General features: G+C 32.6%; 2 protein-coding genes and 1 non-coding gene across 4 annotated transcripts; 2 read left to right on the top strand and 1 right to left on the bottom strand.

Moving 5' to 3' along the window:
• Positions 1 to 39,584: 39,584 nt before the first annotated feature.
• Positions 39,585 to 39,691, top strand: LOC128040283 (small nucleolar RNA R71). Its single transcript, XR_008194939.1, has one exon. It is a non-coding gene; the product is annotated as a small nucleolar RNA R71 (small nucleolar RNA).
• Positions 39,692 to 46,339: 6,648 nt separating this feature from the next.
• Positions 46,340 to 49,300, top strand: LOC105793842 (probable CoA ligase CCL5). 2 transcript variants are annotated; one of them, XM_012622702.2, is made up of 5 exons: positions 46,342 to 47,626; positions 48,470 to 48,615; positions 48,697 to 48,764; positions 48,839 to 48,941; positions 49,023 to 49,300. In XM_012622702.2, the coding sequence occupies exons 1-5, from the start codon at positions 46,408 to 46,410 to the stop codon at positions 49,134 to 49,136; spliced, it is 1,650 nt and encodes a 549-aa protein (XP_012478156.1). In that variant the 5' UTR covers positions 46,342 to 46,407; the 3' UTR covers positions 49,137 to 49,300. The 2 variants fall into 2 exon arrangements, with proteins under 2 accessions (XP_012478155.1, XP_012478156.1); XM_012622701.2 differs by having other exon boundaries at positions 46,340 to 47,626; positions 48,470 to 48,764.
• Positions 49,301 to 54,247: 4,947 nt separating this feature from the next.
• Positions 54,248 to 56,404, bottom strand: LOC105793841 (uncharacterized). The gene is made up of 2 exons (XM_012622700.2): positions 56,038 to 56,404; positions 54,248 to 54,963 (listed from the first exon to the last, which is right to left on the bottom strand). The coding sequence occupies exons 1-2, from the start codon at positions 56,148 to 56,150 to the stop codon at positions 54,756 to 54,758; spliced, it is 321 nt and encodes a 106-aa protein (XP_012478154.1). The 5' UTR covers positions 56,151 to 56,404; the 3' UTR covers positions 54,248 to 54,755.
• Between the last annotated feature and the right edge of the window lie 15,685 nt (positions 56,405 to 72,089).

Raw genomic sequence — 72,089 nt, 5'->3', positions numbered from 1 at the left:
TTATCCTTTAAATTGAGTTTTTAGCCATTAAATTGCATGTTTTAAGTAAAAATCAAAAATTGGGTTATTAATGGTGGATTTCAAGATTTTGGATAAAAATGTGGTTTCAAAGTGTTTTTCAATTAGTTTTGACATGATTAGAAGGTTTCTAAACTTACTTTAAAGTTTCATTGAAGATTTCCAATGTTTTAATGGATTTTCGTGAAAATTACCATAAACATGTCGAAAATTTTGATACCATGAATTAGGTAGTTTTGAGTAGTTTAAAGGTTGAGAATCAGTCGTAGATGAATAATTAGATGAACAGAATCAGTTTTAGGCAAAAATATTAAGTATCAACCGAGATAATTAAAATTCAAGTTTGCTATGTCGAAGGTTTTTATTACATGAGAATTTAGCTTAATCTTGTTTTTTGATTGTTTGAAGTGAATATTTAGCTTATTTTTTATTGATTTGTTGTGTGATTTACCTTGTTGATGCTTCGAAATGGTTAGGACTTTTAACGAGTAAAGATAAATGCAAGGAAAAGCTAGTTTAAGCTTTTGACAATTAAGCAAAAGCGTGATCGGTGAGTGTTTGGAATTGCTACTTGTAGACACGATTCATAGTGTTACTTGAGAGCTTACGAATAGCCTAAAACCCTATCCTAAGTTTCAAGTGTAAGCTTTCTATTTCCCTTACCCTATTTTGTTAAATTATGTGATTATGTGAATAATTGTGGATTGATTATTATGATATGATATTGTGATATGAGACATGTGTGTGACTATTGTGAATTGTGTTGTGTTGTGGGCATGATATACATGCCAAATGACAGTGATAATGATATGATAATAATGCAAATATGTAGCAAAAGCGAGCGGAATTTGGGTAAGTATATATGTGTTGAATTGTGGAATGTGATATTATTATGACAGGCAATATGTGATAATACTTGTATGTGATATATGATGTACTGATTTTAATGCACACATATGTGGTCAGATATGTGATGGTTTAATGAACATTATTGTGGAACTTAAAGTGCAATTAAATGCAAATTCAATAAGCATGCATTATGCAAAATTGTGGATATTTTGGTCTTATTATCTCTTGAAGTTGTTGGATATAGTTGACATGCCATAGGATTGTGAGTACTCACCTATATGTATTGTGTTTTTGGGCATTGAGGTCCTAGGATAGGTTGGAGAGATAAGGGAATGTGAGCTAAGCTCCATTCAATGGGACATATTTGGTGTGTTGGAGAGTGTTAGCTTTATGCTTCACTTTTTGGGATATGTTCAACTCTATGAGTCAATTGGTGTGTTGCAGATCCGTGTATCCGATGTGTGGTGATAGAGCCCACTTTTATGTTTCATAGCCTCAAGTGCTAAATTATCGTTTAAATGTGATCTAATTTATTATGATAATACGATGTGAGATGGATGCTTAAACATCTAAATAATATGCTAAATGAGTCGATTAAGTTTCATGAAAATTTTAGTATGTTCTCATAGTAAATTTGTGTATGTAATTGTAGTTTGGGTCGTTTCCATTTAACTTGTGAATGCATGTGAATATATAAGCTAGACTTGTGAGTTATTAAAGCATGTATGTAACACCCTATACCCAGCCCGATTGCTGAGCCCAAAAACAAGATGCAACACCACCGTATCACATCGCATACAACATAAGTCGACACATTATTAAACATACATCATTTTGTTTCCTTTATTATTATGGCATTTATACAAAACGTAGGTCATTCACACTTTAAGGAAGTTGAATCATGCTAAACATTCATTGAATAATCATAAAACAAGCACTAAACATGCATTAGGACCATTTAGCAAAATTTCTCAAAACTATTAAGTAGGTATTGATACTGGTAGAGTCGTATCGATAATCCTCTTAAGTGGTATCGATACCGCTTGGAAAATCGATACCAAATTAGCTTATTGTTTCTTGTCTTAAAAACCCAACTTTCAAAAAATATAAGTACCACTGAAAAAGTATCGATAATTTTACCCTAAGTATCAATACTAGTGGAAGAATATTGATACCAACTAGCGAAACCGACTTCCTGCACTTTGAAAATTGCAGAGGTATCATTTCTAAAACCTAAATATCGATATCTCTGTTCCAGTCCTTAAAACACAACATATATCAACACATAGATCATCCCAAATATGTTCTAAACATCATGCATCAATTGTCTCATAAAATAAACACCGAAATGTCTCAAATAACGGTCCCAAACATCATATTTAAAGTCTACAAAGTTCCTAAGCACAATAAGCATGCAAACAACTAAAGAAAATCATAGCAAAACCAACAAAACATCTACCACATTGTCTTTTATTCCCAAAACATAAATAAATAAAAGAACACCTACTAATAGCAACTAAAGTTTCTGGCTTGGATCACCCATTGAGACCAAACCGGCACTACTTACCTGCAATGGTTAAAAAAGAGTGGGTGAGCTTAACAAGCTTAGTAAATGTTCAAAACAACCACTACGCAAACAAGTCATTATGCATCGACTAAGCGAACAAGTCAAATATTCATAATATATTTAACTCTAATATCATATTTCACACGTTTAATCATCTTCTATTTATACTTTTACACATTTATCACATTATCCACATGATTATTTAAGCATATATCTAATCACATATAAACCATATTTAATCACATTCAGTCACATTATATGATAGTTTGGCTCTTGAGGTTATGAAACATAATATGGAATTTATCACCACACATTGGATACACGGATCTCCAATAGACCAAAATGACTAATAGAGTCGATCATGTCCCATAAGTGAAGCATATAGCTAACACTCTCCAACACACCAAACACACATATCCTGGTGAACGGAGCTTAGCTCACATTCCCTTATCTCTCCAAAAACTATCCTTGAGCCTCAACACCCCAAAATCACATCACAAAAGTGAGAACTCACAATCCTATGGCATGCTAGCTATATCCAACGGTCTCATAAAATCACAAGGTCAAAATATCAACATTATTACCACATATTTACTTACCGATTATTCGAAGAATTTTACTTGATATTCACATCGTTAGCACATTATAATCACTATCACATGGTATGAATAACATACCCACATAATCTCTTTCACAACAGTCATCACAAGCTTATAGCAGATGTCACAGCATCTCATATATGTTCATATTTTCACAATTGCACAAGCACACATACAACACATTTAGTCATAGACGTGAGAACACTTACACTTGGAATTTAGAGTAGGGTTTAGGCTACCTCTAAATTCCCAATTACACAATGAATCATCTACGAGCAGCGATTCCAAAACACTCACTAGAATCATGTTTTCGCTGAAAAGCCGAAAGCTCAGACAAGTATTTCTTTGCCTTTGTCTCTATTTGTTGAAGGTCCTATTGACTCTGACACCTCAATAAGAAAAACCACACAAACACTCAATAAACAATCAGTCATTAACTCACCTTAAATAGTAAAAAATAATAGCCTAAGCTACATTCTCTTTTAATCGGAACCCTCGGCATAGAAACTTTAAATTCGAATATCTCGACCTATATTTAATCTTTTCACATGAAACAAATTCCATTCATCTAATATTCATCTACGACTAATTCCCAACCCTTAAACTACACAAAACTACATGTTTCAAGGTATCGACATTTCTCGACAAGTTTTGGCCATTATATAAAAAATTCATTAAAACTCAAAAAATTTGTAACACCCCAAACCCAACCTGGACGTTATGACCGAATCTGGTGATGTCGCATGGTAGTGTGTTAGGAAACCGTAGCTTTGCTTAATTTTCCGTTTAGAATTCCTCAATATCTTTTATTAATTCTAAAATTTTAATTCTTATTCAGCTGTTAGCTTTCAAAACATTATGCGTTGCGGAAGCTTTTTTTTAAAAACAGTTTGTCCTTATGGGTATTTTGCTATAACACATGCATTTCTTTCAAAAACCGTATCTGTTCTACCTTTAGCAGATATAAAACGTAAAACAATATAAGTCCAAATTTTAAGAAAAAATCCATAGAGGCCTTTATTACATTAAAATACCCCAAATAAAACTTTAAAAACTTAATTAAGTACGAAACAATGTAAAAATGGGTCGTATGGCCACCACAGAGTCCTCTGCCACTCCGATCCGCCTAAGTCTAGAGGTCTCCTGTACAGATAAAACAGAAGGGTGAGTTTACGAAAACTCAATGTGTAAACCCCCTATACACAAGCAGACAGAAAGCAATCATAGTCTAGGCCTAAGCCCATTTTAGTAACAGTTTCAGTTTCAGTTAGGGCCTTAGCCCATTACAATACAGAAGCAGTCATGCGTTTGGGCCTTAGCCCATTACAGTATCCATATTCAATACAGTAACAGATATGCAATATCAAATCCTACCCAGCCATCCTCTACACTCCAACTCCATCCAACCCTACACTCCATGTGGGGATATAATCAACCCACCCAACCCTACACTTCAAAAAGTACCAAATGCGGCACTAGATAGTATTTTGCAACTGAACTACTAGTAAATTAGGCTCGTGGCCTTTCAGTGCGCTTCCTCCGAACAATATAAACACATCCCCATGTAACGCATCATACAATCATGTCATGTCAAATCACGGTATCATACATGCATTCAGTATAGTTTTAACAGCATGCTCAATATACTGTCATAAATATATATCGTACAAGGATATAAAAGTCATTCAGTCAATTATGTGTTTACATAAGCTTATCGACCCTACAGTAGGTTCACAGTCGTCTTGGGAGACCCGTGCAACCTTAACATCAAAATAGTGAAAAATAGGCCCACATGCCCATGTTGTCGGCCCGTATGGGCCTACACGCTCGTGTGGCCCACACAGCCCAAAAATGGCCTTGGTCGTATGAATCACACAGCCTGGCCCAATAATCCAACACGCCCGTATGGGCCCACACGGCTCGATTCGGTTTGGCTCGTGTATCACACACGACCAGCCTCGTCGATCACACGCCTGATTTCAGTCACACAGCCTACCACATGGGCGACCACACGCCCGTGTGGCATCGACAATCCCACTTTTCAGCTTTTCGCCGATTACCGATTTTTAGTGTTGTGTTTACACACCTGTTATGGTTTCGCAACAAAACACTTCCGAGCTCAGTAGTTCCTAAAATTGATCGTTTCAACTGTATCGTTAATCTCAACTCATGATTAGCAACAACACAAAGCCGAATATACTACCAATTCAATCTCACGATACCTACCTTGAAACCCTGAACGAGTATCCTAAAATTCCACAGAAGAAGGACCTCGTTCCAAACGATACCTTGCTATCAAGACAATAGTAACCTCCAATCAACGTTTTAATTAGGCACAAATCTAGGCCTAATGAAGTTAAAGTTAACAAAAGAATCAGTGATATTAACAAAAATTGAACAAAGATACAACAAGTCGTTCGGCTTTCAGTCATTTCAGCCTTACCACTAACGGAAAATGATGATTTCTTAAAGCTAAAGTTTTGACTAGCCGCCCTCAAAACTTGATTGCCTCCTAAATTGAAACCTTAGTAACCGATCAGTTAGATAGCCATAACGAAACACATCATAAACTTACTGAAAACTCGAAAGAAAAAGGTCGTTGATATAGGAAAAACAACACCAGGTCGCAAGGAAAAGAAGAAGAAACAAAAACAGCAGCAAGTAAGGTGACAATTCGATTACAAAAGAAGAGGTTTGAGAAAAAAATGGCAGCAAAGTGAAGAGGGAAAGAAGAGTTATGATTCGGCTTGGGGAGAAAAAAATAAGGAGAATGGAATTCACAAGATTTCGACAGTAGGTGGAGGTTTGGGAAGAACAGCATGGCAGCAAATGAAAAAGAAAAAAAGAAATTGGGTAGAGAGAAAAAACCTAAGGCAGCAAAGGAAAACTATCAGAAAATTGGGGAAATGATGAAAGGTAGCAAAATTTTCCACTACCAGTTTGGGTTCTATCCCACCTCTTCCACCCATATTTTTCTCCCCAAATCACTCCAACACAATCGTCTCAACCATCGAATTCAAACCCCACTCAAACTCTTCAGAATTTCGGTCAAACTACAACACCCACACGGCACAAGCAGTAAAAATAAATCCCTTTGATCGCGCAGAGATTCAAACACAAGACCTCCAACATATTTACACTCCACTTAACCACTAGACCAATAGGCCCATTCTGACATATTTTACCGACATTTATTTATATGCCTACTGATTAGAGATAGGGGTTTATTCATTAAAAAACAAATATTTGCCCAAGCCTCCCAAACACTCTAAGAACACATAACTACTAAAGCAGACAAATATTTGTGTCATAAATATACAAAAATAAATATATAAGGTATTTTTGGGGCGGTACAAAATTTTTAACGAAACTTCAAAGTAACTTTAGACACCTTCTAATCGTGTTAAAACAAGTTGAAAACAATTTGAAATCACATTTTAATCCACAATCTCGAAATCCACCATTAACGACCCAATTTTCAGCTTTTATTTAAAACATGCATTTTAATTGCTATAAATTGGATTTAAAAGTCTAGATATCACTTAAAACTAATAGAAAGACGAATGGCTACCCTTGTTGGAAGAAAAACAAACTTCGACACAAATCCGGGAAAACCCACTCTTGAAGAATATGATAAAATTAATGAGGTTTTAGGATATTTTCTTAAAGATTTATGAAGATTAATGCTATGAGAATGAAAGGAAGCAATGAAATTGAGGTTTAAAGAACAAAAAGGAAATATTGATACCTTTGTTTCAGTATTGATACTTGCATCACTTGTTTGGAATTTTGCTAGGCGGCTCTAATGCATGTTTAGTTGATATTATAAGTTTGTTTAAAGTATGTTTGGCATGTTTCAATGGTGATTAATATATGCTTGAGTTAAAAATTTGTAAGAATGCTAATAAAGAGGACGATTGCCTATTAATGTGACATTTTATAATGTGTGTGATGCTTGACAATGGTGTGATATCCTGATATTCAGGCTCGAAAACATGACCGGGTATAGGTTGTTACAAAATTGCTTTGAAATTGTGATAAGTGAGAGAAAACTAGAAGAATCCTTGTAGAAGATGATGATTTAGGTTGATTTGGCCAAGATTTTAAAGACAATATGAAGAAATTGAAGATTTCAAGGAATGGGTTTAGAGGGTTTTGAAAAAAAAACTTTAGGGTTTTTCTGATCAATTCAAAAACATGCTACAAGTGTTTTAGAAATCCCACGAGTACTGATACTTTTTAAACAAGTATCGATAATTTTTAAAAGTATCGCTAAAATTGTATCACTATTGATACCAAATGCTGAAACTAGTTTTCAATGTGTAGAAAATTTTCTCAACATGAATTTTGAGTTTTAACTAGTTCTATACTAATTTAAGATGACTTAACAAAAATTTCTAATGAGTTCATATGATTGAATATGCCAAATTTGAGTATGATGCATATGAAACATAGAGTATTGTGAGGTATGCAAAATTGAACATTTTTATCAAACAAAGTTTAATTGAACATATTTAAAGGTATTCAAAATTTTATGCTAGACAATATTGATCAAAATAGATTAATCATGCAATAATTAACTCCCCTAACTAATTGCATATAGAAGTCATAAAAATCATGCATAGACACTTCGTAATTAATTTTAAGTCATAAAACATTTTGAAAAACAACAAAGTGCAAAAAAAAATCATTTGAACACAAAATTAAGGTAAGGTAGTAATACCTAATTCTCTCCTAAGTGTTCAAAACCTTTCTTTTTCTTAAGGTTTTGTAAAAATATCAACTAATTGATTTTAGGTGTCAACATACTCTAGAACAATCTCTCCTTTTTGGACATGATCTTTAATGACATGATCTTTAATGAAATGATGTTTAATCTCAATATGTTTAGTTCTAGAATGTTGGATGGGAATTTTAGTGAGACAAATAGCACTAGTATTATCAAACATGATAGGAATGGTATCTATATCAATTCCATAGTCCTTAAGTTGTTGTTTCATCCATAAAACATGAGCACAACAACTAGTGGCAGAAATATATTTCACTTTGGTGGTGGATAATGCAACACTATTTTGTTTCTTCGAAAACCATGATACAAGCATGTTACCTAGGAATTGACTAGTACCGGAGGTGCTCTTCCTATCTAGTTTGCATCCTCCAAAATCCACATCCAAGAATGCATGCAAGCTAAAGGATGAGTCTCTAGGATACCAAAGGCCTAAATTAAGAAGTGTCTCTAAGGTATTTAAAGATTCTCTTAAGGGCTTGTAAATGTGGTTCTTTAAAACATGATTGAAATCTAGTACACAAGCAAACACTAAATATGATATTGGGACTACTTGCGGTAATAGAAAGGAAAGAGCCAATCATAAACCTATATAACTTTAAATCAACACATTTACCTTCCTCATCTTTTTCAAGCTTTGTAGAAGAGCTCATAGGAGTAGCTTGTAGTTTGAGAGTGTCCATCCCAAACTTCTTGAGCATTTCCTTTGTGTATTTAGCTTGATTGATAAAGATGTCATCATTTCTTTACTTGATTTAGAGTCCCAAAAAGAAATTTAATTCTCCCATCATGATCATCTCAAATTTACCTTGCATTAGCTTAGAAAATTCTTGACAAAAAATATCATTAGTAGAACAAAAAATGATATCATTAACATAAATTTTTACAACTGATAAATATTTGTTTTTCTTCTATAAAAAATGTTGTATCAACTGTAACACCCATAACCCGTACCCGTCGTTGGATTAAGGTTACGATGTATTACCCTACAATTCAGAACAATTAATAACAAATAACATCAAGTTTAACAAATTTAATTAACAAATTCATAAATAATCAGATTGAACTAAAAAAATACAATTATGGACCTTAAAGCAAGCCTACATGGCTTAAGAAAATAGTTTAGAAATAATTAAGGACCAATTCGAAACAAAACAGAACGTTAAGGGAAAAACTAAAAATTTTCAAAACAGGGATCACACGGCCGAGTGTCCAAGAAGTGTTACAGAGCCCAGATCGTATGGCTCCAAACAAGGCCATGTGGCTATTCCACATGCCCGTGTGGCTACTCCACACACCCGTGTGCTCACCCATGTGTCCACCCGTTTTACTCACTAACTTGGCTCACACGCCTGTGTCTCCGCATATGTAACTCACTGACAAGGGTCACATAGCCGTCTCATAGGCCATGTGCTAGCCCATGTGAACCCTATACCTAACACGCCCGGTGCACACACCCGTGTGGGTTGCCCGTGTGTGACACTCGGCCGTGTGACAGCCCGTGTCTCAAGTCGTGTGTGCCCAAAAATGACCCAAAACATGCCCATTTCATATCGAAATGCTTAAGTACGTAAACCAATTATTAACACATGATTATAAGACTTTAAAATGAATTTCAATGACACCCAAAACATGCAAAACCAATCATCCTAAAGCCTAACCAATGTGTCATCAATGACACCACATTTCAAACACTTAACATTTCACCTACCTAGAATTACATTGCACAAGACTCAACTCACTCAAACAACTAGTATTCAATTCTAACATACCTTGTTTAATTCATATTAAACTTACCATTTCATGCTTAAGCCCTCATGCTTAAACTTGGAACTTAATATGCTTACCACATTACTTACGCATTCCAAAACATCAAAAACATAACACATACATCTTACAAAATGCTTATGAACCATTATAGTCACGACCAAATGGTCCTATTACATGCCATATAAGCCAAGTTAAATTCAAAATCTACCAAAGCGGTCCTCGGATAATGTGATTCTTCGAGTTGATCCGATCTCCCGATTTCTACAAAAAAAATGTAATCTACAAAGAAAAAGACAAGGACATAATAAGCTTAGATAAAGCTTAGTAAGTTCATCGATTAATGATAAAGCTTACCAAATCAAACATAATAATTCAAATAACAATATTAATTAATAGAGTTACTGTCAACAAGGTTATTACAGAATTCCTATCAATCACAGCTTACAACAGGTGAGTAATGTCATCAATAGTACAATTCATTTATTTACATTTCAATAACATTCAGAGATCAATAAAATGATGTCGATGAATGATATACAGATACGAGTACACAATTAACCATACAAACACACCAAGTGCTCATACGAGCCAGACCAATCAATAACACACCTTGGCACCAAGTGTCTATCCCGTAGGCCAACATTCGCCCCCGTACACATTAGTAACACTGTAATATAACCCAATAGTCCACAACAAATGCAGAACCACAATATATTCAGTGAACAAAGGATATACAGAAATAATCATCACTTCTCATATCCATCCCGTACCTCGCGCAAACTAACCCCTTGACATGTCAATCGTACTCAACCCTACGTTTATCCAACTCAAGATTTACCGACAAAAAACGGTGCTATCGTTTCATTACATCAGTTCTCATTTACAAGACATTAATTGTATTAATCAACATTCAAAAATTAAATTTCGTATAATATGAATTTAAAAATGTATTAGAATTAAACCAATCGAACTTACCTGACTAAATTGCAGCACGACAAGGTACAAGGACTATTCTGTAATTTTTTCTTTTCCAAGATTATTAGCTCATGCTTGATCTAGAATAATAATTTCATTCAATTACTAATTCTAATAGAAAAAACTCGTTCTATGCAATTAATTCCTTTTAAGCATTTTTAAAAATTTACCCCTAATATTTTACTTTTATGCAATTTAGTCTCTAGGCCGCAAACGTACAATTTAACCAATATTATTTAAAACTCAACCTAGTCGAATCTTATAGGACTTCATTACAACCTATATTTACTGTTAATTCACATCTAGTCCTTATAATCTATCACTTTTAACAATTTAGTCGTTAAACATTAAAATCATCAAAAACACTTTACAAAATAATCTTATTTCTCAACCAAGCTTAATAATCTAACCTAAAAATTCAAGAAAAACTTAAAATCTTAAATGGAAAAATCCATAATGTTTGAAAGTTTTACAAATTAGTCCCCGATTTAGCTAAATTAAACTAATACGAGCTCAAAAACATAAAAATCCCTAAGAACAGGTGAGATTACACTTACCTAGTGAGAGACTCAAGCTTGACTGAATATTCCTCAAGCTTCCTTAGTGTTTCAGTTGAAAAGATGAATGAAGGAGATGATAATGAATTTTACATGTTTTACTTTAATATACTTATTTCCTCTTTTACCGTTTTAATTATATTCAAACTTTAACAATTTATAAGCCCATTAGTGTCCACTAATTTCTATAAGGGTTCAATTACCAAAATGGTCTAATACTTCCTTATACTATAATTATTTAACTCCTTAACTAATAGAAGTTAACTTTTGCAGCTTTATGATTTAGTCCTTTTTCTTAATTAATTATCTAAATGATAAAATTTCTTAACCAAAATTTAATATGACACTAACAACCTCGTAAATATTAGATAATTAATATTTATGAACTAAAACGTCGAATTGGTGGTCCCAAAACCACTATTTCTAATACCACTAAAAAATGAGTTGTTACAACTCTCCCCCCTAAGGAAATTTCGTCCTCAAAATTTCTTACCAGTAAATAGGTTCGAGTACTATGATTTCCTCGAGTCTTCAGTTTCCCATGTAGCTTCCTCGACCCCATGCCAATTCCATAAGACTTTTACTAACGGTACCATTTTATTCTGAAGTTTTTTTACTTCCCAAGCCAAGATTCTAATCAGTTCTTCAGAATACAACAAATCTGGTTGTATCTCAACCTCACAAGGAGTAATTACATGTGAAGGATTTTACATGTACCATTTTAGCATAAAAACATGAAAAAAATTATGAATCTTTTCAAGTTCTGGATGTAGGGCTAATCTGTAAGCTACAGAACTAATTCTTTCTATAATCTCATACGGCCCAATAAACCTCGAACTCAACTTCTCTTTTCTACGGAACCGTAGTACTTTCTTCCACGATGAGACTTTCAAGAACACTTTATCGTCAACTGCAAATTCTATATCATTCCTTTTCAAGTCAGCATATGATTTTTGACGATTTGACACTACTTTCAAGCAATCCAAAATTATACAAACCTTGTTTTCAGTCTCACAAATCAATTCTGTACCAACTAACTTGGATTCACTCAATTCTAACCAGTATAATGTTGTACTACATTTCCTTCTGTATAAAGCCTCAAACAGTGCCATTTTAATGTTGGATTGATAGATGTTATTGTACGTATATTCTGCCAACAGTAAATATTTTTCTCAACTACCTTCAAACTGTAGAATGCAACGTCGTAAAATATCCTCCAAAATCTATATTACCCTTTCTGATTGCTCGTCGTCTGTGGATGATACGTTGTGCTGAAATTAATTTTAGTACCCAAAGCCTCATTAAGTTTACCCCAAAATCTCGAGGTGAATCTCAAATTTTTGTCAGAAATAATAGATAACGGCATTCCGTGCAGTCTAAAAATCTCTAATACATATAAATTTGCTAACTTCTCGAGCGAATAGTCAATTCTAACTGGAATGAAATGAGTTGACTTTGTTAATCTGTCAACAATAGCCTAGATCGAGTCTTTCTTCCTCGGTCTCATAGGAAATCCCAATACAAAATCCATCGTAACTCACTCCTATTTCCACTCATGGATAGTGACAAGCTGTAGTAATCTTGATAGTACATGATGTTCAGCTTTTACCTGCTGGCAAACCAGACATTTAGTTATAAACTCGAAAATCTCACATTTCATACCTGGCCACCAATACATCCGCTTCAAGTATTAACCAGATGAATAGAGTATTTACTATTGTGAGCCTCTGATAAAATGTCTCGCTTTAACTCTCGATTATTCGAAACACACAACCTATTACGAAAATACATCATACAATCAACATCTGCAGTAAATCCTGTAGACGGATAATTTTGGATTTGCTCACGTTTAGCTAACAACTTCGGTTTGTCATCTTGCAACTCTCAAATCTGTTGAAGAAATAATGGTCTAGCCCTCAATTCCCCTAAAACAGAACATCATATTCCAGTGACAAATGAGCATTCAATGCTCTCAAGGCGAATAACGATTTTCAACTTAATGTATCTGTAACAACATTAGCTTTCCTGGGATGATAGTCAATCACAATCTCATAATCTTTTAGTAGTTCTAGCCACCGTCGCTACCTCAAATTTAGCTTCTTTTGACTCATCAAGTACTTCAGATTTTGATGGCCTGTAAATATGTGGCATTTTTCATCGTAGAGATAGTGACACTAAATCTTCAATACAAAAACAATAGCGGCTAACTCTAAGCCGTGAGTCAGATTATTCACCTCATATGGCTTTAACTAGCGAGAACATATGCTATTACTTTTCTGACTTGCATTAATACACAACCCAGTCCGCTAAGTGATGCATCACTATAAACAACAAATTCTTTCCCAGATTCAGGTTGTGTCAGTACTGGAACTTCTGTTCACATTCTTTTTAACTGATCAAAACTCTACTGGCACGCATTTGACCAGACAAATCAACTTAGTCATCTATGAGGCTATTATAGAGAAGTTTTTAACAAAGCTACAATAATAACCTACTAATCCCAGAAAAGTTTGTACCTTTAAAACATTTTTTAGAGCTTTCCGGTTAACAAGGGCAGAGATCTTACTTGGATCAACACGTATCCCATCAGCAGAAACCATGTGTCCAAGAAATCCAACCTCTCGAAGCCATAAATCACATTTACTAAATTTTGCATAGAACTTTTTTCGTGCAGAATCTATAATAAAGTTCTCAAATGATGAACATGCTCGAATTTTGTTTTTGAATAGATTAGTATATCATCAATAAATACAACCACAAATCTATCCAATAGAGGTTGAAAAACCCAGTTCATCATATCCATGAAAGCAGCAGGACTATTAGCTAATCCAAAAGGCATTACAAAAATTCATAGTGACCGTATCAGGTACGGAAAGCCATTTTCGGCACATCACAGTCTTTTACTCGCATCTGGTAACATCTTGATTTGAGATCTATCTTAGAAAACATAGTTGCACCTTTCAACTGATCAAACAACTCATCAATATGATGCAAAAGATATTTATTCTTTATCGTCACTTTATTCAGCTGTCTGTAATCAATTCATAACCTCAACGAACTGTGTTTCTTTTTCGCAAACAACACTGATGCACCCCAAAGAGATATACTCGGTCGGATGAAACCTCTGTTTAACAATTCTTGCAACTGTGTTTTAAGTTTTTTCATTCAGTCGGTGTCATCCTTTATAGTGGAATGGATATTGGTGCAATCCCAGATACTAGATCAATAACAAATTCAACCTCACGTTTTGCTGGCAATCCCGGTAATTCTTTAAGGAACACATTCGTAAATTCTTTAACAACGGGTACCTGATCTAGATTCGACCTAGAATCTTGAGTATCCAGTATGTAAGCCAATAATGCCTCATAGCCCTTACGAATCATTTCTTTGTAGAAATAGCTGAAACAACTCTGATAACACTGTTTAATCTGTCAAACTCAATTGTAATCAATTCACCTGTCAGACATCTCAAATCAATCTATTTCTATCTATAGTTTACCGTAGCATCATGTAGCGATAACCAGTCCATTCCTAGAATTATATCAAATTCGTAAAAGGGTAATAACATCAAACCGGCAAGAAACTTAAGCCCTGAACTCTCAATGGACACTTACGACATATTAAATTAACTATTACACTTTGACCTAGTGGATTTGTAACTTGAACATCAAACTCAGTTGACAAACAGGTAATTTTTTATCAGTTGCCAATGCAGTGCAAATATACGAATGAGTCAACCCAAGGTCAATCAATGCATATACAGTAACACCAAAGAGATAAAATATACTAGTAACGACATCAGGTGCGATAGCCTCTTCTCTGGCTCGGATAGCATAAGCCCGTGCGGGTGCTCTAACTTTAGATCTACCAGCTATATCTTCAGTATCATCGCGGTTCACACCCATATTACTACTCTGACCAGATCGTTTGCTCTTCTACGGTGTAGGCACAGGTTTTTCACTCCAGTCATCATTCCCTCTAACCATTTTTGAACAATTGCGTACAAAATGATCTGTTAACCCTTATCTAAAACATGCACCCTTTTTGGCCCTACACTCACAAGTATGTGGTTTACCACAGTGTTCATACGTCGATCTTGGGACGTTACGGGCACTGGCCACACTGTCAACAGGTTTATTCTGGAATTTGGAATCATGCTATCTCGGTTTACATCTGCTCAAAAACTCAGATGATGCAGTGATTCGATTATCATCTTCTTTTGCTTTCTTCGGTGGTGGTGCAGAAAATGACCTAGGAAAATTTCTCTTGCTGAATTCGAGGGCCTTCGTTCCTCTCTGCCTCTTATGATTATAAATTTCTTCCATCTTCTGTGCCTGAACCGATAAAACCAAGAACTGTCATTTTTCAGTCCGCCAATCATCATCTTGATTTTATCATTTAACCCATCTTCAAAACGGATACACATATTTTCCTCATTCGACACAATTTCACGAGCATACTTACTGAGATGCACAAACTCTCTCTCATACTCAGCTACTGATTTGTTTTCCTACTTTAATTCTAGAAATTTTTTGTCTGATCCAAGTATCTTTTGCTGACATATTTCTTTTGAAATAGTTTGAACTCATTAAAACATTTTAATATAGTTTGAACTCATTTGATATCCATTTGATATAGTTTGAACTCATTAAAACATGCAAAAGCTAAAAGCATTCCAATGGCTTCCTTCCTAGCTATGGGAGCATAAGTTTCATTTAGTACTTGTTCCTAAAAACTCATTTAGTACATATAGTATATTTATCAAAAGGTCTTTCAACTAGGGTCCATACTTTAATTCTCTCAAATTGATTTAGCTCTTCTTGCATAACCAATATCCAATATTCATCATTTAATGCTTCTTTGATATTTTTAGGCTCAACGCATGAGATAAATGCAACATAATTACAAGTATTTCTAAGAAAATATCTAGTAGTTATCCCTTTGGATGGATCTCACAATATCTTACCATCCTTCACATAGTTGAACTCTCTTGGATGAGTGACTTCCCTTTCCTCTATTGTAAGTTCCTCTAGAGCATCTTTTGTTTGTTCATGAATCTTCTCACTTGATGATTGATCCACTTTATCATTATTATTAAAAAAATTTGCATCATCATCATCAATACATGAATCCTTTCTAGGAGGAAGGTTAGAGTCATAAAAAATAACATTTATAGACTCTTCTACTACTAAAGTTCTTTTGTTAAACACTTGAAAAGCCTTAGAAACCAAGAAAAATTCCTTCTTCACTTTTTGCATCAAATTTAACAAGATTATATTTTCCATTATTTAAGACGAAACACTTGCATCCAAAAGGATGAAAGTAGCTAATGTTAGGCTTTTAATTTTTTAAAAGTTCATATAGAGTTTTCTTTCAAATAGGTTTAATCATCACTCTATTAACAATGTAACAAGAAATGTTTGTGGCTTCCGCCCAAAAATATTTTGTAAATTATTTTCACAAAGCATGGTTCTAGCCATTTCTTCTAAAGTTCAAATTTTCCTCTCAACAACTCCATTTTGTTGAGGGGTTCTAGGTGCAGAAAAATTATGGCTAATTCCATTTGAGTTTCAAAATTTTTAAAAACCAAGATTTTGAATTCGGTTCCATGGTCACTTCTAACACTAGTGAAGAGTAACCTTTTTCATTTTGATTCATTTTTGAAAATGTGATGAATTTTTCTAAAGCTTCATCTTTAGTACTTAAGAAAAGAACCTAAGTAAACCTAGAATAGTCATCAATAAGTACAAAAGCATATTGTTTTTCACCCAAGCTAATTGTCCTAATACAACAAAATAAATCTATGTGAATTAGTTAGAGAACTCTACTAGTTGATACATTATTAATAGGTTTAAAGGAAACTCTTTTATGTTTACCCTTAACACATGCATCACAAACTTTATCTAATTCAAAAGTAATATCAGGCAATCATCTTACTGAGTCATTTTTAGCTAGTTTATGCAATATGCTTATGCTAATATGTCCTAGATTTCTACGTCATAATAAAGAATTATTTTCATTTTTAGCAACAATGCATATGAGTGAATCATGCAAATCATCTAAATGCACCATATATATATTTCTTATCCTATGTCCTACAAGTATAATCTTATTAGACACAATGCCAACCATTTTACATCCATTAGACTCAAAAAATACATTGAGACCACTATCACAAAATTGGCTAATACTAAGTAGATTATACTTTAGACCCTTGGCATAGAGAACATTTTCAATAAGAATTGAAGAGCTTGTACCAATAGAGCCGATTCCTTTTACTTGTCCTTTAGAATTATCACCAAGTGTAACTACTCATCCATTTTTTGGCTTAAAATTGATGAAGTGGCTCTATCACTAGTCATGAGCTTTGAGCATCCACTATCAAGGTATCATGAGTTTTTGAATGAATCCTCCACCTTGAAGCAATTTTCCTCTTCCTACAAACATAGAATTAAGTTTTGATTTTTTGTACCCAAATTCTTTTGGGTCTATAAGTATTAGTTCTTATAATTTTAATACTTTTAGGTATCTTGAGTATTTATGAGTCCTTTAGAGACTCATACACTATAGACACCCATTTTTGTCCAAGCCCAATTGGAGGCCTTTGTTTTTCCATTCTTTTTCTTTCCTTTTTGGGCCGACCAAGGGCCCAAATTATTATTAAATGTTATTATTATTTTTAAACAAGATTGAAATGTAGTATATATACATGAAAGAAAATGAAAGAAAAAAAAAGGTCTTCTATATTTTGTTCTTAAAAAGAGTATTTGGCTAAGCCATCAATTTTGATTCCCTCGATGCCAGGAAAACCTTTGATTTTGTATTTGGTAGTGCTAGATAATTTTATAGGCTGTGTTCTGGGGCAATGAGATGGTTCAAATAAGAAAGAGCATGCAATCTATTATTTGAGCAAGAAGTTCAAGGAATATGAAGCCAAGTATTCCCATCTCGAAAAGATATGTTGGGCTTTAGCATGGACTGCACGCCAACTAAGGCAATACATGTTGTATCACACCACCTTCCTCATCGCAAAGTTTGACCCTTTGAAGTACATTTTCGAGAAGCCATCATTTTCAGGGAGAGTTGCTCATTGGCAAATGGTATTGTCCGAATATTACATCGTCTATGTGTCTCAAAAGGCTATAAAAGGAAGCATAGTCACAGAATTTCTGGTGGATCGCGTGAAAGAGGAATACGAACCCATGAGTTTTGATTTCCCAGATAAAGAGATCATGTCAAATTTGAAGCACGAAGAAGAAATTTAGAGGGCGTATTTCGATGGAGCATCCAACATGAATGTTCATGGGATTGGGGTAGTACTAATCTCCCCAAGTGGCTAGTATTTTCCCACTACAACTAAACTGATGTTCACATGTACAAACAATGTAGCTATACAAAAAAATGTTCACTTGTATGAACAATCTAGCCACTATGTTCAAAGTAAGATCTGAAACAAAAGTGTAACCTATAAATCTAAGGGTTAAGGACTCGCTGGCCCACTGCGCAGGAGTAGGACTGGGAACAGATGGGAAACCATGGTATGTTAACCTTAAGTGGTTTTTGCAATACCAGCAATACCCGGATTACGCCTCAAAAAATGATAAACGAATAATTAGGAGGCTGGCTATAGTTTTCTTCTTCGACGATGAGTTTTTGTACAAAAGAGGATGTGACCAAACCCTGTTGGGATGTGTCGACACAGAAGAGGAAAATTAAATAATGAAGGAAATCCATGATGGAATATGTGGAGCATATAGTAACAGACATATGATAGCAAGGCAAATCATGAGGGCTGGATATTTCTAGTTGACGTTGAACGAGAATGTTTAAATTATGCTAAGAAATGTCATAAATCCCAGATTTATCCAGACAGTATTAACGCTCCTCCTACCAATCTTCATGTCTTGGCACCTCCTTGGTCATTCTCAATGTGGGGCATGGATTTCATTGGCCCCATCACATCGAAAAAATCAAATGGGCATCATTTCATTTTTGTAGTGATTGATTATTTCACCAAGTGGGTCAAAGTTGCTTCATATGTCAATGTAACTCGATCAGTGATCTGCAAATTTTTTAAAAAAAAGGTCATTTGTCGGTACAGTTTACCAGAAAGAATCATCTCAGACAATGCCAAGAACTTGAACAATGACTTGATAGAAGAGGTTTCTACACAATTTAAGATAAAGCGTCAGAATTCTGTGCCATATCATCCAAAATGAATAGGACAGTCGAGGATGCAAATAAGAATATCAAGATCATTTCCAAGACAATAAACACGTATAGGTATTGGCATGAAAAACTCCCTTTAGCTCTCTACGCATACCGCACATCAGTGAAGATTTCGACTGGAGTTACTCCATTTTCATTAGTGTATGGCATGGAGGTTGTTTTACCTATCGAGGTACAAATCCCATCTCTACGAGTGTTAAAGAAGGTGCGACTGGAGGAGGCTGAATGGGTGCAAGAGAGATATGAGTAGTTGAATTTAATTAGGGAAAAAAGATTAGTAGCTTTATGTCATGGCCAATTGTATCTACAAAGAATGATGAAGGGCTATAACAAGAAGGTGTGACAAAGGCAATTTAAAGAAGGGGATATGGTTTCGAAGAAGATTCTGCCATATGTTCATAACCATCGGGGGAAATGGACGCCAAAATAGGAGGGATCGTATGTGGTGAAAAAAGCTTTGTCTGGTGGAACATTGATTCTCGCTGAAATGGACGGAGACAAGATGTCGAACCCTGTAAATTCTGATGCAATGAAGAAATACTTTACAGAAAAACTAAGCTTTATTGTTCTTAAAGAGTTATTCACATTAAGTAATATTGGCTTGAGGTTATGTTTTACTTTGGAATCTTGCATTTTCCTTAAGGTTAATTACTTAATAAGTTGGCCATGTTCAAAGTGACGAATGACATTTTTGAAATATCCTTCACTTGAAAAGAATTTTATCCTCTATTAACCACTTTGGGTCATCTTGTTTTTTCGAAATTGACCCTTGCGCAATTCAAATTGAAAAGATAATTTTACAACATTGTGAGGGAAACATGAGATTATGCGCAATTCAAATTGAAAAGATGAGCGCATTCCGAATAATGACCTTTGTGATGAGATTAACCATATTTTGAAATGTTAAATGGAATCCTTTTGTTCTCTCTGTCACTTGGAGAAAATTATATCCCTTGCTACCCCATTTTGAGCCTGATGTATTTTCTTTCTGAACCCTAATAAAAGTCATCCATTGAACATCATGGATTGACAAGAAAGATCATGAAGAATGAAAAATAAATTCAAAATTCTTGATCTCATTCCAAAAAAAAAAGGAAAAAAATAAGAAATAGGGAAAACGGGTAATAAACAAAAAAACAAAAGAAATAGGAAGGAGAAAGAACAAAGTAAAGTGATTGGGAGATGGAAAGAGCAATCAAAAATTCAAAATAACTCATCATGGTTTTTATACTCTTTCACATAATATATATTTTAGCCTGGAAAACCTTTCTCTAATTGACCATTAACCCTTAGATCACGTTACAACCCTTAAAAGACCATTTTGATCAAATATGTTTGTTCAAATCAAGAAGTTAATCCTTGGAAAATCATGTCGTCTTCAAGAGAATAAAAGAGGGAGATGAACTCTCAGTTGAAAACTCATAAATGAGCAGTCTAGAGAGATTTCTAAAAAATATATGAGATGCCCTGGAGGATAATGAAGATTTTCAGAAGAAATTGATCCTTCGATACGAACCCTGAAGTCATCCATTTGAGCCTATTTTAGCCCCCTTTTTTGGCACCAAAACTCAAGCCAGCACTATAACCTTGGAACAAGTCCATCTTTGATTGTTCATGGCTAGTTTAAATTAGGGAATTAATCTACTTGGAGAATGTAAAAGTCTATAGAAAGAAGAATTTTCTTAAATCAAGAAAAAAAAACAAAAAAGAAAAGAAAATAGAGAGAGAGAGAGCAAGAGAAATGAACTATATTGAAGAATATCTATTTTAAGACGCAATTTTGCAAAAGAGCATGGTACAGGGTTCACAGTTGGAATAGTCCAAAGTCAGGAAAAGGAAATTCGGCTTCACAATAATTAACGAGTTGACTCTCAATGCAACAAATTTATGTTTCAATGGTGTATTTATGAAATTTGTAGTACAAAGTTGTTAAGTGAATTACCATCTGAGAATTTAATTTACGAGTCATAAAATCATTTTGAAATTTTTTTAAGGTGATATCCCATGGAAATTGATTTTCATGATCTGTTATGAGTGGATAGGGATTTGATCTTTTTCAACCTAAAAACATGATTCTCACAATGATGACCTTTTATGAAAATTCAAGAAAGGAAGAAAGGAATGCATTCATTGCATTTAGAGTGTAACACCCCTAGCCCGTATCCGTCGCTGGAATAACATCATATACTAAACATTTTATTATAACAAACAAATCACATCATAAATCATAAAAACATCAACCAAAATCATACATACGGTCCCTTTTACGAGCCCTCGAGGCCCTAAAAAGACATTGGAAACGAATCGGGACTAAATCAGAAACATATAAAATTTTTTGAAACAAGGCAAAATTTTTCAAACTGCAGGGGTCACATGGACGTGTGGCCAAGCCGTTTGACTCACACGGCCAAGAGACACACCCGTGTCTTAGGTCGTGTGGGCATTCGAAATAGTCTCATACGATCGTGTTTCAGCCCATGTCTGTACCCGTGTAGCTCTCTGACTTGAGTCACACGGTCAAGCCACACACCTGTGTGCCAGGCCGTGTACCCTTCAAAATAACCCCACACGCCCGTGTGCTATGTTGTGTAACAGCTTGACTTGTTACCCTTTTAAATTTATAGGGGACACACGGCTGAGACACACGCCCATGCCTCTGCCCGTGTGGACAAAAAATAGATCATTTCCAAGCCATTTTTCTCACCCATTCAAGCATGAACCTACAATCATTTTTACACATATGAACTAGCATTCAAATTGCATTAAAACCAAGCATAAATAAGCAATTCCAATATGGTATATATACATCCAGCCAATATTCCCAAAGGGCACCTCAATTACAACATCAATACATGTACAACCATATGCTTAAATTTGCCATAATGTTCACTAACTTCAAAAATAAGTTTGCATCAACATAAGCCATTTAAATTACCTAAAAACCAAACACCAAAAAGTTACCAATTGTATCATTCCACTACTAGCACCAATAGAATTTTATGCCATTGATAGGAAAGATACCAAATCACCACATTTCAAACATATCACAAAACATTTATAACATGCATTTTTAAACTAGTCTTTCATCTCTATTTATTCAAACACCTATCTAAGATATAAATGCTAGCATAACACTTAATTCATCAGTATTAAACCATTCACAAGTGATTTATCCATATAATTTTATCAAGTCAAAAGATATATATATATATACAACCTAGAAAATAAAGTGTTCAAACACATAACTTAGTAGTTCATTATTATACCAAAATTAACTAGACACACATATACATATATACTTATATAGCCACATATACATGCCACAATCCCAAAAGAGTTCAAAAACTACTAACGACGATGGATAGTGTGAGCTGAAGTTTCGATCCATCCCAAGTCAAGAAAAGTAATCTACAAAACGACACACAAACACGTATAAGCTTATAAAGCTTAGTAAGTACATAGCAATTTATTTAACTCGACATTAAATGAATGAAGCTCTTATATTACTTGATTGATATTACCGAAACAAAAGTGCTATCAGGCGTACCGAACAACAGGGGCACATGAGTGCAAATAAGGGTACTGAAGTACAACAGGGGCACGTAAGTGCAGTCAGGGGTACCGAAGTACAACAGGGGAACGTAAGTCTGATCAGGGGTACCGAAGTACAACAAGGGCACGTAAGTGCAATCAGGGGTACCAAAGTACAACAGGGGCACGTAAGTGCGGTCAGGGGTACCGAAGTACAACAGTTATCTACTAAATCATATTTTGTTCTTTAAAAAAAGGTAAAACAACAACAACAACAACAACAAGAATTCTATTTATTTTTTTATTTTTTTGTCATATACATATCATGAAGGATCGAGTTTTGAGCTCCGATGAAGGAGACGTCACCGGACCGTCAGTCCTCCGCCCCTAGGAACCCCAAAAATCCCATTTCTTTTCCCTTCCCCTTACTAAAATAAAGGTTTTTTTTTAAAAAAAAAAAGCTTGATCTTGGGAAAAGTTTTGATCTTTTTTTTAAAAAAAAAAGAGAAAGTTTAAAGTTTTAAAATAAAAATATGTTTTTAGTCATATTAAAGGAAAATTTTAAATTTTTAAAACAAAGTTTTAATCTTTTCAACAATTTCAAATAAAGTTTTGATTTTAAGAAAATAGTGATTTTAAAAAAAATGAGAAAGTTTAGATTTTTCAAAAAAATCTTTTTTAGTCATTTTAAAGGAAAAGTTTAAATTTTTACAACAACGTTTTGATCTTGTTCAACCATTTCAAATAAAGCTTTAACTTTTAAGAAAAATAGTGACTTTTTTTAAAAAAGAGAGTTTAGATTTTTAAAAATAAAATAAAAATTTTAAATTTTTAAAATAAAGTTTTGACCTGTTTCAATTATTTCGAAATAAAGTTTTGATTTTTAAGAAAAGTTGTGATTTTTTTAAAGAAATCGTATGTGGCGGCTCGACCACCGGAGGTCGGAGAGTCGTTGGGCTCTCTCTGGTGGTGGAGCCATGGTCAACATAGGAGGAAGATTTTTTTTTTTAATGAGGTTAAAAATGAAAGAATGAATAGTTTTTTTCCCATTTATAGGTGCCAAAAATGGGTAATTTATTCCCACCCCCTTACTTTTAAAATTTACAAAAAAAATACCTCATTTTTTGCAACACCGCCTTACTCTCTAGCCTATTTACACCCTTAACCCTTTTGTTTATTCAAACCTTCGATTTAATCCGAAATTTAAAAATTAAAAGCAAATTAATTGCTACATCAGTCCTCTGTCTTCCACATTTTTTATTTTTTAGTCTCAAAATCAAGCTATGTCATTTTGTTTCCATCTTAATAAATTATTTACACTTATATCTTCCCTTTCATTTACATTTATACCTTATATATTTAATGTCAATTATGCACTTTATTTTAATGTTTTATATTTATTCACACTTGTATAATTTTTATTTATTCTTATTTCGTCTTTATTTATTTTCATGTCTATTTATATTTATGCACTTTGATTATTTTATTGTATTATGAATAAGGTATATTATTGTTATTGTTCTCATCATCATGTCAAGGTCTTATTTATTTCATTTATTTAAGTTTTCTTTTATTATTGCCCTTTTTAAAAAGTTTTATTCTTTTCATTAACTTTAGCCAATTTAATTAATTTTCCTATTTTATTACAATTCATTTTAAAGAGAGAACTTTAGGTTATTTTTCATCCTATAATTGTTCACACGAGGTTAGTTAAGTAGGTATTACATTTTAATGAAACCATAAGGGTTTTCCATTTTAATGAAACCATAAGGTTTTTACATTTGGATTTAGGTTAGTCTTTAAGATCTTATCTACCATTTACCCTAGAAAATTATAAATAATATGTAGGATATTTTTTAGGGTTTTAAACTAATTCTAAATATTGTATATGATTCCTCTTTAGAATCTTAAATTAATATGTAAATATTCTTTAGGACTTTATTCAAGATTAAAACTAAATATTTTGTAGGTGAATTGTAAATCATGAGTAGGTATTTCTAAGTATTTTATTTTAGAAACTTTTAAGAAAAATAATATATATTATTTTAAGATTTTGAAGAATTTAAACCTTAGATCAAGACTTTTTAAAGTAAGATAAATCATAAACCCGACATAGGATACTTTCGTAAGATCTTGATAGGTACAATGTTATTAATTAAATCTTTTAAAATAATAATAACAAAAAAAGATTAAATAAGTTGTAGATGTATTTTAATATTTCTCTTAATTCATTGGTAATTTCTAGGTTTTTTTAGAATTCTAAAATAGAATTAATTTTATGAATTGAAGGTATTTTACTAGAATTATTTAGGTATCCTTTAAGGTTCCGTTAAAAGTAAAAATCTCTAATTTAAGTTTCAAATTAGATAAGTTCGGTGAACACATCTTAATCAAGTTACAAGTAAACCAGAGGCATTTTATTTAGATTTTTATGTAATATTTTCATAAGATTTTAGCCTAGATTAAGACATTAATATGCTTAAATAAATAAATAAAAACCTAGCTCCTTAGACCCCGTAGGACTATCCCCGGATAGGTGGGGTGTTATAGACTTTTAGGATTTTTTGTAGTATTAATTCTAGACTTTTAGACGATAGGTGGCTAACCAACCTAGCCCTAATTGGTTAGTAGCGACTCTGCGTTAATTTAAGCCCTCTGTGTCTAGCTTTGCTTACTAAGCCCCCATACTCTTATGCAGGCAACGTTATAACATACACTTTTAATAATCTTTCCTTTGTAAAAAATTAGGGGACCTCTATATTTATAGAAATTAAAGCTAGTTTTGACAAAATTTTGTTTTGAGCTTTCTCATCTAAAAGATCTTTTTGGTAAAACTTTGTTAGATGAGCTTTTTCACTCTTAAGCAACTCAAGTTGCTTTTAATGATCATCATGAACTTTAGAAAGCAAATTATGCAAGTCAAAATTATTTTTTTCTCAAAATCATTTATACTAGCTTGCATATCATTTATTTTAATTTCAAGTTCATACTTGACTTTGGAGAGTCAATTATTTTCCTCTTTTAGTTTTGAAATAGTTTCTTTATATTTTAAAACCATGAATTCAAACTCCAAGCCTAATTCATCATAAGAATCTTGCAACTCATCTCGTCAAAATAATAAGAATTTGAAATAGATGAGTTGGAATTTACCTTTGGTTCATCGATGGCCATAAGAGAAAGATTGGCTACTTCTTCATCATCATTATTGGATGAATCCTTATCACTCCAAGTAGCAACATGAGCCTTAAGTTTTTGTTTGCTTGACCTCTTTTTCTTTCATAAGGGATAATCAAATTTGATGTGTCTCAGTTTCTTGCTTTTGTAGCATATTATTGGTTCTTTCTCCATTGAAGATTCAAGTTTGAATCCTTCTTTCTTCTAAGACTTTTTACATCTATTGGATCTCATAAATCTCTTGAATTGTCTAACAAGCATTGTCATCTCTTGATCCTCATCCACATCATCACTAGAATTACCTTCTTCTTTTCAACTTTTTCTTCTCCTTTATTCACTCCTTTGAGCCTCATTTCATGAGTGAGCAAAGAACCAATCTATAATAGCCTGATTTAGACCCTAGTCGGAACAGTTGTTTCGGGACCACAAATCTGAGTTAAAATAATATTTTAATATTATTTTCTATGTTACAGCATGATATGTGATAGGTGTGAAAAATTTCGTATGAAAATTTTATCGTTTGTGTGCTTAATTTGATAAAAGGATTAAATCGCGTAAAATGTAAAAGTAGCATGCTATAACTTAAGAGTGTCTAATTGCTATGGATTATTAAATGAAAGGTCCTTATGATGATATTAGACCATGGATAGTGGGAATGGACATAAATGACCATCCATTATATGTTATTATATGTTTTTATTAAAGGTTAATAATGTAAATTAGTTAATAAGTTATATAAGATAAAATAAAACATAAATTTTCTTTTATCATCATCTTCCACCACTGGATATAGAGAAAAGAAATAGCCATTGAAGCTTCATTAAGTTCAGCCCTTGCATGATTTATTAGGTATGTGTTTTGAGCTTAATTTTTGATAATTTTTACGTTTTAGAGATCGTTGCTTTGTGTTTTATCAAGCCCATACCTCAATTTTAGAATTTGATTATGATTTTGAAATATTTCATTGATGATTTTGTAAGCTTTGTGATGATAGTTAATGAAATATGAAAGATATGTGATAGATAAATATGTTTTGTATTTGGATTTTTGATGAATTTGAGCATTATGAGTTAAATTGTGAAAATGAGAAATTGAGGGGTTAAGCATGAATACAAAGAAATTATGTGTATTTTGTGTATTTATGAATTAGGGACTAAAATGTCCAAAGGTGAAAATATGAGTACTAATTTGAAAAAAAAAATGCCTAACTATGTGTTTATGGATTTATGTGAATGAAATGTGAGATTGAATAAGTGAATTTAAATGTATATAGATCAAGAAAGGAGAAATTTGGATCTAGACCGAGGCAAGAACAAAGTGCTCGATTGATCAACTAGTCTTGCTGTTGCTATGTCCGAGGTAAGTTCGGATATAATGCATATGGTTTTAAATAATGTTTAAATGAGATGAAAGAAATAGAAATGAGATTGTTAAATTTAGTATGTGAATTGTGGATCGAATATATGCGGCACTAAGTGTGCGACTATCAAATAGCTACGACTACCAAAAATGGCACTGAATGTACGAGACTAAAGCAACGTTTGGCTAAATAATTGGCACTAAGTGTGCGATCCTAAGCCAAATTTTGGTTTAACGTAAAGGCACTAAGTGTGAGATATTTTATAGCTTTAGCGAATTTGTTGGCACTAAGTGTGAGATGTCCTCGAACGTTAAAAGATGATCGAACGAATTAATACATTGAACGTTGAAGTGGTAAATGTGATAGTTAAGTACGAGATGGTACATGTATGTACGAAACCTATGTGGTTGATGATATTGTGTATGAATTAGAAGCAAGATTATGAGAGTGAATGAATATGGTTGAATAAGTTCGAATGAATAGAAATAAATATACTTGCATATGAGCTAAAAGAAATGGTATGAAATTAGTAATATTTATGAATGAGATTGAGTATTGATATGGATTGAGCTATGTGTTCGCAAATATGTCATATAGCATTTTAAATGATGAGTTAAATGTATTATATTATGAACTTACTAAGCTCTAAGCTTACTATGTGAAGTTTTCTCTGTTTTACAGTGTTATAAAGCAAGCTCGGATTCGGGGATCGTCAGCGACTCAATCACACTATCGAACATCTATTTTGGTACCTTTTTGAAATGTATATACTAAAGTATGGCATGTATAGACTAGAGAACTTAGGATTTGTTTTGAGAGGTGTAAATCTTGCCATGTGATACGGCATGATATTAATTGTGATTATGGTTGATTTGTTGGTTATTGAGTCAAGCACAACATGTGAATTGGTGTAGTTATTAATTAGTAAATGGAATGTGATGGTATAAATTCTCTAATTGTGAACAAAAAATGGCTTTTGTTTTTAAGGTAATGTGCGCAAAATAGAATAGCATTAAAAGTATGTTCGGCTATGCTGTAAGGTTACTATGTCGCATATGTGAAGGCATATTAAGTAGTGTAATATGATTTGATTAGTTTTAATATGCACAAGTGCAGAAGTTGTAATCATATATGCTTGAATGTATTAATGTATGCTCGTGAAATTGTAGTGTAACAAGCTTTCTTATAATTTGATAAGTCGTATTCCATGAGTGAGATGTATATATGATTCGAATATGTGATTAAGAAGTTTATATTAATTGATTAAATTTTTGGAGCATAATTCATATATGTGAAAGAGTTAAATAAACATGTTTTGATTTTGTTTAGTTGTGTGTTTAATATGACTGAATGTGATTTATACGATTAATTCAATGGTTACTCTTGAAATTAAAAATTTATTATAATGAGTTATTATAACTTTGTGCATGATTTGAATTGAATGATCGTATTAAGTTGTGTTTTTGATCGGTAATGCCTCATAACCCTAATCCAGCGACGGATACAGGTTAGGGGTGTTACACAATCAGCTTATCTAATGAAAAAGTCTCCAAATTTTTTGCTTCATTTATGGATGTAACTTTGGCAACCCAAGACATTGGCAAGCTTTTAAGCATTTTTGGCACTACTTCTTCATTAGGATAGATCTTCCTATATGACTTGAGCTCATTGATGATGATAGTGAATCTAGCAGACATAGATTTGATGTCCTTCTTGGGCTTAATCATCAACGTCTCATAATTGAGGGTGAGAATTCCCACTTTTGATTTCTTGACTTAATCAGTACCCTTATGAGTGACCTCCAATTTGTCCCAAATTTCCTTAGCATTGGAACATGATGATACTCTATTATATTCTTCCAGACCAAATGCACAAAAGAGAGTGTGTATGGCCTTGGCATTGAGTTGTATGCTTATCCTATCTTCCTCGTTCCATTCCTTATTACTCTTTAGAACTAAGAGCTCTCTTTCTTACTATTGAGGTAGGGATGGACCATCCATGATGATGTCTCATACGACAAGATCATTAGCCTATATGAACAAGATCATTTTATTCTTCTGATAGGAATAATTGGCACCATTGAAGTAAGGAGGTTTATTAATAAATTGAGACTCACCAACAATAATGGAGCCAAAAGTAGACGTCATCATGTGTGGTTTGAATAGATGAAAGTTGAGCTACCTTGAGGATCTTCTCTTGGTTGTTAGACTATCTTTTAGAGGCTAGCTTTGATACCGATTGTTAGATCGATTGATCAAATCGAAATTGCCAAGAGGGGGTGAATTGGCCTTTAAAAAATATGGTGGAAGCAAATAAGGAGTATGAAACAATGAACGCAAAGATTTAGACTGGATTGGTCCCAATTGTCTACTCCACTACCTTAACTTTCCACGACTAAGGATTTTCCCAAATTCACTCATTTGTTCAGCCTTTGAAGATAAGGTTTAACCTTACAACTCTCTTAAGATTTGAAATCTTAAGACAAACCCTCTCAAAGAATTACAAAGAGGCAAACTAAGAAATAATCCTCACAAGATCAGAATGTTTGCCAACAAAGCACAAATAAACAAGAATACGCTTGAGCTAAAGAATAACAATAGAAGCTTTGTAACACCCTATACTTGGCCTGGTCTCCAAGCCCGAATATGGAATGTCACACCATCGTCTTGTCTCATTTACGATAAACAGGAAGCTAGATTGAAGTAAATTCAACGTCTTTTGTTAAGTCGATCAAGTATTAATACGTCCAAATGGTTAATTATCATTATTACATGCAATTAATTCAGTAAAAGATCATGGGTTCAATCCAAATTATGCTCAGGGGCTAATTACCAATATTCTAAAAAAATGTCCATAGGTATCGATAATTTCCTGAAGTGGTATCGATACTACTTGGAAAAACGATACCAATTGAGCATTTTATTTCTCGATTTAAAAACCCATGTATCAAAAAATATCGATACCACAGATAAAGTATCAATATTTATCCCCTGAGTATCGATACTCGAGCAAAGGTATCTATACCAAATCTCTATTCTGTTTCATGTATGTTTTAATTCACAGAGTTATCAGTTTTTAAAGCCCAATATTGATACCTCTTCTACTGGAGCTAAAAATACAGCATAGGAATACAATTAACTCATTGCAAATAGTTCTTAATCAACATGCATCAAGTACTAAACTAAATAACTGTTCATATGACTTCATCAACAATGCAAAATACCAACAGTGAATCCGAACCAATATCATCATGCCATTGTCAATGTTTAAGTATTCTAGCATAAAAATCACACAAAATTCATATAAACCAAGTCAAAGTGTCCAAATATCAACATCTTAAAAGGTTCTACCACATTGCCTAATTCCCCAAGACCAATAAGAATAATGAAGCACCTACGAAGAATAACCAGACTTCATTGGATCACTCCTTTGGAGACCACACCGCCCACACCGTGACGTCACTAATCTGCAAATGTTGAAATGAGGGAATGAGCTTTTGCAAGCTCAGTGAATGCAAGAATGACAACAACATAAACACACCATCGTGTAACACAACCAGACATTTATTCACAAGTAGTACATTCTTAAGTCTAGCATCACATAGTACTAAATCATGCATAGCCTAAAATTCATTCTCATAGCACATATACATAATCATTCAAGCACAAAACATATTCCACACAATTATATAGCATAAGATAAGATGAGATATGATGGCACTTGGATTATGAAACATGTAGTGACCTCTATCATCTCACATCGAATACACTGATCTCTTTACACCATATAGACTAGTAGACTCAAACATGTCCCAAAAGTGAAGTGTATAGCTAACACTCTCATTATTTCCCCTCACATGTCCCATTGAAGGGAGCTTAGTTCACATTCCCTTATCCCTCCAAACATGTCTCAGTGCCTCAACACCCAAAAGCTCTATACATATAAGTGAGTACTCACAATCTTATGGCATGCCAACTATATCCAATGGTTCTAAGATCACAAGCCCAAATTATCCGAAAAATAGCACATATTACTTACCGATTAACCGTGCACCATCACTGCGTGTTAGTATCTTTTGCAAAACACTAGCATATTCATATAACATATATAATGTACATTTATTACAAGTATATAACTACTCTTTACATAATAAGCACCAAATTCACATATCACATATCATGTATATTATATAACCACAAGACAAGTATAGTTAAAGAAAACTTACATTCGGAATTTAGAGTAGGGGTTTAGGCTACATCTAAATCCCCAATGACACATGACTCGTGTTTACGAGTACCAATTTCATACACTCACTACTTTATACTTTTGTCGAAAACCGAAAGCTCAACTAATGTTTCTCTAGCTCGTAATAAGCTCTAATGAATCTGAAGCTTTACACACATAAATCATACAATAACCATAGTTAAATATCAATCAAATATTCACTCAACCAACTAAAACGCAAGCTTTAAGCTAAATTCTCATGTAACTTAAACTATTAATATAACAACTTCAAATACTAATATTTCGATCTATACTCAACCTTTTTGCATAAAATTCATTCCGTTCATCTACTTAATCACCTACACCTAATTTGTAACCTTCAAACTAGACAAATCAACTCAACTCTTGGTATCGACATTTTCAACATCTTTTAGGCAATTTTCACAAAATTCATTAAAACATGGGAAATCATTAACAAAACATCAAGATGAGTTTAAAAACCTTCTAATCATGGTAAAATGAATTGAAAACACTTTGAAACCAAGTTTTGACTCAAAATCTTGAAATCCACCATTAATGGTTCGATTTTTGACTTTTATTTAAAATATGCGATTCAAGGGCTAATAATTCAATTCTAGAGTCTAAATAAAATTAAAAATCAAGGGTAACATGAATGATTACCTTTGTTGAAGGAACGAATGAGTTTTGACAAAAATTCAGAAACCCCACGTTTGAAGAAGATGATAAAATTTATGGAGTTTTTAGGTGTTTTTCTTAAAGGTTTAAGATGGAAAATGACTTAGGAATGATAGAAATTCAAGGTATTGAGATTTGGTAATCAAAAATCAATGGAAATTGCTAGGGAAAAGCAAGGGGTGACACAAACTTAAAGGGAATGAAGAAAACGTGAAAACTGTAGGTGAGGGTGGCTTTTAGGTTCAATTTTAAAAACTGGTTTAATTGTCACATAAATGCTCACTATTTTGACTTTGTTACAAATTAGTCATTTTTTTTTCAAAATTAAGGGTTTCTTAAACACTTTTTCAAAAATTGATTTGACAGTTAAGATGTCATAGATGAAAACACTATCGAGTACCAACCTTACAAAATTTCGAGCTCATATAGGCCCTATTTTGAGGTGTAATAAGCTCAAAAGTGTGTACAAGAAAAATATAAAAGAATTGAGCACTAAGGTTGAATTGATTGATCTTTAGGCTTGATTATATCTCTAGTTGTTGTAGGACCATCGAAAGCTTGTACTTATACCTTATAATTCATTTCCAACTATTATGGTTATGGGAGAATAAATAAAACCATTGGGATGGAAATACCAGACCATTAAATTCACCTGCAACAAAAAGTATTAATATTTTTTTTACAAGTATCGATACTAGAGACATTTAATGCCTGATTCATTGACCATTAAAATTAGTTTCCAACGATACCAAAGATGATTTATCGATACCTAGTAAAAGGTATCGATATAATTTTATGGGTATCGATACTTTTGACATTTTTAATAGATCATGAAAAATATAATGTAAAATTGGTATCGATATTAATTTTGGTATCAAAAAATTAATAAGTATCAATATAATTTTCAAGGTATCAAAACTTATTGTTTGTGTTTAGTTTTTATTCAAAATAGAAAGCGATTTGATATATATAAAATATGAAGTATCGATAAAATTTTACAAGTACCGATACATTTTGGAAAACATCGATATTTCTTGTAAGGAGTAGTTTTCAATTGATTTGATTTGACTAAGTTCAAGAGTTTAAATTTATTTTAGAACTTTGTCAAAAATATTGTAACTGCTTTAAAGCATTTTCAAAGGTGTTTAGAAGTTTTGAAATATTATTCATGCTTTGAATTTTTTGTTCAAAACCAAATTTATATTTTAAATATATGATTGTTACATCAAAATAATTTAAAAAATAAAGCTAGTTCAACAATGGTCATAGTGACCCACCTTTAGTATGTCTCTTCTTTTAACAAGAGACTTCACACCACAAGTTGTCCTTTGGCATGCATTGTAGTTCCTCTAGCACTCTTTGAGTATTCTCCAACCAGTAATCAACTAAGGATGGATCAACTCCTTTCTTACTCTTGAACTCCTCAAACCATACTTACAAAGCTTCTTAAATAGGGTTGGTGAACAGTTGCAAGTGTGGTGGCTTGAGGTTGAGGAGCAAGGGGTGCAAGAGGGGGTGAAAGTGGTGCTTGTGGTTTGGTAGTTGGTGGCACGGCTCCTATAAAGCGATTGAACCACTAGATAATCAAATTGAGAAATACATCTTGTTCTTCGCCTCCAAGACCCTAAGGGGCTTGGGATTCGGATTACCTGAATTAGGGGTAGGAGCATTGCTATATACCTCTTTATCAACCACTTCCCCTGAATAGATTGACCTCAGCAATCTAAAGAAAAAAATAAAAGCCAGCTCAAGTTAGGATCGCATTGCACTATCATATCCCCTATGTGGCATGTACTTCTAGAATCAATGCAAGGTCAAGTTTAGTCTTAGAACTGACTAAACCTAAGCTCTAATACCACTAAATGTGACACTCGTCACCCATCCTAATGTTTGGTACATATGGTAGATGTTGTTGGAGCACATACGAAACAAAAATCTTAGAAGTCCTTAAGATTTTAAACTTTGAAACATTTTGTGATGGAAAAAACAATTGAAAAGTTTTAAAATTATTTTGGAAGTATTTAAAAGCAATTCATGGGTGATTAGAGGTGTCTATCGCGTGTAAAACGATATGCGATTTTGTGCAAGTATACAAGTCAATTCAAGTAATAAAGTGATGAGTGAGTATCATTCCCACGAGGATTAGATTGAGGCACAAAATTGGTCAAGTTAATTTAATAAAGTCGGGTTAATGCTATGGAAAAACAATTGAATGAAATATTATGGAAAACTTAAGGTAAATATGCAATGATCAGTAATATATGGAATCAGTAAATAACTGGGAATGCTATAGCAAAGGTGATAGTAGGAATGTAATGGGAAATATGAGAGTGACATACAAATATTTTATAAATAAATAACTACTAAATATGTTGTGGCAAAGATACTTCGACAAAGAATAAAGATATTGTGTCCACAATATTTATGCGGTAGGTTGGGATTATTCAGAATTAACCTTCACTGTCGATAATGCCATGGAAAAATCTTGATTAACTTACAGTATAGAAGAGTTCTAAAGTGGTCTGTCTCTTTTGGGGGCAAAACTTCAAGTTACTGTCCCTGCTCATATAGGGTCTTACTATAGTAGCCTGTGTAATTATTTCTATATGACGCAAGCATCATTCATATGCTTGTTCATGCCATCTAATATTAGTTAAATTAATCTAACATTTCCCGTATTAAATCAACTTAACAAGAATAGTATACCATCAACTATTCCTAGGGATTTAACTCATCGATTGGAAAATATAATTCCAAACCATCACCATCATTTACAACCAAATAAGTTCAAGAGAGAGCACTAAGGAAATAACAAAAGAACATCGGAAGAACAGCTTCTGCTGATCCACACTTTAGCATCACAGTGCCCTGTGTTAGCCGAAAGGATGACTTCCTCTTTCAATTGAGCCCTCTTACTCTTACCTTAGGATCTTTCAATTGAAATCTTTTTCAATTCTTTTTTGTTTAAAAATCTCTTCCGTTTAGGTAGGTGGTTATCAGCTTATTACCTCATGATCTTTTTCCTTTTTTTTAAAATTCTTTTTCTCTAAGATAAAACCAATAGCTCAAGATTTATCTCTTCCTCTTTTTAGGCAGATTTATCTGGTACAAGTAGAGTTGGCTGAAACTGGTACGCGTTGACTGTTGACTCGATCATCTTTCCGAAATCATGAATTGCCACGACATACAAATTGGCAAATTGTCCATCATTTTGCCTCAGTAAACCTTCACTCCTTTATTTCATGTTCCTCATCCTGCAACTACAAATCCACCAAACACAACCCTTCCACAAGCAATTAAAAGTAACAAATAACATTTAAACATAGCCCAAGCTCCTAATGCAATGATTAAGGAAAAATACAAATGAAATGTCCTAAAGTGAAACTAAATATGCTTAAGTACAAGCAATTAGCTAGGTCTAAAGGCATGAAATATAACTCTTTCCAAGATTTATTACACCCCTGAACTTGAGTTATTACTTATCCTTAAGCAAAATATACATGCATGCATGAATGTAAGAATTGCCATAACAACATAATCACCTTTTCATTGTGAGACCCTTAAAAGAGCATTTTGTACTTCAGTTCTCAACAATCTTCTATGTCTAAAAATTTGATTAAGTTTAATAAGCTTATTTAGCAAAGGCAGTGCAGAAAATATTGCCCTAAAAGAAAGAAAAATCTTAAGTATTCATGCAATTTTCACTATAACAAGTACCTCCTAATTTACTTAGTTCATCTTTTAACTAACTCAGTTTTTCTTCTTTTTTGCTGGCCTTATACATACTCAAATACATACATATCCATTTATTATCCCTATTTTTTTTACTAGGGGATTCAGCTCATTACATGATCCATTGACTTGACAATTACAATGGAGCATACACTAAATTGTCGAATACTCAATCATGTCACGATTTGAATACTCACTCATGAAGCTAAAGCTTTTAACTAAAAAATGGATGGAGTAAACAACTATCTCCTTAGCTACTCAACTTGTTACTACAGTGAAGTGCCCCTAATTTTCTTTACTACACACTCTTACTCAAACTCACCTTTCTAGTCAATAGCACGATAAAGCAAACAAAGTGGTGCTGACTTACTCAGCAATTCTAAGCATTGGAGTATTTGATTGCATTTTTTTAAATAATTTTCTTAGACATTGCCACTTTAGTCATTTTGAGTATTGCCATGCTACCCAATATAGCTTCAAGAGTCTCTAAGTTTATCAAAAGAAACTTAATATAGATTAATTGTAATTGGAATTAGGACATCTTAATTTTAGGGATCAATTTACAAGCAAACTACCCTAAGCTAAAATCACCTAATCCACTATCACAATTATCTAAGTTTATTAAATAATTAAGCTCATCATCGAACATCACAGACAAAAACACACTCATCACAGTCTAAACAATTCCTGGCAGTCATGTTTGTCATGGCAAAATGAATGACAAATGAACAAAAATATTAAAGCATCATACTCAATGAAATATCTAACGTAGTCTAGATGCACAACACACCCCCAAACCTAAGGGATGCATTGTCCTTAATGCATGGACATACATGTAACCTGAATGCATAAATATATTTAAAAATGTCATGGAAAAATCTAAATGCATGGTGTAATAAGGGAAAGAGAACTCCCCTAACTTGGATCTTAGTTATTGTTGCTTCACTGACTATGGGTGGACTTGCGTGCCAAATGCTTATAACGCATCTTCCTTTTCAGCTAATGGAGTGGCATGTCTTCCTCGTCTTTATCAGACTCAGTGATCTCATTAATGATGCGATTGATTTCGTAGTCTTGTGAAATCATTGATGCTATTGGAATAGGTGGGACAGCTTTAGTACTGTCCCTTGGTGGTACAAAAGTAGGATTTGCTTCTTTCGTTTCCTCGTGATCGATTTCTATGCTGGCTAATTCAGTCTTTTCTACTTCCTCCTCAGGTGATCTAGGTCATCTTTCAACAACTTTCAAGAAAACAGAGATACATGTATATAAAGGAAGCAAAATTATTAAACAAATTAAATGAAATAACTAAAAAGAATGGTAAAACGATAAAAATGAAATGAAAAGAAGTATCGAGATACTAAAGTTAAACATCTCGGAGATTAATGGATTGTTTGTCTCGCTCCACATTAGCACCCCAGTAGTGCTCCAAGTGTTGTCCATTGAATTTGAATGTGATCCCAGTCTTTATATCTTTGACATCAACAACTTCATGAAGATATACATGAGCTACCAAAAAATGTTCATCAAAATGTTCATCAAAACTGATAGGTCTATTTTACTCCAGCAAAGTGTTGTTTTCTCCCAAGTGGGCATACTTTAAATGCAGCGACAAAGGCTTCAACTCTATTGTGGGGGGGTTCCTCTATAGAATATTTAGGAAGCTTTAAAGAGCGATCTGATAAATCCAAGGATTCACACTTTTTCCCTAGTCTATCCAAAATTTGCTTCACCTCTATGAATTCACTGAATTCTTCAAAAGTCTCCGTTTCATTTATCTCAAGTAAATCAATATCACTATTGGAATTATTGTGACAAAATCTTGCAAACTCTTCCTCCATTGTTGTTTCTATCAGATTAATAGCTTGGCATTCTTTATTCTCGTCAGCACATTTCAGGGCATTGAATACATTGAACACAATTTGCTAATCATTCATCCTCATCGTTAATTTACATTTCTACACATCAATTAAAGTCCTGTCAGTAGTAAGAAAAGGTCTTTGAAGAATAATTAGCATATTTTGATCAGCTTTAAATTCTAAAATGAGAAAATCCGCTAGAAAGATAAATTTATCTACCCTTACCAATACGTCTTCAATTTTACCCTACGGATAGGCATAGGATCGACTGGCCAGTTGCAATATAACCGTAGTAGGTCTCGCTTTTCCAATTCCTAACTTCCTAAAAATAGACATAGACATTAGATTTATACTTGCTCCTAAATCACATAATGCCTTGCCTACATAACAATTTCCAATTGCATATTGGATAGTAAAACTCCCTAGGTCCTTCAATTCTAGAGGTAGTTTATTCATCAACATTGTTGTGCACCCTTCAGTGAGAGCAATGGTCTCAAATTCTCTCAATTTGTGCTTCTTTGACAGTATGTCTTTCATAAATTTCACATAGTTGGACATCTACTCCAAAGCTTCTACCAGTGGTATGTTGATATGGAGTTAATTAAGGACATCTAGAAATCTTTTGAACTGAGCCTCTTGTTTACAATTGTGGAATCACTAACAAAAAGGTAGAGGTGATCGTCCTTCAGGTTGCTGATATTGTTTTGCTATGGCATTTTTGTTGGTAACCTGATCTAGTTCTGCCATAGCATTCTTCTGCTTGCCCTTTTCAAGTGCAATATATTTTTCATATGGCTCTAGGATCTTTACCTGATCACATCTTGAGTCGTCCTCTTCTGCCACGACATTTTGAGCAACATCATCTAGCTTAGTCCCATTTCTGAGAATAATAGCCTTACATTGCTCCTTGCCTTGTGTCCTTAAATTTTCGGTGTCACTAGGTAATGCTCCCTGCGGTCTTGTGTTCAAAACATTGGTTATCTGCCCCACTTGATTCTCAAGCGCTCGGAGGGATGCAGCCTGACTCTATATCATATCATCATTCTTGGCCATATATTCCTTTAAAAAAGCTTCCATAGAAGTAGATGATGATGCTTGACCATACTGATTATTTTGTCGTGGCATTGGTTGAACGTATCTTAGCGGTGCATTATTGACATTCTGCCTTGCGGCAATATTAAAATTTCCTGCACTTTGATTATTCCAACTAAAATTCGGATGTTGTCTCCACCTTGAATTGTAGGTATTGGAGTATGGATTATTGTTTCGATTAAAGTTCCCCATATAGTATACTGACACTGGATTGGATGGACATTCATTAAACATGTGACTTTCACCACAATAAACCCATGATGATCGAGCTACTTTTACTTCTTGCATAGTAGTTGAAGGTTTCATGGTTTTAATTATATTAGCTAGAGAAGATGCATAGGTCATCAATGAAGTGATTACATCGAGCTTGATGGTATCGGTAGCTCTCTTACCCGTCCCAACTCATGTAGTCAGATACTGGTAACCATTGTTGGCAATTTTTCCAAAATTTCGTATGCTTCATTATATGTCTTATCCAACAAAGTACCATTTGCGATGAATCAAATACCATTCGTGTATGCGCATTTAGCCCATTGTAAAACATCTCTATTTGAGTCTAATGCTGGAATCCATGCATCGGATATTTCCTTATTAACTCTTTAAATCGCTCCCAAGTTTTATATCACGTCTCATCTTCAAATTGCCGAAAAGATGTAATATCATTTCTCAACTTAGCATTCATAGTGTGAGGATTATACCGTAGCAAAAATTTTTGGCAAAGGTCATTCCATGATGCCACTTTTTCTGACGGTAAAACATTTCACCATGCCTTGGCACGATCTCTAAAGGAATACGGGAATACCTTAAGTCTCAAGGCGTCTTCAAGAACACCCTGTTGTATGAATTAGTCACAGACTTCTAGAAAAAGTCTTAAATGTAGTCATGGGTCTTCAGTAGGTAAACCACCAAATTGCCCTACAATTTGTAACATCTGGAACATTACCAGTTTCAACTCAAACTGTTGAGCTTGTATGGTTGGTCTGACTATCCCTGAATTCAAATCATCTAGCATCGGGACAACATGCTCTCTAACTGGTCTATCTCGATCATCCACCACACGGCCCATGTGAGGATTCTCAATGTGATCATTTAGATTGCCATTGAGATCATTCCTGTTTCTAACCATTTTTCTCAATTCTTTTCTCTTTCTCTGTAAAGTTCAGCCCATGTGAAGATTCTCAATGTGATCATTTAGATTGCCATTGAGATCATTCATGTTTCTAACCATTTTTCTCAATTCTTTTCTCTTTCTCTGTAAAGTTCTGTCAATCTCTAGATCAAAAAGGTATTATGTGTTAGCAGGAATACCTCTTCTCATGCACTAATGGAAAACCTATAAAAAGTAAATGCACTAAGTTAAATAAAAACTACAAAGTAAAATAACCAAATCAAATTTCACCAAATTACCAATCCTCGACAACGGCGCCAAAAACTTATAACGTGTAAAATGATATGCAATTTTTTGCAAGTATGCACATCGATTCAAGTAATGAAGTGATGAGTGAGTATCATTCCCATGAGGATCGGATTAAGGCACAAAGTTGGTCAAGTTATTTTAATAAATTCGGGTTAATGCTATGGCAAAACAATTGAATGAAATCTTATGGCAAAACTAAGGTAAATATACAATGATGAGTAATATATAGAATTAGTAAATAATTGGAAATGTTATGGAAAAGGTGATAGTAGGAATGTAATGGCAAATATGATAGTGATATGCAAATATTTTATATATAAATAACTACTAAATATGTTGTGGCAAAGACACTTCGGTAAAGAATAAAGATATAGTGTCTACGATATTTATGCAGTAGGTTGGGATTATTCAGAATCAACCTTCACTGTCGATAATGCCATGGCAAAATCTTGATTAACTTATTGTGTAAAAGAGTCCTAAAGTAGTCTGTCTCTTTTGGGGGTAAAACCTCAAGTTACTATCCCTGCTCATACAAGGTCATACTATAGTAGCCTGTGTAATTCTTTCTATATGACGCAAGCATCATTCAAATGCTTGCTCATGCCATCTAATATTAGTTAAATTAATCTAACATTTCCCGCATTAAATCAACTTAACAAGAACAATATGCCATCGACTATTCCTAGGGATTGCACTTAAACAATTGAATGGGGAGTAAAATAATCAGATTTATACCATGGAAACTGAAAATAGTTAAGTAACATCAAAATAACCCCAACCTGATGAGAGTTAACTCATCGGTTAGGAAAAAATAATTCCAAACCATTATCATCGTTTACAACCAAATAAGTTCACAAGAGAGCACTAGGGAAATAACAGAAGAACATCGAGAGAACAGCTTTTGCTGGTCCACACTTCAGCAACACAGTGCCATGTGTTAGCCGAAAAGATGACTTCCTCTTTCAATCGAACCCTCTTACTCTTGCCTTAGGATCTTCCCGTCTTGTTGTTCTCTGTCCTCTTAAGGTCTCCTTCATTGGCCTTTTATAAGCAAGTGTACTAGGGTTTAGCCAATAGCTCAAGGTTATCTTTTCTCTTTTTAAATTCTTTTTAGTTTAAAAATCCCTTCATTTTGGGTAGGTGGTTATTAGCTCATTATCTCATTATCTTTTTCCTCTTTTTAAATTCTTTTCTCTAAGATAAAACTAACAAACCAAGATTTATCTCTTTCTCTTTTTAGGAAAATTTATCTTGTACAAGTAGAGTTGGCTGAAACTGGTATGCGTTGACTGTTGACTTGGTCATCTTCTCGAAATCGCGAATTGCCACAGCATACAAGTTGGCAAACTGTCTATCGTTTTGCCTTGGCAAACCTTCACTCATTTATTTCTTGTTCCTTATCCTATACATGTAAATCCACCAAACACATCCCTTCCACAAGCAATTAAAAGTAACAAATAACATTTAAACACAGTCCAAGCTCCTAATGCAATGATTAAGGAAAAATACTAATGAAATGCCCTAAAATGCAACTAATTGTGCTTAAGTATAGGAAATTAGCTAGGTCTAAAAGCATGAAATATAACTCTTTTCAAGATTTATTAGTGTCTATGACCAAAAATGAGCTTCGATTGGCTTGAAATGCACAAAACAAATGATGTGGCACTATTCGAGGGGCTGGATATTATACATAACCCCCATGTTCCGATACCTTAGGCTATGTTTCGATACCTAAAAGTCATGTACCGACACTTATGCCAAACATTGTAGTTTTTTAGCTATTTTCATCAAAGGGTTTGATACCTTTAGTGTGGGTTCCGAAACTTGGATCCCTGAAACTAAAATTTAGCCACTAATTTTTAAAGTTTTGGTACTAACACCCAAATTTCTAAAACTTGGGTGCATGAAACCAAAAATTCGAGTAGAAAACACCTCAACCACACTTCAAGTCACCCTTAATCAACTTCAATATGAACTCATACAAAAGATCAATAGAAAACATTCAATAGAAACCTCAATCACCTTCCAATTAAGCTAATCTTCTATAACATTAAGAACATTTAAATATCTCCTTGATACAATCAAAGTAATTGGCATAATCTAGGATTGGATGTCCCTTCGCCAATGTAAGTTGTAGGGAGTACATCATCATTCTTGTAAACCCTACGTTGAAACCAATATTACTTTCAAATTGGCTACCGGTTTAACTTGCTGGCATACCCGCATAAATGTTTCCAACATAGAACATCGGCGTTGGGAAGTTGAAATCGAAAGCACTCACAGAATGTCGTGTCAAGGTCTTTAAGTTTAGGTGACCAGCTAACCTCGACTGTATGCCAAAGTTGAAATTGAGTGTTGAAATCGAGGAATGTCTTCCTAGTAATGATTTCGGCATTTCTTGGTAGAAGCTTTGTAACAATACTGTGAAACCACCACACAAACCGTGTGGTTTGACTTTCTACTTCTTCTTCCAGAAACAAATTTACTGGAACTATTGTCAAACTCAGACCACTTTCCCCGACATCAACAAAGTGAGCATATAACTCTAGTATAGCATTTCCACTAAAGCAATGCCTATCAAGCATCACCTCAACATCCATGTCGCCATTTACCTCAAATATATCATATGTAACAGGGTTCAATGACATTAGATGTCTATTTTTCAAGCTTGTAATTCTCCTTCGGCTTGAAGTTGACACTTTCCTTCTAATTCTTGACCGAATCTCGTTCAACTTTATGCTCTGGTTGAAAGCCAATTCTATAGTTTGGCCTGATACAAAAACAACCTCAATATCGGTGTCACAAATTTGACTGTCCTAATAAATAATGTCTCTAATTCGTCTACTCATCTTTGCCCAAATAACATGTTTCATATGTTTTAAAAAAATTATACAAAAAAATAAGTATTAATTATCCAAATTAAAACAACGACATTTACTTGAACTAATTTGCTTTGTTGGGTCAATTTTTAAACTTCAGATTTTTAGCATCATCAATGGTCTTCTTATGCAAACCTCATTATGAAAACAATCTGTTTGAAATTTGGAAACCTTTACATAGAATGTCTTCAATTTATAGGAAATTCTACCACCAAATATGAAACATAATTTCAAAATGTTGGAAAATATTGGACATGACAAGTCAAAAAAATGCTTCTAACAAGTAGCGTTTTTCTGAAAAGTTTTTAAAGATAACATTATTATCTGCCACAGAAAGATTGGATGGGATGTGTGAATTTTATCCCAATATTCCCAGGCTTTTGAAATTTTATCCCGAGAATCCAAGGTGTAGGGTTAAGGTTTAGGGTTTGGGTCATGGTTTTAAGAAACAAGTCGAAGGGGGCGCACTTAGCTGGGACGAAAACGCATCTAGCAGGAAGTGTCTTCAGTTGAGGTGGCAACAAGGAGGCTAAAAGCATGCCCTGTGCTCTTGTAGGAGGCATTTTGTATTCTCTCTCCAAAAACGACCTATTTCCCTAAATTTTGGGAAAAAAATCGACATATTTTTTTTTTGGAAAAAAAATTTAATAGGCATGATACATATATTGGGTTTTTGATATTGGGTTTTTGAGTGTTTCTATTTTTGTGAAATTTTAATTAAAATGAGAAATGTGAAAATTATAATATTGGGTTTTGAGTGTTTCTATTTTTTGTGTATGTGTATATATATATCAAATTTAGCTAATAATTTTAATTTTTAAAAGCTTTTTAGGTGAAATGACCACAAAGAAAAGTAAAACTACAAAAAATAATTAAATTACACAATGTGTAGACGCTGGTTATTATTTATTTTTATTTTTTGGAATCAAATACTAAATTGACACAATGTTTAAATGTTTGAGGATTAAAGTTACTATTATGTAAATTTTAAAACCGACATGTCATTTTCTAAGAACCATTTAATGTCTAGTGACAAAAAGAAAAACTAAATAATTAGATGATCATTTTATAACTTTTCATAGTTGAATAACAAAAAAAATTGATAATTAAATGGCTAATATAATTTACTCTCTTTTTTAATTTGAAAAGAATTGGTGCAGTTAACGAAAAACCTCAAATCCTAGACACTTTATCTATGTAAATAGATTGGATCTCCTATTATTGATTCTATCTAGATATTGAGTCAAATTACAATTGAGAAAAAAGAATTATATAGACAATGATATTAAGAGAGTAAAAGTATCACAAAGTTTCTGTATTATTTTTAGATTATATTTTAGTTCTTTTACTAAAAATAGATAAATTAGTCTTTATACGTTACATTAGTGACAAAATAACCCGTTAAGTGCTTGTTTTAGTGTTTATATATAATGTATAATGACAAATTTAACCTCAATCTTTACACATTTATTTAATTTAACTCCTACTCTTTTATTGAAAGTAAATTATTTTTTAAAACTAATAGGACAAAAGAGTCAAAAGTCATTAGTAACAAATTAAAAAGAAATCATTTAAACCCTTTTAAAATTTATAAATTATTAAAATCATGAACAAAATTTATAAGAAAATTATAAAATTTAAAATTATTAAAAATAACAATATCCAACCTTTAAATTTTAATGGTCATAACAGTATTGTTAATTTTAACAATTAAATTTTAATAGTCGTAAGATTTTAATATCCAACTATTAAATTTTAATGTTCATAAGATTTGAACTAATTTTTAATAAAAATTTATAATTATAATTTTAATAATTTTAAAATTTAAAAGAGCTTAAATGATTTTTTTTAATTTGTTGCTAAGGCCTCTTTACTCTTTAGCCTTATTAGTTTTAAATTTTCTAATTACTTCCAATAAAAGAGCACGGGTCAAATTGAATAAATGTGTAAAGGTTGAAGGCTAAATTTATTCTTATACCTTATATATAAATACCAAATTTTAACGGATGGGCTATTTTGCTCACTCATCTAACTTAAAGATATTAATTTACTATTTTTCAATAAATGGACTAAAATGCAATCCGAAGAGAGTTTTGTAAGACTTTTACTTTTTAAGGTGTCAAAGTCCTATTATTGATATTACCCAAATAAGAAAACCTATTATTAATTATTTTGTTGGTAATATATTGGCATAATTACTTATATGGCTCTCAACTTTATAATAATAATAATAATAATAATAATAAGTCAATTTAACCTTTCATTTAATTTTTACCTTTTGCCACTAAATTTGTGTTTTGTCAAATCACCCTAAAATGAATAGAAAATTTAATTTTTTAACTTTATTGACGTATACACGCCAATTTTCACGTGGATGATATACCAAGATTTAATTAATTTTTGAAATTTTAAAATTCAAAAAATAGAAATTATTTTAAAATTAAAATTATAAAAATATTTTTAATACATTTTAAATTTTAAAATTAATTAAACATTGACATGTCATCTAGCAATCCGTATGTATGCCACTTCTTAACAAACATTAATATTTTCATTATTTTTGGGTGATTTAACATAAAAATATAAATTTAAAGGTTAAAAAATTAATAATTAAAATAAATTTTTTAAAGTTAAAAGGGCAAAATTAATGATTAGTGATAATATATTATATTTACAAAAGTGACCAATCTTAAAACTACAAATAAAAAAAATGTGACAAATTAAATAATATTTTAAAGTAAATTAAAAATAAAAAAGAGGTCACGGAAGAGTAGGATGGCGGGCGACGACCATGTATAGTGCGATATGTGACAAATACAGATAAATCCACACGTGGCAACACAATCAAACACGTTCCGCTATTACTCAATTTGATCTTACAACAAAAGTTCAACTTTGTTTCCATCCAACGACCCTGGTCGTGCCACGTAAGGCTTCCGACCACGCGGACTGTTCAAAAGACCTAAACTAGCTCACTCGCTTATGTGACTGCCCATACTTCGCTGTCTTACAATATAAAATTGATTCTTCTACCAGCCGACTTTATTTGAAGAGTAGAAAATTAAAATAAAAAAACATTGGAACTGCAAATCCATGGCGGAAAACATGAGCTTGGCAATCGATCCAAGGAGTGGCTTTTGCCGGTCCAATTCTACCTTCTACAGCAAGCGCAAACCCATTCCTCTCCCCAAGAACCACTCCCTCGATGTCACCACATTTATCTCAGCTCGGGCTCACCACGGTAAAGTTGCCTTCATCGACGCCGCTACCGGCCGCCATCTCACCTTCTCGGAGCTTTGGAGGGCTGTTGATTCCGTCGCCACGTGTCTTTCCGACATGGGAATCCGGAAAGGCCATGTGGTTCTACTCCTTTCACCCAACTCCATCTTCTTCCCCATTGTTTGCCTCTCTGTTATGTCCCTGGGCGCTATCATAACCACCACCAACCCTCTCAACACGGCTAATGAAATCGGGAAACAAGTGGCCGATTCTAAGCCAGTTCTCGCCTTCACTATTCCTCAACTCCTCCCTAAATTAGCAGGCTCCGCCATCCCGATCGTGCTTCTAGAAGATCACTTGAGCAGTCAGGCTGGGGAAGCGAAGATTGTAACAACTTTACATCAGATGATGAAGAGGGAACCGAGTGGGAGTCGAGTGAGGGACCGAGTCAACCAGGATGACACGGCGACTCTGCTTTATTCCTCTGGTACGACAGGTGCTAGCAAGGGAGTGGTTTCATCTCATAGAAATCTTATAGCCATGGTACAAACGGTTATAAACAGGTTCAGCATAGAAGTAGGAGAAAAGTTCATCTGCACGGTTCCCATGTTTCACATCTACGGCTTAGTAGCCTTTGCCACTGGGTTGTTGGCCTCTGGATCAACGGTCATAGTTTTATCGAAGTTCGAGATGCACGACATGCTATCAACCATCGAGAAGTACCGGGCAACCTACCTACCTCTGGTGCCACCAATTCTGGTGGCGATGGTAAACGCCGCCGATCAGATACGGAAGAAGTACGATCTGAGTTCGTTGCATTCGGCGTTGTCAGGTGGGGCACCGCTGAGTAAAGAAGTGATTGAGGGTTTTCTGGAGAAGTATCCGAATGTAAAGATTCTTCAAGGGTACGGTTTGACTGAGTCAACTGGGATTGGTGCGTCGACGGACTCATTGGAAGAGAGCCGAAAGTACGGTACGGCGGGGATGTTGTCGCCTAGCATGGAGGCTAAGGTTGTGGACCCTGATAGTGGTAAGGCTTTGAACGTGAACCAGACGGGTGAGCTTCGGCTTAGGGGCCCCTCCGTTATGAAAGGTATTATCCTAATTATTAGTAAGCCACTAAAAAACCCCCAAGGGTTTGAATATTCTCTGACTTCCTATATACTTTGTGGACTTAATTTAGTTTTTTATGAACCATGAATAGGAATAGGAATTGGAATAAGAAGATAATGAGTTTAATTTTAAAAAATAGAGGTAAATTTATTATGAAAGTCCCTACGCTCTGTACTGGAGTCATTATTTTGTTCTTTTACTTAAAAATAATGAATTAATTTATGTATATTAGATTGAAGAGTAAATTTATCATTTTGTAAAAATTTCATCCGTATATACAGTTAAAAACTGATGTAACTGATGAAATAATCAGATAGTGACATGTGACGTGCTAAGTAGACTTCATGTTAATATATAGAAGTAGAAATAGATGAAATTTTTAATGGGATGATCAATTTACTCTTTAATCTAACTTACCGGGATTAATTTACTTAAATTTTTAGTAGAATGAACAACATGTATTTCGACATCTTCATGTTACTTTTACTGAAAATAGACCAAAGGAATTCATGAAAAACAGAGAAACTGAATATTTAAAACTCCAAATAGTAGAGGTACTGGGGGCAAATTAGACCAAAAGCAAAATGCGCCTTTTTTTATTCCATATTCTGACTTTTTCGTGGTAGGTGACGGATGAGTGTTTGGGCATATTTGGTTGTTTAATTATATATGCTGGAATGATTTCTTTATTATTTAGATTAAAAATTGTTTTTGAGGGTTGGCCACTGATTAGCTTTGAAATTGCTGAGGAAACATTAGGGTAATAAGGGAGGGTGGGTTGTGCAAATGCCCCTAAACAGACCCTTTGACTTTGGTATTGTAGGTTATTTCAGTAATCCAGAAGCAACGACGTCAACACTTGACTCGGACGGATGGCTGAGGACTGGCGACTTATGCTATATTGATGAGGATGGCTTCATATTTATAGTTGACAGGTTGAAGGAGCTGATTAAGTACAAGGGATATCAGGTGAATGACCCCCCAAATTGGCTTGCCTTTTGTACAAGGGATATAACAAACAAACAAAGTGATAGTTTTGATTTGTGGCAGGTTCCTCCTGCAGAGCTTGAGGCATTGCTCCTTTCCCACCCGGAAATCTTAGATGCTGCGGTTATTCCGTAAGTTGTCACCTCTTATATGGACCTTACCGGAGGTTGGGCATGTGTATAATTTTAGTGATTGGGTGTTTCAGGTTTCCTGATAGGGAGGTTGGGCAGCTTCCGATGGCTTACGTGGTAAGAAAACCCGGAAGCAATTTATCGGAGACAGGAGTGATGGATTTCGTGGGTAGACAGGTATGCACGTGAATGAAATTGGGTTGTTTAACTCTGTTGAATTATCAAGTTGTTAAATTGGTGGGTAAATGAAATGAACAGGTTGCCCCATATAAAAGAATTCGGAAAGTGGCATTTGTAGCTTCAATACCCAAGAATCCATCTGGCAAGATTCTTAGGAAGGATCTCATAAAGCTCGCCACCTCCAAACTTTGAACAACATCTATAATTTGTGAAACACCACCACTACTTGATGCTTCTGCCTGCGTTCATGGCCCTTTTTATCTATTTTATGCTGTAATAGATTTTCTTTTACTTGTTTATTATGATTATATTATGATGTTAATTTGGAAGTTTTAAATAACAAGATTTAGTATAAACACTTGTGCAGAGTGACTAAAATTTGATTCGATTCGAAAAAAAAACTTGAATTTCGATTTATTTAAATTGAATTAATTAAGTTAATCGAATCAACTTGAATTTATTTTTAGATTTCGAGTTCAAATTAAGTTGAATTTTTAAATTTAAATAAGCCAAATATCAAATCTTTTATTTTCCTTCCTCAACCTCTTAAACCTTTTTACTTTCGCCCAGAAAATTTTATTTCCTCAAACTCTCAAAGTTTTTTTTCTTTTATTTTCTTCTCAAAACTTTTAATCTACAATTTTTTGTTCTTTTGTTTTCCCCAAAATTTTATTTCTTTTCAAACTCCAATTTTTTGAATTTATTTTACTAGTTATATTATTGAATTAAATTTCAAATTTTTACTTTTTATATTATTGAATTGTTTAATCATGTTGAAATTTTATCATTTTTGTAAAAATTGAATTATTAATGATGGCATAAAATTATTCGTGTTAAAATTTTTGTTGGAATCAATTTTACATTTTATTTTTAAAATAACTTTTAGTAAAAAATTATTTTTTACATTTAATTTCAAGATACATGGTAACAAGAATCGGAAGATAATTGAAGCAATTAAGCAAGCAAAGAATCCAACCTGTATATAAAAGATTAATAAATAAGCATGAAAGTTAATAACAAATTTGATTATGGTTGGTGGCAGTAGCTACAATGATTCGGGCTCAAAGTCATTTTTTAAATTCAATTTGAACAAATATATTCGATTTGATTCGAATTCCATCTTATTCAATTCAATTCTAATTCCATCTTACTCGGTTCGATTTGAAAAATTTTCAAATCGAATTAGGATGATAAAATAAGATTCGTCAACTTAAAATTTTTTCATTCGATTCGATCAAACGTTCATTCCTAATTACAAATTTTAGGCTTCATAGTCATGACACTTAAAAGGTAAATTACATAATTTGTCATCATTTAATTGTTAATTTTGTTGTATTAAAAAAGTTTTGTTTATGTTTGGTTAGACATGAACTTTTTAATTGTTATAATCAGTAGCAGTGGGGCAATTTAAAAGAAAATTTTAATTTATATAATTGGTGAATACCTTATAAAAATTTTAAAATTTATTATTTTGTCTATCACTAAAACCCCCAAAACCTTTAATTCTATATTTTATTTCAACATTAATCATTTTTCTCAAAATTTTCCTATTTTCTTGTACATTTTATAATTTTGATAATAAGATTTCCTTAATTTGATAATTTTATTGATTAATATCTAAAAATTAGGATTGTGGTTTTGTTGTGAAGAATTGAGATTTTTATGCAAGATTCATTTTTATCATTGAATGATTTTGAGATGTATAAGATTCTAATATCTTGATTGAGTAATAATTCTTAGAAGTTGATTAATACAAATACTTGGAAAAATTAGGATTAATTGTCTTTATAGTCATGGATTTCTTTTAGCATTTCTATTTAGAAAATATTGTTGATAGTGTCATTATTGTGAACCTTGTGTATGTTTTCATATTGTATTTGACATATTATGTTCGTGACAATCAAAAGTACTTAAGTGATTTAATTCAAAAAAAAAGTATAGAGAGTTAAGTTCAGTTTTGAAAACTTTGTGGTTGGTCCAAGATTAAAATTAAAACACATATTATCATCCAAATGATACAAACAATCTCATAATGACATATTTGCAAAGACGACCTTATCTACTTCACAATCACAATTTTTCAAAAAAAGAAAAGAAATTGTGAGTTAATATTATACATTAGTTTATACTATCTATATAATCACAGTTTAAATTTTTTGGATCAGAACAATTTAATCTTTAATACATATACATTCTATTAATTTAACTCTCCCTATTTATAAAATTTATCTATTTGATACTCAAAATACTTCATCAAACAGATGTTGGTTGCATTGATCAATAGTTTGGCTTTGGCGTCCATTGTCATTCTTTCCCGCCCTTTAATTTTATAAAAAAAATTCATTTAAATCTTCCTTAATATTTTTTTTTATCTTTTTTAGCCTTTAAACTTATATTATTTGTCGAATTATTCTATAATGGATGGAAGCTAACGTTTGTTAACTTTGCTTATGTGACATACGTGTGGATTGCCACATGAGTGCCACATCAGCAATTAATAAATTTTTAAAAAAATCAAAAGTCAACAAAGTTAACATACGTTAATTTTTTTCATTTATTTTGAATGATTTGACAAACAATGCAAGCTTTAAACGAATAATTAAAATGACATCTTTTTAAACACCCCATTCTCCTATCACTATTTTCCTTTTTTAAGTATATAGAAAATATTTTAGGCATATATTACTGTCCAAAAACAAAGGTTGATGTAAGGGTAACGTAAAAATTACACAAATAAATTTTCTGAAATTCTTAAATATTCTTCTTTGCTGTTGGTCATAAATTCATAATTGTAGTTTTAAGAGCAGTACCCATATTTCCTATTACACTCTTTGTAGATTTTTGTTTTCTTTGGAAATATTTAAGAATTATTAAATGTTTTTATCATTTTCTCTTGTATTGCTGATTTGAAATAAAATTAATTTTAGGGAGATGAATACTCAACCCAATAGATTATAATTTGAGTTTTTTTAAGTTGATGTCGGATTAACTTATAACATAATTTAAGAGAGAGCTTAAATAATAGAATAAATTAAAATTAATTGTTAAAAATTTAATTATTTTTATATATTACATGTAATAATTAACTAACCAATCTTAATAATTTATGGATAAATTATATTAGTAATCACTCAATTATTAGTGAATTTCTTTTTGATTACTCAAGTATGAAAAGTTACAAAATGTACACCAAACTATATAATTTTTTTTGTTTATCACCTAGCCAACGTTGGTAGCTTTTAAAATTGACATAATAGCAACTTTAACTCTCAAAGATTATAAATTATGCCAATTTAATTTTGATTCTAAAAAATCTAACCTCAACATTTACACACTATGTAATTTGGGGTTTTTTATATTTTGTTTTTCTTTGTGATATTGTGGGTTAATTTTATAAGATCGAGAAAAGATGAAAATTATTATTTTGGACTTTTTGGTGCTTCCATTTTTTTTATATCTTTAATCAGATTTAACTGATAAATTTGTATTTTAGCTTTTTTAGTGAAAGGGTCACAAAAAGAAATGAAAAACTAAAAAAAAGACCGAATTATACAATGTGTAAATGTTAAGGATTAGATTTTTTAGAATTAAGACTAAATTGACACAATGTGCAAATGCTGAGGGTTAACTGCTATTATGGCAATTTTAAAAGCTGTCATCGTTGATGACCAAAAAAAATAAAATTTATAGTTGAGTGACCGTTTTGTAACTTTTCATAGTTTGCTGACCAAAAAAATTTACTAATAGTTAAGTGACCAAAAAAGAAATATACTAATAGTTGGGTGATTAATAATGTAACTTACCCATAATTTATTAATGTAACTTACTCGAATTTTTTTATTTTTTAAATACTTTAATGTTTTATTTAATTGAATTGGATGGACTGATTGAATTGGCAAACTAATGGCCTAACCGGTTCGACCATCAATCTGGTTCTGAACCTTGGTCAAAATATTTCATACTGACATATGCTAATAGTTGGGTAATGAAATTTTGGTTTGATAGTATCTAACTTCACCAAAAATATATTATATCATACAATATTTAGCAAACAATTTTCAACTTTTCAATGTCCAAACTACCATACTGTACTGTGTTTAAGAAATTGGAGATAAACATTTTAAAATAATAATTTATCAATAAAAAGGAGAGGGTCCCACAATTATCATTTTATTTTTGGAATATTGAGAATATTTTATTCAACATTAAAATAATCCTAACCATATAATGATTATTCTCATTATTCAACGATGGTGTGATTTCATGTGTTCATTATAATTTTAGGAGTTTAAATGAATTTTTATAATTTTTTATATTTTACAGGTTTTTATAAAATTTTAAATATATTTTATAAATTTTATAAATAATTTATTAGATTTTTATATTTTTACAATATTTATAAGTTTTATGATCTGGTTAATAATTTTATAAGTTTATATCAAATTTAATATTTAATAACATTTATAATATTTAATTTTTTATAATTTTATGATTTTTATAAGTTTTAAAGAATTTTTATACGTTTTATAAAATTTTAAATATTTTAAATATGCTTTATTAATTTTATAATTTTTATAATTTATTAGATTTTTATATATTTTTCTAATATTTTTAAGTTTTTATCATTTTTAATAATTTTTATAATTTTATATCAATTTTAATATTTTTAATATTTAATACTTTTTATACTTTTTATTTTTAATTTTTAATATTTTATAAGAAAATATTAAATTAAACAAAAAACTATCATATGTCACCAAATGATTAGTCATGTCACCGATTAATTCATGAATTTACTTTAGTGGTAATCAACCATAAATTTCAGTTAATGAAGGGATTAATCGATTATTTTAATTAACAGATAAGGATTCAATTGGATGTGAATTTAATACAAAAGCCTAATTGATTTTTTTGCATTTTCTTAAAAGGTTTTTTTTTTTTTTTTTATTACATATAAGCCTTTAATAAGCATTGAGATATGAAAGGGAAAATTTTATTTGGTATAACTTGAATCAAAAGCTTCTGCTGTGTTGTGAAAAATTTGAAGATGTTCAAATCTTTTGCAGATTTTAAATTGAATTGCATAATTTTAATATCTTCGACATGGCATTACCATCCTCCTCCTCCTTGGTCCATCTATTCCTGTCTTGAGTGTATGAAAAAACCATGACAATCACTTCTTTAAATCCCCCAAATCATTATAATCCCTGTTCTTTGTTTGCCACAACTTAGTAGCATATTTTTTATCTTGTGAAAACCTATAATGACATCAAATAAGCCAAAATATACAAGAGATTTAACTCTTCCATCAACAGGGAAAACTTGAAATCCTGTATGGTATTTGATCTGTTGCAAATCAACTAGTGTATGGGTACATAATAGAAGAAAAATATGTTTCAATCACTCAAGCCATCCATCTCTATCCTCTGATGTCTTTAACTAAATGACAAAAGAACTACTAAATGAAGCAAATATTGTTCAATATATTCCCACTTGGATTAAAATTACAATATAATTTTTCAGACCCTTGCATTAATAGCATAAAGGTAGTCAGAAGGAAACATACCTTCAAACTAACTGCTGTGTGTAGAAGTAGAACATCCCAACTTTCAATTTCCAATCATCAGGTTCACCGTGGTAAACCATGTTTCGAGGTGATCCTATTCATATTCCTTCTTCAGCTAGCTTCAGCCACAATAAAATATTTAAAATAGACCAGTGCATGTGTGGTCCTAATGCAATGATCAATAAATCTCAAATTTGCACCACAAAATTTGGTTCCTTTTAAACTAATCCAAGCTTCAAGTAGCTCTAAATAGATAATGGAAGAAGCATCCTTCTTTTCTTTTTCCTTGCCAACTTTACTTGCTTTGTGATTTTCATGCAGAGAAGCAATAGCATTGTGATGCATACTAGGATAAAGGCAAGCTGCATATGCCCAAAATACAAAGAAACAGCTGAAAAAACCAGGAAAGCTAAAATGACAAGTTCCCATATCACAAAGAACATAACATCCACCCTGCACCCAGAAAACAGAAAGGACAGCACAACTATTAGAATTGGTCATTGCTGAGACAGAAAATAGATAGCAAAATGAAGACAAAATTAGTGGATCCAAATAAAAATACCGGCATTCTAGATGTCACGTTCTCTAATCTATTTTCCCCAATAAAAAGTTGGAATCTCCTGTGTCATGTAATTTGTCTAAATCATAACCTTACAGACATGTCAGTCAAAACTTGTTGGAACTAGGCCAAAGTACAAACATATCAAAGCTTTACATTTTTCAACTTCTGGAACTTAGACTTCTCAATCTGAACTAGTACATGAATGGAAAGGAATCCTAGGCTAAGTGCAATTATCTGGGCATCTGGCCACACCAAACAATCTGTAAATCACCAGAGCATTCTGCTCTTATACAGTTAATGTACACACCAACCATCCAATTCACTGATTCAGTGCATGGAATATGGAAAACCATATGCGGAAAAGCAAGGGCTAGCAGGATAATAGCAGTATAATCAATTAAGCTTAAATTTTTGGTACACAGCATTAACCAAAAGACCTACTCATCTGAACCACAAATTTCCAGAAATCAACTACATGAAAAGCCCTTAGAAGGAATCTATCAAAACCTACCCCCAACCCTGCGGCAAGCTTCTTTCAGCAGTTAAGTATCTATTTGAGATGAATATTAAACATTCTTTTATATTTCCTTTTTAAGGTAATGCTCATCATAAGGACTCAATAGCAGTTTATGAAAGTCCAGAGTCAGTTTCGCTTTCTTTGACCACCTAAAGTTTCATCTACATTTTGAAAACGATAATGCAATGAATTGAGAATCTTTCAAGATTTTTTTTCCCCGTTCTAACATCTAAATACATGTATCAATAAATTGAGAAAATGAAATCCATAAAGAAACGAAACCTAATTACCCTATAAAAAAAACCTAGCTTATCTTGGTAAATCTGTAACGTTTCGATCAAAGCTCAAACGAAAAACATTTCACAACCAGCAAGTTAAGCACGAAGATGTTGTTTTCAACCTTACATTGGAAAAACAAAATGCGGAGGAAGGAAATCATGGAATATACCTGTAAGATGATAGATTAGACGTGGATGAGAAAAACGAAACGGAAGCCCAATCGTGCTTAGATCGAAGCTGATACTCTCTCAATTGCTCTGCTAAATTCGATCGCGTTATCATGGTTTCCCTTCTCCTTTCTCTGCCTTCCGAATTATGATTTGTGTTTGCCTTTGAATCTCAGAAAAATTTTTAAAACTGAGGATTTGCAGAGCAAGATATGAATTGGAGGTAGAAGAAAGGGAAGGAAGAGAGTATGAATATTCGATTCAATTACGCATTGGTCCGCTGCGTGGCGTTGATTACACCTCTCCTAACTTTCCCTCATTATTTGCCATTCTTTTTCGTCTCATTAAGTCAGCAGCAATGAAATTACATTTTCACCAAATTTTACGGATGCGTTTTGAAAACCAATTATTAAATGCAACACCTTTATCGTGCTGTTTAATTCTTCCTTAAAATCCTTATCACATCGGTATATACGTGGTATTATAGATTTAAAACACAACATATATATATTTAAATATATATACATATTAGTCGATTGAGTTTTAATTTTATTAACATCGGTGTTGTTGTAAATGCAAGAAAACATGAGTTTAAGTGTGTGAAAACACATTATTCTCATATTCAATGGTTGGAGAGGGATTATGGATAGTTATTTAAAATTAATTAATTATAATAACACCAAGTGTAACTTAAGCACCTAATTATACTTTCCAACGCGGTTAATTACATGCAGTTAGCCAGGCCCTCTGGCAATCCCTACTTCGCCAAGCCCACTGGCGATCATAGTTTGCCAAATCCACTGGCAAACACCAGCTTGCCAGACCTGCTGGCATACACCTACTCGCCAGACCTAATGGCATACACTTGTTTGCCAGTCCTCAAACTCCTAGGCCCTATTTTGGGATATTATAGCATGGTTAAATGATGGTATGAAATGACTAATTGTATGGTTCTTAGGTTGAACTTGTATAATTGAATTGAAATGATTTGATGCCAAATTGAGGCATATTGGATTAGTTAATTTTGGAAATGGTTATTTGCAATGTATGGTATGAGTTTGGATTGATTTTATGCAAGTACAAGTGTGAAAATATGCTCCAATTGTATAAATGGTTTGGTTGTATTGAAATAGGTACCAAATGGCTTAAATTTTATTAAAAACAAAGTCCACGTCCTGACAAGCAATCTTCCTCGTCGCAACGTCGGTCGACAGTGTGTCACCTCACGACGATGAGTGGCCTTAGGTCATGATGTGATCAACTGTTTGGCAATGTCATGAGGTGGAGGAGGTGATGTCACGATGTCAGTCTTAAATTTTCAAAATTTTACAATTTGGTCCTATTTTGTGCTCGGGTTAACAAAAAAGCTTTCGTAAGTTCGATTAAGGCTCAAATTTAATTGTGTATTATAATAGGAATGTGTTTATGATATGTTTGAATTTTTTATTGATTTATTTATGATTTATTTGAAAATAGTTGCTCCGACAATGTCTATAGCGTCTTGTAGCCCAAACTCGACAATCGAGTCGGACGAGGGGTGTTACAGGTATGTGTTCAAAAAATAACATATAATAAATAATGAAATATAAGGTTTAAAACTACTAATAATAACAAAACATGCAATATGTATAGAATCAAAATAAAAAAATAGTTTATGTTATGAGTAAAAGAAAATTGAAATAGGTAAATACTTTATATTAAGACTATTGAATGCACTCTAATTGTTTATCATGATATTATCATTTTTTCTATAACATGTCAAAATATTATCAAGTTAGTGAAAAGAAAATTTAATATTAAACTTCTATTTTCAAGAATTAAATATCGAGTTAAGTTGTGACACCAACACAACAAGTAACATTATCTATAAGAAATTCTATGACACACGTATGCGTGTGGTAACCATGAAATTGAGACACGAGATATATGTTTAAAAATAGCATACAATGCACAATGAAACATATGGTTTTAAGCTATGGTTTTAAGCTAATTAATCACAATAACACATGAAAATAACAACTTAAATACATTAGATTAACAATACTAAATGCATTACAATTATTTATCATAGTGTTGTCATTAATTGTGAGTTAGTGTTGAGTTGACTTATGACACCAACTCAATTACCAACATTATTAATAAACTAGAAATCTTATCACACGCGTAGCGTCTGGAAACCATAGATATAAAACACAAATATGTATTTAAAAATAACATACAATAAACAATGGAACTATGGTTTGAAACTAATTAATCACAAAAACACAATGAATTAACAACATAAATACATCACATTAACAATACTAAATGCACTACAATTATTTATCATTGCATTGTCATCAATTGCGAGTTAGTTTCAAGTTGACTTGTGACACCAACTCGATTAACAACATTACTAATATAAAAATTCCATTACACGCATATACGTGTGAAAACCACATCTTTAGGACACAAGTGTGTGTTTAAAAAATAGCATATAATAAATAATGAAACGTAAGATTTGAAACTAATAATAATAACAACACATATGCAATATTTACGAAATTTGGTCTAATGAACCCTCTATCCAAAAGCTCTTAAAGTTGAACCTTAAGTTCCCTAAGCTCTTTAGGTGTCATACGATAGAGAGCAATGGACTCCGATGCAGTTCCAATTGACAAGTCAATCCCAAATTCAACCTCACAATCAGGAGGTAACCTAGGTAGTTCATCTGGAAAAACATTTGGAAACTCCTTCACAATTCAAATATTGTCTACAACTGTACCACTTGTACATGTTGGAAAAACGAGTTTGGAAAACGGAGAAGAAAATAAATTTAAGGAAATACCAGAGTTTTAAAAAATTTTCCAAAACAAGATCTTGGTTGTGATATCTAAAGTAATAAACACTTAATCAAAACTATACCTTTTCGATTTGTCTAGGATGAGCGCTTCGACCGAGTTGTCTTCTCCACTATCCTCAAGCTCACGTCTACCGAGTGTGGGCTCACTTCGAATTAGAGAAAATTTGGCAAAAATTATCAGTGGAGTAATTTTGCAATTTTTCTAAACTTTTGGGTCAAGTTGTAAATCAGATAAATATCTCTAGAAATTCTTTGGAATAATCTCTTTAAAGAATTTTCTCTCTACAACTTTCTTTTGTATTCAAGTGTGTGTAATAATGACCCAAGACTCTCTTTATATAGGGAAAGTTTAGAGAGTTCAACTATAATTAAACTTAATTACTTTAATATTAAACTAATATAATATTTATCTTGATCAATATTAGATTAAATTTAATATTAAATCTTATTAAAATAATAAAATGTTTATCTACAAGATAAATATTTAATTTAATTTAATATTAAGATAATCACATTATTATTAAATTAATAAAATACTATTAAGATAAGTATTAAATTAAATTTAATATTATTTTTGGAATAATTAATCTAAAATCAAATTATCTGGTAGAATTCCAGTAGGAGCGTAACTCTTCCACTACTCAACCACTAATGACCAACCGTCGCCGGCCACTAGGACGTCGTCGTCGCAGCCACCGGCATCGTCGTGTCCGATGATGAATGTGCGACACCCTTATGACACCCCGAGCCGGTTCGACTGCTGCCGATTCGGTCCGGGTCAATGATGACCCAACTGATCCGGTCTAGCCACTAGTTGGGCCGTCGGCCCGGTTTCATATACCGGGCTTGGTTCGACTAGTTTTTGGGTCTTGGTCTCGGTTTTGGGCTCCTAGGCCCAATTTTAAAGTTCAATTACCCATTGGGCCAATTATCTGACTTGAAAATTAACTTCCAAAAATATCATATTAATTTTAATTAATTTGATTAATTTAATTTTACTTGATCAAAATTAATTTTTTTCAAAAATCACTTAGATTTTCCAAATTAATTTTTCAAGAAATTTTTAATCAAATTCTCTAGTTGAACAATTCTTACAACCACCTAGTTTACTTCCACATCGAATAAATTGACTTAATTAAATTATTTTCAAAGTCCTAAAATTTTCTTCTAATTTAAATGCAATCCGATCAAGCTTTTGTTGAGCTAGCGGAGGGACCAATCAGACATATACAATTAGGCTCTAATGATTGCAATTATGTTCAAAAGCATTGTTCTGATAATTTGCAAGTACTTAATCATGGAGTCAATCCACAAGAAGTACCATGATTGAAAACTCCTTATTGTATACTCTTTACGAAAGCAATTCATCCAATTACATTGTCCAATGACCTCGTCATGTGTGTGTTACCCTCATATGATATACTTGATTCTTTTGAGTTAAATCTATTCACTCAATACAATCATATTTTATCTTATTGTCAGCATTGTGTCTTCTTAATGATTAATATGATCACTATCAACAAATGACTATGATAAATTGATTGTTCGAGAACAAGAAACCCGTGGCCACGTTCCATATTTATCAATCTACACAATACCAACGAGAAGATATCATTAACTCTTTAATTGAGTTATGAATTCTACTATTGCTAGTAAAGCCATGTCATACACAAGTCATGTACCCAACTTACTGGCTATGGGCTCGATCATCTTTAGAGCATAAACCTCCACTTATGTCAAAGCACATGAGTTGCATACGCATGGTCAGTGACTAACTCAGGATTTAGGCAAATCACACCATGAACATCACAAGTGAATTAATCCATAAAAGAATTCATAATTAATTCATCTTGGGTCTAGTCCAATGTATCATTCTACCAATGAATACATCTATGTCTCTACTCATGGAGCCAACTGCTCCGATAGCCAAGATTAGTCATCTCTCTAATTGGAATTATAAACAACATAATAATCCTTCTTAGTATTTGAATCAAATGCTCACTTTGATTCTTTTACGGGATTACGGATTCATTTAGGTTATCTACTGAAGTAAGTTGTCTTTTTTGTAATGTAAATGTTATTTACAATGTCACTTATCTTTGGTTTGAAATTTCGACAATCAATGAACTAATATTTGCTTGTCACAATTTCACTATGCATGCAAAATATAAAAGACATAAATACAAAAAACATAATAGTGAAATGAGAAATTAACTTTATTTATTTATTCATCGTTCAAAAAAATGGAAAATAGTTACATGTTTACTACAATATGAGCATATTTCCCAACAGTGCAAACATCCAAAACATAGGCCAGATATGCCTCACACCTTTTTCGAACCAATTTTTCTGCTACCATAGCGGAGATCACATTAGCCAAGTAATCTCTACGCTCACCAACCATCACAATCTCTTTTCCATCACCTATCTTTAGAGTCACTCTCTTAACAACACAATTTACACTGACTTGGTGTTCAACCAATTAATCCATCCCTAGAATTAAGTCAAATTCTCCAAAAGGCAACTCCATCAGGTCTGCTGGAAATACTTCACCTTGAACCACCAACAAACATCTCTTATATATTTTATTTACAATCACAAATTGTAATAATGGACTGACTACAATTACATCACTAACAATTTCTTCTACCCTAATTCCCGGTTTATCAGCAATCTTACAAGCAACATAGAATGGGTAGAACCAATGTCAATCAAGGAAAAGTACTATATAGAATTAACTGCAAAAGTATTTGTGATGACATCAGCTGTACCTCGATCCTCTTTGCACCTAGTAGCATAAACCAAAGCCAGTTGCCTAACCTCAGTCCTATTCGTACCTTAACCCGGTACTCACTAACCCTATCCATTATTACCAGCCTTAATCTAACCTCGACCTCTCGAAGGTAATTTTTCAATTCTCCGATTCTAATTTTGATTCTGAGTTGGAGTTTGCATCTGATCACCCCGATGAGGACATTCCTTAATACGATGCTTAGTAGACCCACACCTCACACAAGCACCCATCTTCCTCTAACACTTACTGGATGTTGCTTACTACTGCATGCACAATTAGGAATCCTACCTCTGGTACCTGTTTTTGCATTATTCTGTTCTAGTCTGCCTTCTCTATCCCATTTCATGGAACGAGAAATTGAGCCAGTAAGACCAGAACCTCTCTTAACTGGAACCTTATTCTTATTTTACTTTTCGCGCTCCAGGTACTTAATCTCCTCCACAATCTTGGTCTTCTTGACCAAAGCCTCAAAAACCCTCTCTTGATGCAGTGCTACCTAAATCTTCAGGTCATACCTTAGCCCACCCTCAAACTTCAGGCTCTTATCTTACTCAGTAGCAACAATGCCCTGTGCATACCTGCTAAGCCTTAGAAACTTGGCCTCGTTCTCAGCCACAGTCATATCTCATTGCTTAAGCTCAATGAATCAAACATGTAGGCCTCCACATATCTCGTGCCCACATACTTCTTTTGGAAAATACCTTGGAAGTACTCCTAAGTAAGACACTCAGCCTGAGTACCTATCGTAATGGACTGACACCATTGATAGGCTTCTTCTCTTAATAATGAAATTGTACCCTTCAACTTCTGCTCTGGGATACAGCCCATATCGTTCAAAATCCTTTTTGTAGCCTTCATCCAATATTCAGATGCAATCGGGGTCATTCCGGCAACACCCCTAAACAATTTGGCTTCGTTAGACAGAAGTCTCTCAGCATAGACCCTCTATTTCCAAATCCAATTTAGGCTCCAACAACCATCTATAGAACCCTCAGTATCGCTTGGGATATTGCGTCATCCTTAGCCTTCTAATTTCTACCACCAGGGGTAGGTGCATCCTCAGTGTGCTTGACTCCGGGGTTAGGTGTAAGTACTTGAGATCTAAAAGATTCAGCCAGATCCGCATGACATTGCGCCTCACAATTACCTATACTTCAAGTATTCATTTTGATTTCCCAAGTCTAAAGTTTTATATTTCTATCTACAATTTCAGAAGTACAAACAATAGTTATTTTTTGAGTGTTTTTAGTCTAAAGTTTACAGTTTTATGTCTATAGTTTCAAAAATAGTTGTTATAGTGTTTGTCTACAGCTTAAAAAGCATCAGTTACTAAGTAGGATCGACATCGAAGTCTCAAATTTTATTTTTGACCAAATATTGTTTAAAAAAATTTTAGCATTGTTCCCAATAATCCCTTTTTAAAACATGCATGCAAACTGTAACAGCCCGATTTCGACTATAATCGAACATAGTGATTTCGGGACCACAGGTTCGAGTAAAAAAATATTTTAATATTATTTTGTGTTTTTATTATGTGTGAATTTAATTGTGTGAAATTTTCGTGTTTTAATTTTGTCGTTTGAGTGATCGATTAAAGAAAAAGGACTTAATCGCGTAAAATGAAAAATTGGCTAGTTATTGTGTAAAGTGTTAATTTGCTAATGTCTTGTTAATATGGAGTTCTTAATAGGTAAAAAGCCCATTATTATGTGAGTGGGTGATAATGGTAAAAAATGACCTTATATTATAAGGTTTATATATTTTGTAATAAAGGTTAATATAGTAAACTAATAATTAAATTAACATATGATATAATAAATCAAATTGAAGCCATTATTTTCATTCTTCATTGCCAAAACTTAGAAAAGCAAATAGGGTTTAAAAGCTTTGAGATATTCGATCATTATCAAGCTTAATTCAAGGTATGTTTTACTTCGGTCTTTAATAATTTTTATGTTTTTGAGATCATTGCTAAGTTATCTTCGAAGCCCATGTCTTAATTTTTGAATTTGATAATGATTTTGGGTTTTCCATTGATGATAGCTTGTGATTTTTGTTGTTTGATGATGAAATATTAAAGATATGTGAAAGATTAACATGTTTTGTCTTTGAATTTTAGTGAAATTGAGTAATTAGGGTTAAATTATGAAAATAAATTTTGAGGGACTAAAATGCAAAATAAATGAAATATATGGATTTGTATAGACTAGGGTGATATTCGGCCTAAGCATAGCATATGTAAATTTTGTGTATTTTGTGTTTTATGTAGTAGGGACTAAATTGCAAAAAGTGTAAAATATTAGGGGAAAAATGGTATTTTTCTCATTTATGTGTTTTTAGATGAAATTGAATGAAATGATGAATAAAAGGGTTAAATTTGAATATGTTTAGATCCAGAACCAAAGAAAACGGATTTAGATCGAGGGAAGTAGAAAGTAGTCGATTAGTCGAGTTCGTCCATTGATATCCGAGGTAAGTCTATAAGCATATAAATGTTGTTAAATTTGATTATATATGTAAGTTAATTAATAAATGAAATTTTATAAATTTTATTTGTTGATGGTCAAATGTGATTAAGCTAGAAAAAAATGTATTTTTGAGTTTGATTTGATTAAGTTCAGTATCTAGAAGCCTTTTACGAGCTCTAAGAATAGATATGATATTTGATATGTTATTTCGTGTAAGACCACGTCTGGGATGTTGGCATCGATTTGTGTTTACGCGTAAGACCCTGTCTGGGACAATGGCATCAATTTGTAAATACATGTAAGACCACGTCTGGGACGTTGGCGTTGTACAAGCTTTCCGACTATTGATATGTCCTTTTTCAATTTCGAACCGCTCAATGAGCAATGTTAATTTAAGAACGAATGTGAAACAAATTTAAAAGTTCAGGTATGTATTTATACCATGTTAAGAAATTAAGGTAAGTTTTATATTAAATTGATGATTCAAGGTTAATTAGTAATCGTATAATGTGTAAATATGTTTGATATTCTAAGTGATTTTGGTTTATTATCATAATGGTAAGATATTGAATGATGAATATTCTTGTAATATAGAAGTTAATATTCGGCTTGCATATACTATATGTATAACTATATTTAATTAGTTTAGTTAGCTTGGTAAATTTGGTTGTATTAGTGATAGTGAGAAAAATGTATATATGCTTCTGACTTACTAAGCTTTAAATAGCTTACAGTGTGCTCGTATTTGTTTACCTTTGTTTTATAGATTTTGAAGTCGTTTTAAGCTCGGGGATTCATCTGTAAAGCCTATCACACTATCGACTAATTACGGTATTTTTGAAGCTGACATTTTCTTTTGAAACCATGGCATGTATAGACTAGTTTTGGAGTTGGTTTAATTCGAAATTGTATGTATTAAAGCCATGTTAAAATGGCTTAAAATTTCTTGTCTATGTTCTTTTTGGTTGGATTAAGGTTTAAATATATTTTGATTATAGTTTAATCTTATATGGATAGTAAAGATTTCATAAGACATGTAAATAAATGGTGATATCCTTTTATGTGTTTCAAGATTTTAAGTAGATTAGGTAAGTAGTATATATGTTTGGATTTTTGGTGTACAAGTAAAGTGTTTCGCTTAGTTTTCATTAATATAGTTATATATATATATATATATATATATATATTAGGCTAAAGTATAAATATTTGATTATGTGCATATTGAATTTGGTTATATTAATTTGGCTTTAGTTTGTTTACTAAAGAATGAGAAAATATTAAGCTATCACTAGGAAATTCATTTATTAATAGTAGGTATATAATACATATATAAATATATGGTGTTTAAATTTTATTCGCTAGGTTAAAGCATAAGTGTATATATATATATATATATATATATATATATATATTTATGTATATTCCCCTTTGGGTAGGTACTAAATAAGGCTAAATTGTGTTTGTCTTTTAGATATGTGAACTTTTAAGTTATTTAAATTATGACTTGAATATATAGCATATTTGAAGGCATTATTTGAATAAATTAGGATTGGTCATATTATTATAAAAATCTATTATGGAATTAAATGAACAAGTTTTCTCAAATCAGTATTCTTACTAGTATATATTTATCATGAATGATCGCATGTTAATAATTAGATGTAAGCTAGGATTTAATAAATATGAAAATTTTGAATATGTCGATTGGTAAATTTTGGTTGGCATTATAGTTGATTTGTGGAAGTGTTAACTTTGAAAATGTTATGAACGATATTTATTATTTGGTGTTTAAAGAGTGTTAATGATTATATTAAATTCTGCTACGTCTAATAATTCCTTGTAACCCTAATCCAGCAACAGATATGGGTTAAGGGTGTTACACAAACTCAATTAAAAATCTACATTTTTAGTTTTTAACTTGGGCTTTGATATCACTATAACCTCTCAAACCCGGTTTAGACTTTATGACCAGATTCTAAATGTTACATTACCACCAAAATGACCTAGTAAAATCATCAGATTTCAAAACGCATATTTAAAACCATTTACTTATCTTTCCATATAAAATCGTGTGAATCTCTTAGTTTTTCAAAACACGTAAGGGTTGCAAACATAAAACAATTTATTTAAAAATATATAGTTTGCAAAGGTTGATTATTTTTGAAAACTTATTTTATTTCCAACTTATTTACTTTTCAAAACTCATTTTCCATATTGCAGCAGAAAAAGTGATATTTGACAGATTTTTAATTAAAAACCAAGTTGCTTGCATAGTGAAATCAATTTCCAAGTTTAGATAGTTTAAAACTTAAACGTCATGCATGCCAAAATAAACTCAAATTAAAGTCTCATGCCACAGTCCAAATAAAAAATTTTAGTCCAGAATAACAAAAAAGTATAAATAATAAGTTTAAAAATACATTTATTAAAAATTCTCTGAGATAATCCTCCAATTGCGGAATCTGAATCCTAACTTCATTGGTTATCTAAAAAGATAGTAAACTAAGGAGAGAGCTTAAGAAGCTCAATGTGAGTCATAACTCAAGTAATTAGAACAGTACAAAAAAATATATATCACATTAGGCAACTAATATACATAATATCATAATAGTACAGAATCATAATTTTCAAAATACATGTATATGTTCATGTATGACCATGCAGTTTTGAGTTATAGAGAAAGATCCAACCCAACACCGTTACACACTGCAGTTAAAGTTCCTCAGAACTTATCCATCTTTACACACTGCGTTCTAGACAAATAACCGCCTCCGGACATACCAACGTCCAAAGTATGAATACTGCAACTAAAGATATGATATTGAGGCAGTGTTCGCAAGTATACGGGTCAGGTTGTAATATAGTTACAACGGAGTTGGTAAGTACTCCAAGAATCGTACTTAAGAGAGGCGAGTGCTAAATCAATATTAACCTAAACATGAATAGATCTAATTAGTACTTTAAATAAATTATATTATGATAAGACATAGGTAGAAAAATTTAGGTTTTATAAGAAAAGAAATAAATATGCATAAAATAGTGAACACAAAAAGCTAATATATAAATTCAACCAAATCTAAGCATGAGTGATTAACTCGCTTCGATGACCATAAATTATTCTTATTTTGGGTTTTCACTCAATCAACTAGTCTTTAACCTGACATGATCTCTCAATCTTCAACTAAACTAATGAGTCAACAAAAACTACTTATCTCTCGACCTCACAGTCCAGACTGGATTGGGGTAAAGGATTCACGGATAGATAATACCAATTTTGGGTTAATTCTCACCTAAATTACTTCCTAGGGTTGTCAGGCCTATAATTTAAGTTCTTCCTATCCCAAACTACTCATCTACTAAGAAAACCCTACATAGAAATCAATTAATCACACGTCTATTCGCTAATCCCCATAATAGGATTAGTTTCTCATGGATCTCATAAACATGATAAACTTGATAAAATAAATAAACATTATAAACGAATCAAGAATAAAAGTTTGAGAAGAAATCCTAATTTTATTGAATATTTGAAGCGCAAAAATCCACAGAGTTTGTGTTGAATCTACAAATCAGATCTTCCGATGAACACGGATGAAAATAACTGGAAATAAAACTTAAGTCTAAAAAAAATAAAAACTAAATTAAATCAAAAGTTCTAAGTTACAGAAGAGATCTCTCTTCAAGTTTCTAATGAGCCTATTTATAATGTTAGGGTTGGCCATCATCCTTAGCCTTGGGTTGGGTGATGTTTCTCCGTTATTTCCACTACGCAGACCAAAACGCCTTCAACTCATTAACTCTTTCATGTACAAGGTCGATGTTGCGACATTCACTGCCTGTGTCACGACATCGAAGGTAGTATGCTTGGTTCAAGTTTAGCTTAAGAGGTGTGTCGCAGCACCAAAGGAGGATTTGATATTTTGGCCTTTTGTTCACTATGTTGCGACATTGAACTTCCGTGTTGCAATATGGTGACCAACCTTTGAGTTCTTATGCCTCAGAATGGTGTCCTGCACACTTACTAAGTACGTTAGTCTTCCCTTAGGCCTCTTTTGTCCCCTAAGGTCATAAAATCAGCTCAATTTTACACTTTTGTATTGAATTGAAATTGAAATACAAAAACTAAATAAATCTTAATAGAATTGCTCGTATTCAAGCTCTTTAAGTACGAAAACTAGTTTAATATGCTACAACGACTTGCAGTAGATTAACAAGTTACCTGTATTTGCAGATAAACTTCCAGAAATATATAGATAAGTAGGGGTGAGCATTCAATCGAATCGAATCGAATCGAATCGAAAATTTTTGAATCTCATTTTATCATCCTAACTTTATTTGAAGTTTTCTCGAATCGAGTCGAGTGAGATGAAATTCGAATCGAATCGAATATATTTGTTCGAGTTAAATTTTAAAAAATAATTTTGGGTCCTTGTAACCACTGTCACCCATCGTAATAAAATTTGTCCACCTTAATCAAATTTTTTATTAACTTTCATCACCTCATAATTTATTTATTAATTTTTTATATACTGGTTAGCTTCTTTGCTTGCTTAGTTTTTTCAATTATCTTCAGATTCTTGTCACTATGTATTTTGGAATTAAAAATATATTAAGTGTAAAAATATTATTTTTAATAAAAGTTATTTTAAAAATAAAATGTGAAATTGATACCAATATAAAATTTTAACACGAATATTTTATGGCATAATTAATAATTCAATTTTAATATAAATATTCAATATGACTAAACAATTCAATAATATAAATAATATAAAATGTGAAATTTAATTTAATAATATAAATAGTATATATAAATAAAATTATTACTATTTATGTTTAGTGATTTTTTTTGGATAATTTTGATTTTTTATTTGAGAGTAAAGGGTGAGAAGTAAAAGTTTTGGGGAATAAAAGTTTGAGGGAAAATAAATAGGGGGAGTAAAATTTTGAAGGGAAAATATTAAAAAAATTGGAGGGGGGAGAGTTTGGGGTAGATGAGAGGTGGGATGGGAAGGGAATAAAAGTTTTAAGGGAAAAGTGGGAGGGAGTAAAAATTTGGGGGGAAAATAAAAGGTTTTGAGGGTTTTGGGGAGTAAAATTTTGAGAAAAAGTAAATGAGAGAGTAAAATTTTGGTGGGAAATGGATTTTGGGTAGATTAGGGGGTTTGGAGGGGAGGGGAGTAAAAGTTTTGGGGGGAAAGTGGGAAGGAGTAAAAGTTTTGAGGGAAAAGTAAAAAGGTTTAGGAGTTTGGGGTAAAAATGTAAAATATTATAGTTTGATATTCGAATTATTCGAATTATTCGAGTTATTCGAATTCAAAAACTCAACTCAATTCGAACTCGAAATTTGAAAAAAAAATTGAGTTGATTCGAATAAGTCGATTAACTCGAATAACTCGATTCGTTTAACTCGAAATTCAATTTTTTTTTATTTTTTCGATTCGAATGTTTTGCTCACCCCTATAGATAAGCCATCAGATATGCAGAAAAACTACCAGAAATATGTGACAAGCCACTATTAGTGTAGATAAACTGCCAGAACTTCCTCCTTTCATAATCGACCCAACCCTAATGCAATGCAATATAGTATACAGTAAAATTGTAGAATCAATACAATAGGAATATTTTCACCATGCAATCAAATTTAATAGAAACAATGGGCATGCTTTATCATGCATTCAGTATATCAATAGTAGTAAGCATGCTTTAGTATGCTATCAGTAATAACAGTAACAATCGTCATTTATTAAAATGTAATTGGAACATTAGTATCAATATGCATGTTTTAACATCACAAAACATCCAAAACAGTACAAAACATATAGTTGTAGTAAACACAATTTTGGCCAAAACAGTAAACTTTAGTTAAAGACACTTACATACGGCCAACCCTAACAAAGGGTACAAATCTCATTCCACTATCACTCCAAAGGCATTCATGCCATCGGTTGGTTGCAAATAATATATATAATCACTTAGATATAATCAAACACACATATATACTTAGTTAAGATATACACCTTATTACGTAAGTCCGAACAATACTAGATCTAAACCAATGTGCTCTTTCACTACCGATCAAATAAGATCCGACTAGATCTAATCAACTATCTCCTGTTTACAGTCTTGTTACGATAGCACCTCCAACAACTCAGATATGGTCTAACACATCTAGATGCTATATAGATTTGAAATGGATGATAAGAGGAAAAGAAGAACGGAGTTTCAACCAAAAAAAATAAAAAGAAAGAAAAATGGAAGATTCGGCTACAACTAAAAGAAGAAGAAAAATGGAGGAGAAAAGAAGAAGAATAGTGGTGGCGGTGCGACGACGACACTACGATGGTGCGATGACGATGTGGCAGTGATGGGTGGTGGTGGTGCAAAAGGGGCGGTAAGGGAGGAGGGACGGCGACAAAGAAGATAATCGATGGTACAATGTGGAGATATGGGCAACAAAAGGAAGAAATGATGATGTACGGTGGTGTGGGTGGTGGTGCAAACAAAAAAAGTAGGGAAAAGAAGAAAAAGAGAGGGGGAAAGGAAAGAGAAATGGGCAGTCAAAGGGAGGAAAAGATGAGGGGAAAGAAAAGTCAAAAGGGAAAAATGGGAGAGATATGAACAAAATGTGGCAAAGGGAAAGAAATAGAAGAAAAGGAAAGAAAGGAGAAATGGGACGATAAGATGAGCAAGTTATGGGTCAACATTGTAACAGCCCAAATTTGGGGATAGCCGAAATAGTGGTTTTGGGACTACAAATTTGATGAGAAAAAAATTTATCTTCATTATATTGTTATGGTCTACGATTTCACAAATTGATTTCGTGAAAATTTCGTTCGAAAATTTTGACGTTTGGGCACTCAATTTAGTCAAAAGGACTAAATTGTACAAAATGAAAAAGTTGAGTTCTATATGTTAGAGGTGTCCAATTGTTATGAAATTTTAAATTGGAGGTCTTTATATGGTAATTAGACAATTGGTTAAGTTTGTGGACAAAACTGGGTATGGTTAGACATGTTTCCAAAGTTTTTCATTAAGGGCATTTTGGTTATATAGTTATTAAAATGAATTAAAAACAAAATTAAAAGCCAATTTTTGTCCATCTTCAACCCCTAGGCTGAAAATTGCATGGAGAAACCGTGGCTAGGGTTTTTCAAGCTTCCAAGCTCGATTGTAAGTCCGTTCTATCCTCGTTTTTAATGATTTTTACATTTTTGAAATCCTCGTAACAAGATTTACCTATTTTTACCATTGTTTTGAACTAGGGTTTGTGTTTAAAAATTTACCCATGAATGATATGCATGTATTTTGATGTTTTATGGAAGAATATGAATGTTTGGAGTGTGATAAACGATTTGTACTAAGTAATTTTCGATGAAAATGCCTAAAATGATTAATTTGTAAAAGTTACAAAATATGTCACAAGTGTGTAAATAAGTGAGTATTGTGGACTGCTATAGTTATGAAAATGGTTCAGCTAGGCCTAAAATGCAAGGAAATTGAATAAAAATATGTCACATGTGTGGCACGGATTGTGTGTAGCCCACTATGTAAAAGTGAAAGTGATGGTCACGTGTGTAGTACTATGTGCAGGCTACTACGTGTACCGGAATGATAGGTCGCATGTGTAGTACTATGTTTACCGGATAGTTTCGATCACGTGTGTAGTACTATGTGCAGGCTACTACGTGTATCGGATGGTAATGGTCACATGTGTAGTACTATGTGCAGGCTACTATGTGAACCGAACATCATTGATTAGTAAGGTGATTGCAATGTGCTGATTCCACCGGACATCATTGATTAATAAGGTGGTTGCTATGTGCTGAATCCACCGAGTATCTGTTATTATTTTGAAGTGTTCATCGAGAAATTGACTAAGTGTAATTGAATAATAAATATAGGTGTGGAATTGAATTGAATATCGACTTAGAAATGGAAAAGTGAATT

The sequence above is a fragment of the Gossypium raimondii genome, chromosome 3, assembly GCF_025698545.1.
Source record: "Gossypium raimondii isolate GPD5lz chromosome 3, ASM2569854v1, whole genome shotgun sequence".
Classification (NCBI taxonomy): Eukaryota; Viridiplantae; Streptophyta; class Magnoliopsida; order Malvales; family Malvaceae; genus Gossypium; species Gossypium raimondii.
Note: the sequence above shows the minus strand (reverse complement) of the source record. Positions and strands in the feature narration are given on the sequence as shown.

What these genes read in the sequence shown, in the direction of transcription:
- LOC105793842 (XM_012622701.2), top strand. Translation starts at nt 46,408, where the DNA reads ATGGCGGAAAACATGAGCTTGGCAATCGATCCAAGGAGTGGCTTTTGC. An exon ending in GGGCCCCTCCGTTATGAAAG is followed by an intron (nt 47,627 to 48,469) that starts GTATTATCCTAA and finishes TTGGTATTGTAG; the next exon opens with GTTATTTCAGTAATCCAGAA. An exon ending in TGGATTTCGTGGGTAGACAG is followed by an intron (nt 48,942 to 49,022) that starts GTATGCACGTGA and finishes TGAAATGAACAG; the next exon opens with GTTGCCCCATATAAAAGAAT.
- LOC105793841 (XM_012622700.2), bottom strand. Translation starts at nt 56,150, where the DNA reads ATGATAACGCGATCGAATTTAGCAGAGCAATTGAGAGAGTATCAGCTT. An exon ending in TCTAATCTATCATCTTACAG is followed by an intron (nt 54,964 to 56,037) that starts GTATATTCCATG and finishes TTCTGGGTGCAG; the next exon opens with GGTGGATGTTATGTTCTTTG.